The following is a 72,089-nucleotide window of genomic DNA, read 5'->3' as shown; positions in this document are numbered from 1 at the left end:
AACTCGACACTTGCTTAATTGCTAAGACTAACATGGGCTGGCTCTGGCATCGCCGACTAGCACATGTTGGAATGAAGAATCTTCATAAGCTTCTAAAGGGAGAACACATTTTGGGACTAACAAATGTTCATTTTGAGAAAGACAGGATTTGTAGCGCATGTCAGGCAGGGAAGCAAGTTGGTGTTCGTCATCCACACAAGAACATCATGACGACCGATAGGCCACTCGAGCTCCTACACATGGACCTATTCGGCCTGATTGCTTACATAAGCATCGGCGGGAGTAAGTACTATCTAGTTATTGTGGATTACTATTCTCGCTTCACTTGGGTGTTCTTTTTGCAGGAAAAATCTCATACCCAAGAGACCCTAAAGGGATTCTTGAGACGGGCTCAAAATGAGTTCGGCTTAAGGATCAAAAAGATTAGAAGCGATAACGGAACGGAGTTCAAGAACTCTCAAATCGAAGGCTTCCTTGAGGAGGAGGGCATCAAGCATGAGTTCTCTTCTCCCTACACGCCACAACAAAATAGTGTAGTGGAGAGGAAGAAAAGAACTCTATTGGACATGGCGAGGACCATGCTTGATGAGTACAAGACTTCGGATCGGTTTTGGGCCGAGGCGGTCAACACCGCCTGATACGCCATCAACCGGTTATATCTACACTGAATCCTCAAGAAGACATCTTACGAACTCCTCACTGGTAAAAATCCAATGTTTCATATTTTAGAGTCTTTGGTAGCAAATGCTTTATTCTTGTTAAAAGAGGTAGAAAATCTAAATTTGCTCCTAAGACTGTAAAAGGCTTTTTACTAGGATATGACTCAAACACAAGGGCATATAGAGTCTTTAACAAGTCCTCTGGACTAGTTGAAGTTTCTTGTGACATGGTGTTTGATGAGACTAACGGCTCTCAAGTAGAGCAAGTTGATCTTGATGAGATAGGTGATGAAGAGGCTCTGTGCGTCGCGCTAAGGAACATGTCCATTGGGGATGTGTGTCCTAAGGAATCCGAAGAGCCACCTCGAGCACAAGATCAACCATCTTCCTCCATACAAGCATCTCCACCAACTCAAGAAGAGGATGAGGCTCAAAATGATGAAGGAGAAGATCAAGAAGTTGAGCCACCTCAAGAGGAGAGCAATGATCAAGGGGGAGATGCCCATGATCAAGATGAGGAAGATGAACAAGTTCCAAGACCGCCACACTCAAGAGTCCACCAAGCAATCCAACGAGATCACCCCGTCGACACCATCCTCGGCGACATTCAAAAGGGGGTAACCACTAGATCTCGTGTTGCACATTTTTGTGAGCATTACTCCTTCGTTTCCTCTATTGAGCCACACAGGGTAGAGGAAGCACTTCAAGATTCGGATTGGGTAGTGGCGATGCAAGAGGAGCTCAACAACTTCACTAGGAATGAGGTATGGCATTTAGTTCCACGTCCTAACCAAAATGTTGTAGGAACCAAGTGGGTATTCCGCAACAAACAAGATGAGCATGGTGTGGTGACAAGGAACAAAGCCCGACTTGTGGCCAAGGGATATTCACAAGTCGAAGGTTTGGACTTTGGTGAAACCTATGCACCCATAGCTAGGCTAGAATCAATTCGCATATTACTTGCCTATGCTACTTACCATGGCTTCAAGCTTTATCAAATGGATGTGAAAAGTGCCTTCCTCAATGGACCAATCAAGGAAGAGGTCTATGTTGAGCAACCTCCTGGCTTTGAAGATAGTGAGTACCCTAACCATGTGTATAAACTCTCTAAGGCGCTTTATGGGCTCAAGCAAGCCCCAAGAGCATGGTATGAATGCCTAAGAGATTTCCTTATCAATAATGGCTTCAAAGTCGGAAAGGCCGATCCTACTTTATTTACTAAAACTCTTGACAATGATTTGTTTGTATGCCAAATTTATGTTGATGATATTATATTTGGGTCTACTAACGAATCTACATATGAGGAATTTAGTAGGATCATGACAAAGAAATTCGAGATGTCAATGATGGGGGAGTTAAAATACTTCTTGGGATTTCAAGTGAAGCAACTCCAAGAGGGCACCTTCATTAGCCAAACAAAGTATATTCAAGACATTCTAAACAAGTTTGGGATGAAGGATGCAAAGCCCATCAAGACACCCATTGGAACCAATGGGCATCTCGACCTCGACACGGAAGGTAAATTCGTCGATCAAAAGGTATACCGGTCGATGATAGGCTCTTTACTCTATTTATGTGCATCTCGACCGGACATTATGCTTTTCGTATGCATGTGTGCAAGATTCCAAGCCGACCCTAAAGAATCTCTCCTTACGGCCGTAAAACGAATCTTGAGATATTTAGTTTATACTCCTAAGTTTGGGCTTTGGTACCCTCGGGGATCCACATTTGATTTAATTGGTTATTCAGATGTCGATTGGGCAGGGTGTAAAATTAATAGAAAAAGCACATCGGGGACTTGCCAGTTCTTGGGAAGATCCTTGGTGTCTTGGGCTTCAAAGAAGCAAAATTTCGTCGCTCTTTCTACCGCCGAAGCCGAGTACATTGCCACAGGCCATTGTTGCACGCAATTGCTTTGGATGAGGCAAACCCTTAGGGACTATGGTTACAAATTAACCAAAGTTCCTCTTCTATGTGATAATGAGAGTGCAATCCGCATGACGGATAATCCCATTGAGCATAGCCACACTAAACACATAGCCATTTGGTATCATTTTCTTAGGGATCACCAACAAAAGGGGGATATCGAGATTGCATATATTAACACCAAAGAACAATTAGCCGATATATTTACCAAGCCACTAGATGAACAAACTTTTAACAAACTTAGGCATGAGCTAAATATTCTCGATTCTTGGAATTTCTTTTGATGTTTTGCACACATAGCTCATTATTATACCTTTAATCATATCTCTTTCATGTGATATGACTAATGTGTTTTCAAGTATATTTCAAACCAAGTCATAGGTGTATTGAAAGAGAATTGGAGTCTTCGGCGAAGACAAAGGCTTCCACTCCACTCCATCAAATTACTTATCCTTCACCGTCACTCCGAGCAACTCTCCAACTTTGGTATAATCGTCACTCATATTTTGTTTGCCAAAGGAGGAGAAAGTAGTTATGGAAGGGCTTATACTTCACTCAAGTATCCATTTTTGGCGATTCATGCCAAAGGGGGAGAAAGTATTAGCCCAAAGCAAAAGGACCGCACCACCACCTAAATTTCAAATAACGATTTTAAAATTGGTATCTTATTGTGTTCAAAAGGGGGAGAAAGTAGTATTTTCAAAAGTAGTGTCTTAAAACCCTCTTGAACACTAAGAGGAGGATCTCATATAGGGGGAGTGTTATTTAGTCAAAGGAAAAGCATTTGAAACAGGGGGAGAAAATTTCAAATCTTGAAAATGCTTCTCAAAATTTTACTCATTTACCTTTGACTATTTGCAAAAGAACTTTGAAAAAAAATTACAAAAACAAAACATGTGGTGCAAGCGTGGTCTAAAATGTTAAGAATATAAAGAAACAATCCATGCACATCTTATGAGAATTTATTGGTTCAATTCTTAGTAACCTTTGCACTTACATTTTGCAAACTAGTTCAATTATGCACTTCTATACTTGCTTTGGTTTGTGTTGGCATCAATCACCAAAAAGGGGGAGATTGAAAGGGAATTAGGCTTACACCTATTTCCTAATTGATTTTGGTGGTTGAATTGCCCAACACAAATAATTGGACTAACTGGTTTGCTCTAGTCTATAAGTTTTACAGGTGCCAAAGGTTCACAATAAGCCAATAAAAAGACCAAGAAAGGGTTCAAACAAAGAGAGCAAAAGACAACCCAAAGGCACCCTGGTCTGGCGCACCGGACTGTCCGGTGTGCCACCGGACAGTGTCCGGTGCACCAGGGCACTCGATGCTGAACTCGCTACCTTCGGAAAATTCAGAGGGCGCTCCGCTATAATTCACCGGACTGTCCGGTGAGTCACCAGACTGTCTGGTGTGCCAGCGGAGCAACGGCTACTTCGCGCGCAACTGCATTTAATGCGCTACAGTACGCGCCAGAGTCAGAGCACGCGCAGCTGGCGCACCGGACAGTCTACAGGACCTGTCTGGTGCACCACCGGACAGCCCAGGAGGCCCACAAGTCAGAGCTCCAACGGTCGAACCCTAACGGCTGGCTAACGTGGCTGGCGCACCGGACAGTGTCCGGTGGCGCACCGGACTGTCCGGTGCGCCATGCGACAGCAGTCTTCCAACGACCATTTTTGGTGGTTGGGGCTATAAATACCCCAACCACCCCACATCCAATGGCATCCAAGTTTCTACACTTCTACACCTTACAAGAGCTATAGCATTCATTACAAGACACACCAAAGAGATCAAATCCTCTCCCAACTCCACACAAAGCTTTAGTGATTAGAGAGAGAGAGAGATTTGTTGTGTTCATTTGAGCTCTTGCGCTTGGATTGCTTCTTTTCTTTCTCATTCTTTCTTGTGATCATACTCAATTGTAACCGGGGCAAGAGACACCAATTGTGTGGTGATCCTTGCGGGAGCTTTGTGCTCCGTTTGATTGAGAAGAGAAGCTCACTCGGTCTAGGTGACCGTTTGAGAGAGGGAAAGGGTTGAAAGAGACCCGGTCTTCGTGACCACCTCAACGGGGAGTAGGTTTGCAAGAACTGAACCTCGGTAAAACAAATCATCGTGTCTCGCTCTTTATTTGCTCACGATTTGTTTTGCTCCCTCTCTCTCGGACTCATTTCTATTTCTAACGCTAACCCGGTTTGTAGTTGTGCTTAAGTTTATAAATTTCAGATTCGCCCTATTCACCCCCCCTCTAGGCGACTTTCAGCCCTTTCACTTGAGTGGTACTTCCCGTTGAACTTCCTGGTCTAGTCTTCGCATGAGGTAAAGCCATTTTGAAAGCCTTCTGACCCCTAAATCCTTGCTGTTGAATCGTCTTCGGAAGAGGAGGTCGAAATCTTGCTCCTGGTAGCATCGGCCTGAAACTTGGTTGAGCCACTACTATGGTTCTGGGCTGTGATATTCCAGACTCCAAGGTTCTCTTATGCCCTTTTGCCACAACATAGAGATTGTTCTTGTTTTCTTAAGTCAAACAATCACTAAGAAAATCATTGAAGGAAGTACGAGAGGAAATTCCCATACTCTTCATCATCTTTGGGCTCAAGCCCCTCTTGAAACTAGCAATCTTCTTGGCCTCAGTGTCCACATAGTCAGGCGCGTAACGAGACAAGTTGTTGAAAGCATGCAAATACTCTATTACTGATTGCTTGCCCTAAGTTAAATTCATAAACTCTGACACCTTCATTGCCATTAGACCTGGTGGGATATAGTTCCCTCTGAAAGCTACAGTGAATTGGTACCAATTAATGAGAGCATTCTCAGGGTAAGCGGTGTGGAAATGAGACCACCAAATCCATGTGGGTCCCTACAACTGATTTGCTGCATACTCTGCCTTGAGATTATTTGAAAGTCTCAACAAACGGAACTTTTGCTCCATAGTGTTGATCCACTCATCTGTCTCCAATGGTTCTGTTGCCTCCTTGAATATTGGTGGCCTGGTGTCCATGAAATCCTTGAAACTGCTATACTGATTGACCCCATATGCCTCTTAATGTTGCCCATGGCGAGTGTTGTTAGCAATATTGCGAAGCTCCACTTCCATATTTCGCTGCAAGTTCTCCATGTTCCTTTGAGCTCCTAGAAATTGCGTGAAGAACTACTCGGGTGTGTATGGCGGACGTGGAGGAAGTGGTACTTCTTGATTACCCTCCTGGTTACCAATACCAGAAGCTCCAGCGGCTCCCGGGTTGATGCGGCGAGTGGTCACCATCTGCACAGTTTCATTATGGGTAGGAGGTGAGTCATGTCGTAATTTATGTGAAAGAAGGAAATCACGCCATACAAGATCTCATAGAAGAAAACTTCATTTGAAAAATCATAAGGCAAGAATCACATCCCAACACACATAACATTTTTCATCCCACTCTTAAAGGTGGAATCATTGGTTCTACGGGGATGTTATGTGCTTCTACCTATGATGTAGAAACAAAAGAATGTGTGGCACCAGTATCAAATAGTACTTTTGCTGGATAGGATTCGACTGTAAACATACCTATTGTCACATCTGGTGCATCCTGGATTGCCTCGGCCTCCAAGCTAGTGGTTCACCTTCCCACGGTTGTAGGCCTGGCCATGGCCTCCTGGTGCTTGTTGTGGTGCTCCTTGTCTTGTTGAAGTGTTGAAAGATGGCTGCTATTGAACTACTTTCTTCGGACTGTGATTCTCCCAGTGGCCTTGTTCCCCACAGTGGAAACATCCACGGCCTCCTCCTTGCGCTGGTACTGCATGATTGTTCTGATTGGTTGCGGGGGCAGGAAGGCGAGGTGTCTGGTTGTTCTGATGCTGGTACTAATCCCTCCTTGTTGGTTGCTCTGACGGTACTACTGCTGCTGATGCTGAGGGAACTGCCTCTGGTACTGCTACTGATGCTGACGCTGAAGCTGATGCTGGTGACCTTGCTTGAACTGCTGAGGCGGGTTGCCTAAGTAGCAGGGATGGCTGCTACTCCCAGCCTGAGATCCACCAATCTTGTGTTTCCTGTCCTCCATCTCCCGGTGCATCCTTTCGGTCATTATGGCTCTGTCGATCAAATGCTGGAAGGTAGGGAAAGTGTGGTTCATCAGCTGGTAGTGAAGGGGGTCCACCAAACATCTCAAAAAGCGGTACTGCCTCTTAGCATCTGTATTGACATCTTCAAGTGCATAGTGTGACAACTGCAGAAACTTGTCCCTGTACTCACTGACAGACATGGGACCTTGCTTCAACGCTAGAAATTCCTCCTTCCTCACGATCATCAATCCTTCAGGCACATGATAACGACAGAAGTTGTCCCTAAACTCCTACCAGGTGATGGCTTTAGCAGGCGGGGACCATATAGAACCTTCTCACGATCGTTGAACTAAGCAGTGTGCAACTCACGCTCCACGGTACGCAGCCAATCCTTGGCGTCCATGGGGTCAGCAGAATGGGCAAAGTTAGGGGGATGGCCCCTCATGAACTCAACCCGCTTGTCCCTAGGCATCTATGACATCTGAACTTGCATCTGATGTTGATGTGGGGGTTGCTGCTGCACCTGCTGCATTGCTGCTGAAGTCTGGCCAATTGCTTGGACTGCTTGGGTTTGCATCAGGAACATCTGCTCAATAGTCATCGGAGGTGGCGGTGGCAACTGTTGCTGAGCTTCCTCCTCTTGGGGTGCCTGCTGCTCCTACTGAGCACGCCTTCCACCTCTGCACCTGTTCTCAGACATCTGTAGATAGCACACACACATCAGATCTGACCTTGCAGTCTTTTAGCATAAGAAAAGATATATGGAAATCTTCATAGTACTGAACAATTGAGCATCTTCACTGACTCCCAACACAGCCAAACACAGCTTCTCAGATAAAGAGGAAAGTGGAAATAAATGGGTTACCCAACTAAATAACTGACTTTATTGATAACTACATCAAGTTGCAGGGGATGCCCACATCTTGGTGACAATCATTACAAAGATCCAACTTCATTACGAGTTCATCACGACAAGCATCAAAACATCTGATAAGCAAACTAAGACTATATAAGACTGACTAAGACTAAGACACTAAATTAAGCATTATTACAGACTCCGACTCTGTCGATCTATGGCTCAAAATCTATCTGGGTCGTGAAGTCAGGGGTACCATAAGCAAAGCGACCATAGGGCGGTGAGCGGTAAGGGTGCTAAATCCCGACAGGAGCGGGGGAACCACCATCTTGATAGTGGCGCACTGCACGCTCAGCACGCAGTTCCGCAATCTCCACCTGAGCCTTGCCCAACTCGTCAAGTGTGTGGTCTAGCTCGGTGTTGAGTAAGACGACTAGGTTGACCATGCTGTTCAGCCTGGGATTGCCCTCATCACCAACGAGCGAGACAATCACACCTCCAGCACTGTTGGTCGAACGGCGAGGGTAGTACTTTAGGTCGAGGCCGTTAGCTATCCCGCTGAACAATGAGCAATATTGTGAAAAGCGCACACGTGTGCAGCATCTTGCATGGCTGCCTCGGCAGTGTCCCTCTTAGTGATAGAATAATGCTCTGAGGAGGCCTCTGCACCTCAGAGATCATCGTCCGGACGACGCACCAAGCAAGTAGCCTCCTACTGGTCCGGGTATAACCTGCGACGATGCTGATAGACTACATAACAATACTCAATGGACCAAGTGTGTAGGTCGAAGGCCTGATGCAACAAGGTGTCGAGAGCGTCTTGGAAGTGACACTCGCGAGCAGCGTCACGAGTGATGGGTCTAGCAATCCATCCCTCCGGCTCCTGCTCCTCCGAGAGCTCCATGCTGTGGCTCGAACTGCCACCATCGTCGTCATCGTCTTCGTCAGGGTCTCCTTCAGCAGCCGGGATGCCCTATGGTGGTGCAAGGGACATCTCTGGCTGAGGTGCAGGGGAAGGCTGCCTCCTAGACTCCACCTCCTGCTGAGGCGAGGGGGAAGAGTCCTGCTGCTCCTGCTCCTGCTCCTGGCGTCGACGCTCCTGCTTCGCGTGCAGACGACAATGCAGCCTCTCCAGGTGGCTAGACTGGCCTGTCACCGTGCGACACAGTGGGCACTCCGCAAGGCGAGAGGGCAAAAAGGGGATCACTAACTTACGTGCAGTGCATCTAATACAGGCCATCTACAAAAGACATCGTAACCAAAAGAGTGAGAATAGAACTATATGACCAGCAAGTAAATAGAAAGCAAATTGAGACAAAAAATTTGTAAGACAGGATTATAGATAAAAGTATAACATAGAATTGGTCAAGATGACCAACTTTTGAAGTGACACCAAAGGTCAAGGTAAGAGTAAGGGTCTATAGTCGTTAGGGCGACCATTCTAGCCTAGGTTAGCGGTCCTACAGTCAGGAAGGCTTTGATACCACTTATGTCACACCCGGTTTTGGAAGGAAAACCGAATGCAAACCATGTATGTGTCAGGATCAGAAACTCACGTACACATCGATTATATAATTGGACATCATCACACATTGTTCAAAGTAAATAGCGGAAAGGTCTTTTATTACATCAAGATGTCCAAGACATCCACATAGTCATTAATATAACATAGTCATTAGTATTATCAAAGTGCGGAATACGAAACATAGCAGATAAGGCTTGCACAGGTAGCTGACTGGGGGTTTGCCAATGAAAGGGAATTAGGCTTCCACCTAGTTCCTAAATAATTTTGGTGGTTGAATTGCCCAACACAAATAATTGGACTAACTAGTTTGCTCTAGTGTATAAGTTGTACAGGTGTAAAAGGTTCACACTTAGCCAATAAAAAGATCAAGTATTGGATTCAACAAAGGAGCAAAGGGGCAACCGAAGGCACCTCTGGTCTGGGGGCACCGGACTGTCCGGTGTACACCGGACAGTGTCCGATGCACCACCGGACAATGTCCGGTGCACCAGAGGACTCCAACTCAAACTTGCCACCTTCGGGAATTTCCAGAGGCGCTCCGCTATAATTCACCGGACTGTCCGGTGTACACCGGACAGTGTCCGGTGCTCCAAGGAAGAGCCGCCTCAGGAACTCGCCAGCCTCGGGAAAACGCAGTGGCTGCTCCGCTATAATTCACCGGACATGTCCGGTGTACACCGGACTGTCCGGTGCAACTCCGGAGCAACGGCTACTTCGCGCCAACGGCTACCTGCAGCGCATTTAATGCGCGCCAGAAGCGCGTAGAAGGCAGGCACGCGCGCGCTGGCACACCGGACATTGAACAGTACATGTCCGGTGTGCACCGGACATCCAGGCGGGCCCAGAAGTCAGAACTCCAACGGTCGGAATCCAACGGCATTGGTGACGTGGCTGGCGCACCGGACATGTCCGGTGCACCATACGACAGACAGCCTCCACCAACGGTCATGTTTGGTGGTTGGGGCTATAAATACCCCAACCACCCCACCATTCATGGCATCCAAGTTTTCCAGCTTCCAACCACTATACAAGAGCTAGCATTCATTGCAAAGCACACCAAAAGAGATCAAATCCTCTCCCAACTCCACACAAAGCCTTAGTGACTAGAGAGAGTGATTTGTAGTGTTCATTTGAGCTCTTGCGCTTGGATCGCATTCTTTTCTTTGGCATTCTTTCTTGTGATCAAACACTCACTTGTAATTGAGGCAAGAGACACCAATTGTGTGGTGGTCCTTGCGGGAAGTTTGATTCCCAAGTGATTTGAGAAGAGAAGCTCACTCGGTCCGAGGGACCGTTTGAGAGAGGGAAGGGTTGAAAGAGACCCGGCCTTTGTGGCCTCCTCAACGGGGAGTAGGTTTGCGAGAACCGAACCTCGGTAAAACAAATCCGCGTGTCACACTCTTTATTTGCTTGCGATTTGTTTTCCACCCTCTCTCGCGGACTCGTTTTTATTTCTAACGCTAACCCGGCTTGTAAGTTGTGTTTATATTTGTAAATTTCAGTTTTGCCCTATTCACCCCCCCTCTAGGCGACTATCAACCACTAACATAACTAGAACTCGTCGTAGTCCTGGAACTCAAAGTCCTCCATGTTGCCTTCATCTCCTCCTGAGCACTGAATACAGTGGGGACAACCTAGGGTGGGGTGGTTTTTAAAGCAAGGGTGAGTACACATCAACGTACTCAGCAAATGTCCCGTTTGGCTAAAGCGAACTAGCTGTATGTGGAGTTAAGGTTAAGCAGTTGCTTTTAGTTGGTCAAGTATTTATTACTAATAGTAGAGCCAAATTTTAGTAATAAACTCAGTTATTACCCAAAAGTACTACCTCCAAGAGGAAATATTAGAGACCAGAATTATAACCATTAGTATTAATCATCATAAAAGTATCCAAAGTTCTTCTAATTAAAGAGGATCCCAAGGCTGCTCTTAACCGTGAGCACGACTGATATACCAGTTTCTAACACTCTGCAGAGGTCACACACTTTACCCATGAGTTGTGATTCTCGTTCTGCCCGGAGATCATGACTCCCCATTGATCACTACCAAGGTGACCTGGCAGGGTCTCACTACGTAGCCTTTACAAAGATTCCCCAGAGGTCATACTCGCTCGTTAGGTCATATAAAGATTCCCCAGAGGTCATATAAACACAGTATTTCTCCCCATAGGAAGGGTGAGTAACAAAACCAAATCGAGAGAACCTCGGCAACCAGCCTCGGTAGAGCAAGTATTGTGCCCGGACCCCATTGACGGCCCTACGATGAAGCCTACTACACCTCAAGTTCCTCTAATTAATCAGTTAAGGGCGTCCCATTCCACCCTCATGGTTGTACTGTTATCCCGGATGGTCACTCAACGAACAGGTCCTTACGGAGAGGCACTCGGGAAACAGTCTGGGTCCCTAAAGTATCACAAGATCATCATCAGGGTAACATCATCGTATCATAAATATTCACATCATGTTTGTTGATTAAGTTAAAGCAATAGCATAAAGCTAACCATGATAACCCAAAAGGTAAAGAAGGGTAAGGTAAATACAGACTAGTCAATCCTTAGGTTTCAATAAAGTAATGCAGGACAGTGAATTATAAAGTACATAGGACATAATAGGTCAGAGGACACTTGCCTTCACCAGGTTGTTGCTCAGGAAGGTCTTCGGGAACACACTCAGGAATCACGAGCTGCTCGTTGTCTAAACAAAGCGATCATGCATTCGATACATTTGGACAAAGACAAATGAACAATACACCAAACATATACAATCAAGTGAATCACAAGTTGGATAGAGCAGTATAAACACAAAAGGTAAACTTAGGTGCTAGGGTGAACTAGCACACTTAGAGGTTTGTGATTCTTTAAGTATTATCTATCTCCATGGATTACATAATTTATTTCCACTTATTTTAATAGGACACAAACATTATACCAGGGATTGATTCAAATGTTACATATTATCAATCTCACAAAGTTAAACATCTAATTATCATTAGGTTTTCCTTTTTTCTTTTCCCTAATAATAAATAAACCATTACCTAACCTAACCTATAGTCTAGGCATAAAATTAAAGTGCACAGACAATGAATGATCATAATTTATTTGGATAGAGAATAATCCTATGAACATTTCGCAATTTGAATCACTCAATTTGGAGTTCATATGCAAAAGATATGAAACAAACAAGTTTTGAAGTTTAAAATACAAAATTAGGCCTAAATTTGTGATTAAATAGAAGGTCAGGGGATTGTCTACAAGATTACAGGGGCCTGCGCGTGAAAACCAGGGATGGCGGGTTGTTTTCCGGAAAACCGAGGGTTTATTTAGCAAAATGGCCGCGTGAAGGGGTATCAGATCTGCTCAGCCATCAAATCTTAAATCAACGGCCGAGATTAGATCCGAGCGCGAGCGGGCAGACGTGCGGCGGGCGCTGACAGGTGGGCTCAGGGGGGGGTGAGACGCTGACGCGTAGGGCCCATGGATCAGCAGTATGCCGATGGCGCGCTAGCGACTGGATCGCAGATCAACGGCTCTGGTTCCACGAACCGCATGAACCATTATCCGCGAATCCGGGCTGTTAGATCAAAAATGGACGGTTAGGATGGGCGTTGGGGGCTACCTTCCCCGGTCGGTCAGGGGCGGTGCCATACTCGCCCGCGGCGGTGCAACTACCAGAGACGAGGTAGACTAGGGCTCCTAGGGCGCTAGGGGTCGGTCTGGGTAGCCAGAAAGGTTGGGGAGGACTCGGCGAATCCTATGGCAGGGTTGGGATTGAAGGAATGGGGCTGAGGTGACCAGACGGCGGACCGGGGGATACTCCAACAAGCAATCATGCACGACTAAGGGCATACCAGGGGAAATTAGGGGCGGGGTTAGATCAGTTACCTTGAGAGAAGGCTTGAGGACTCACGAACGGCGTCCGGGGCACGACGAGGACACGGGTCGACGGCGGCGGAGCTGCGGCGGGGCAGAGAGAACCGGTGAGCGTGGATCGAGAGAAACAGAGGGGGAGGGAGCGAAAAGAGGGGTGTCCTTGGTCGCGGGTGACGAGGCGAAGCTCACCGATGCAACTGACACGTCGAGGGCTTGACAGTGACCGCAGAATGGGCACGAGACCACTGAAAGGGAATAAGGCTTACACCTAGTTCCTAAATAATTTTGGTGGTTGAATTGCCCAACACAAATAATTGGACTAACTAGTTTGCTCTAGTGTATAAGTTATACAGGTGCCAAGGTTCACACTTAGCCAATAAAAAGACCAAGTATGGGGTTCAACAAAGAGAGCAAGGGACAACCGAAGGCACCTCTGGTCTGGTACACCGAACTGTCCGGTGTACACCGGACAGTGTCCGGTGCACCAGAGGACTCCAACTCAAACTCACCACCTTTGGGAATTTCCAGAGGCACTCCGCTATAATTCACCGGACTGACCGGTGTACAGCGAACAGTGTCCGGTGCTCCAAGGAAGGGCGGCCTCAGGAACTCGCCAGCTTCGGGAAACTGCATCGGCTGCTCCGCTATAATTTACCGGACATGTCCGGTGTACACCGGACTGTCCGGTGTAACTACAGAGCAACGGCTATTTCGGCGCCAACGGCTACCTGCAGCGCATTTATTGCACGCCAGAGCACGCAGAAGTCAGGCACGCGCGTAGTGGCGCACCGGACACTCTATAGTACATGTCCTATGCGCCACCGGTCATCCAGGCGGGCCCAGAAGACAGAACTCCAACGGTCGAATCCCAACGGCTTTGGTGACGTGGCTGGCGCACCGGACATGTCCGGTGTACACCTGACTGTCCGGTGCACCATACGACAGTCAGCCCCACCAAACGGCTAGTTTGGTGGTTGGGGCTATAAATACCCCCAACCACCCACCATTCATGGCATCCAAGTTTTCCACTTCTCAACCACTTACAAGAGCTAGGCATTCAATTCTAGACACACCAAAGAGATCAAATCCTCTCCAATTCCACACAAGGCTTTAGTGATTAGCGAGAGAGATTTGTCGTGTTCTTTTGAGCTCTTGCGCTTGGATTGCTTCTTTTCTTTCTCACTTGTTCTTGTGATCAAAACTCCATTGTAATCAAGGCAAGAGGCACCAATTGTGTGGTGGCCCTTGCGGGGAAGTTTTGTTCCCGGTTTTGATTTGAGAAGAGAAGCTCACTCGGTCCGAGGGACCGTTTGAGAAAGGGAAAGGGTTGAAAGAGACCCGGTCTTTGTGACCACCTCAACGGGGAGTAGGTTTGCAAGAACCGAACCTCGGTAAAACAAATCCACGTGTCACACTTCTCATTTGCTTGCGATTTGTTTTCACCCTCTCTTGCGGACTCAATTATATTGCTAACGCTAACCCGGCTTGTAGTTGTGTTTATATTTGTAAATTTCAGTTTCGCCCTATTCACCCCCCCTCTAGGCGACTATCAATTGGTATCAGAGCTTGGTGCTTCATTAGAGCCTAACCGCTCGAAGTGATGTCGGGAGATCACGCCAAGAAGGAGATGGAGACCGGCGAAAAGCCCACTACAAGCCACGGGAGCACTTCATCGGAAGAGTCCCGCACCAAGAGGAAGGAGAAGAAGAAAGACTCCTCCAAAGGGAAGGAGAAGAAATCTTCTTCACACCACAAAGAGAAGAAGGAGAAATCCTCTTCCCACAAGCCGCATCGGAGTGGGGACAAGAAAAAGAGGATGAGGAAGGTGGTCTACTACGAGACCGATTCTTCATCGGCATCCACCTCCGGCTCCGACGCGGCGTCCGTCACTTCTAAGCGCCAAGAGCGTAAGAAGTATAGTAAGATTCCCCTACGCTACCCTCGCATTTCTGAACATACACCTTTACTTTCCGTCCCATTAGGCAAACCACCAACTTTTGATGGTGAAGATTACGCTAGGTGGAGTGATTTAATGTGATTTCATCTAACCTCGCTCCACAAAAGTATATGGGATGTTGTTGAGTTTGGTGCACAGGTACCATCCGTAGGGGATGAAGACTATGATGAGGATGAGGTGGCCCAAATCGAGCACTTCAACTCCCAAGCCACAACCATACTCCTTGCCTCTCTAAGTAGAGAGGAATATAACAAGGTGCAAGGGTTGAAGAGTGCGAAGGAGATTTGGGACTTACTCAAGACCGCGCACGAGGGTGATGAACTCACCAAGATCACCAAGCGGGAAACGATCGAGGGGGAGCTCGGTCGCTTCCGTCTTCGCCAAGGGGACGAGCCACAAGACATGTACAACCGGCTCAAAACCTTGGTGAACCAAGTACGCAACCTCGGGAGCAAAAAGTGGGATGACCACGAGGTGGTTAAGGTTATTCTAAGATCTCTTATTTTCCTTAACCCTACTCAAGTTCAATTAATTCGTGGCAACCCAAGATATACACTAATGACCCCCGAGGAAGTAATCGGGAATTTTGTGAGCTTTGAGTACATGATCAAGGGGTGATGACAAGAAGGGGAGAAGAAAGGAGAGGAAGAAGTACTACAAGAAGAAGGGCGGCGATGCTCATGTTTGTCGGGAGTGGGACTCCGACGAAAGCTCTAGCGACTCCTCCGACGACGAGGACGCCGCCAACATCACCGTCACCAAGGGCCTTCTCTTCCCCAACGTCGGCCACAAGTGCCTCATGGCAAAGGACGGCAAAAAGAAGAAGGTTAAATCTAAATCCTCTACTAGATATGAGTCCTCTGGTGATGATAATGCTAGTGATGAGGAAGATAATTTGCGTACCCTTTTTGCCAACCTTAACATGGAACAAAAAGAAAAACTAAATGAGCTTATTAGTGCCATCCATGAGAAGGATGATCTCTTGGACTCCCAAGAGGACTTCCTAATCAAGGAAAATAAAAACATGTTAAGGCTAAAAATGCTTATGCTCTAGAAATAGAAAAATGTCAAAAACTATCTAGTGAGCTAAGCACATGCTGTGATACTATTGCCAACCTTAGAAATGAAAATGCTAATTTATTAGCTAAGGTTGATTCTCATGTTTGTAATGTTTCAACTTCCAATTCTAGAGATGATAATGATGATTTGCTTGCTAGGATTGAAGAATTGAACATCTCACTTGCTAGCCTTAGAAATGAAAATGAAAAATTGCTTGCTAAGGCTAAAGATTTTGATGTTTGCAATGTTACTATTTCTAACCTTAGAAGTGAAAACGACATATTACATGCTAAGGTTGTAGAATTAAAATCTTGCAAACCCCCTACATCTATCGTTGAGCATGTATCTATTTGTACTAGATGTAGAGATGTTGATATTAATGCTATTCATGATCACATGTCTTTAATTAAACAACAAAATGATCATATAGCAAAATTAGATGCTAAAATTGCCGAGCATAACTTAGAGAATGAAAAATTTAAATTTGCTCGTAGTATGCTTTATAATGGGAGACGCCCTGGCATCAAGGATGGCATTGGCTTCCAAGGGGGAGACAATGTCAAACTTAATGCCCCTCCTAAGAAATTGTCCAACTTTGTTAAGGGCAAGGCTCCCATGCCTCAGGATAACGAGGGTTACATTTTATACCCTGCCGGTTATCCCGAGAACAAAATTAGGAGAATTCATTCTAGGAAGTCTCACTCTGGCCCTAATCATGCTTTTATGTATAAGGGTGAGACATCTAGCTCGAGGCAACCAACTCGTGCTAAGTTGCCTAAGAAGAAGACTCCTAGTGCATCAAATGAACATACTTTTTCATTTAAAACTTTTGATGCATCTTATGTTTTGACTAACAAATCTGGCAAAGTAGTTGCCAAGTTTGTTGGGGGCAAACACAAGGGATCAAAGACTTGTGTTTGGGTACCCAAAGTTCTTGTTTCTAATGCCAAAGGACCCAAAACCGTTTGGGTACCTAAAGTCAAGAACTAAATTTGTTTTGTAGGTTTATGCATCCGGGGGCTCAAGTTGGATACTCGACAGCGGGTGCACAAACCATATGACAGGGGAGAAGAAGATGTTCTCCTCCTATGAGAAAAACCAAGATCCCCAACGAGCTATCACATTCGGGGATGGAAATCAAGGTTTAGTCAAGGGTTTGGGTAAAATTGCTATATCTCCTGACCATACTATTTCCAATGTTTTTCTTGTAGATTCATTAGATTACAATTTGCTTTCTGTATCTCAATTATGCAAAATGGGTTACAACTGTCTTTTCACTGATGTAGGTGTCACTGTCTTTAGAAGAAGTGATGATTCAATAGCATTTAAGGGAGTGTTGGAGGGTCAGCTATACTTGGTAGATTTTGATAGAGCTGAACTCGACACTTGCTTAATTGCTAAGACTAACATGGGTTGGCTCTGGCACCGCCGACTAGCCCATGTTGGGATGAAGAATCTTCATAAGCTTCTGAAGGGAGAGCACATTTTGGGACTAACCAATGTTCATTTTGAGAAAGACAGGGTTTGTAGCGCATGCCAAGCAGGAAAGCAAGTTGGAGCCCATCATCCACACAAGAACATCATGACGACCGACAGGCCGCTTGAGCTACTCCACATGGATCTATTTGGCCCGATTGCTTACATAAGCATCGGCGGGAGTAAGTATTGTCTTGTAATAGTGGATGATTATTCTCGCTTCACTTGGGTGTTCTTTTTGCAGGAAAAATCTCAAACCCAAGAAACCTTAAAGGGATTCTTGAGACAAGCTCAAAACGAGTTCGGCTTAAGGATCAAGAAAATTAGAAGCGACAACGGGACGGAGTTCAAGAACTCTCAAATCGAAGGCTTCCTTGAGGAGGAGGGAATCAAGCATGAGTTCTCTTCTCCCTACACGCCACAACAAAATGGTGTAGTGGAGAGGAAGAATAGAACTCTATTAGACATGGCAAGAACCATGCTTGATGAGTACAAGACTTCGGATCGGTTTTGGGCCGAGGCGATCAACACCGCCTGCTACGCCATCAACCGGTTATATCTACACCGAATCCTCAAGAAGACATCTTATGAACTCCTTACCGGTAAAAAGCCCAATATTTCATATTTTAGAGTGTTTGGTAGCAAATGCTTTATTCTTGTTAAAAGAGGTAGAAAATCAAAATTTGCTCCTAAGACTGTAGAAGGCTTTTTACTAGGATATGATTCAAACACAAGGGCATATAGAGTCTTTAACAAGTCCACTGGACAAGTTGAAGTTTCTTGTGACGTTGTGTTTGATGAGACTAACGGCTCTCAAGTAGAGCAAGTTGATCTTGATGAGATAGGAAATAAAGAGGATCCATGCATCGCGCTAAGGAACATGTCCATTGGGGATGTGTGTCCTAAGGAATCCGAAGAGCCTCCAAATGCACAAGATCAACCGTCCTCCTCCACGCAAGCATCTCCACCAACTCAAAATGAGGATGAAGCTCAAGTTGATGAAGTAGAAGATCAAGCAAATGAGCCACCTCAAGATAACGGAAATGATCAAGGGGGAGATACAAATGATCAAGACAAGGAGGATGAAGAACAAAGGCCGCCACACCCAAGAGTCCACCAAGCAATTCAACGAGATCACCCCGTCGACACCATCCTCGGCGATATTCATAAGGGGGTAACCACTAGATCTCGTGTTGCACATTTTTGTGAGCACTACTCTTTTGTTTCCTCTATTGAGCCACACAGGGTAGAGGAAGCACTACAAGATTCGGATTGGGTGGTGGCCATGCAAGAGGAGCTCAACAACTTCACTAGGAATGAGGTATGGCATTTAGTTCCACGTCCTAACCAAAATGTTTTAGGAACCAAATGGGTCTTCCGCAACAAGCAAGATGAGCATGGTGTGGTGACAAGGAACAAAGCTCGACTTGTGGCCAAGGGATACTCCCAAGTCGAAGGTTTGGATTTCGGTGAAACCTATGCACCCGTAGCTAGGCTTGAGTCAATTCGTATATTATTGGCCTATGCTACTTACCATGGCTTTAAGCTTTATCAAATGGACGTGAAAAGTGCCTTCCTCAATGGACCAATCAAGGAAGAGGTCTATGTTGAGCAACCTCCCGGCTTTGAAGATAGTGAGTACCTGTTGGGGACTTGTTCTCAAATGCTAAGAGTTAAGAACAAGGCAACATAAAAAGTGTTAAGTGTTAAAGTCCTTCGTCCTTCGAAGCATTATGTCCCCTTCGGGAAATAATGAGTCTGGGACGAAGGTCATAAGAGAAATACCTTCGCAAACATAACAGATAATGACGAAGGACTTATATAAAGCACGAAATATAATATAAGCATCATCGCAGAATCATTTCTATTTTATTAACATGGAAAAATAGAAATGATTTCAAATTACAAATGTACCTTCGGTCCTGAGAGAAGGTAGAAAGTACAAGCGTGACGCAAAAGCAAATGTCAAGTCAGCGTGAACAGTACGGGAGTACTGTTCATCTATTTATAGACGCGGGACGCAGCCCACGTAAAATTACATCCATGTCCATTACATTTGTTAACGGCTTATGGAAATCTGTCGAGGCCCCCGAAGTCTTTTCATCTTTAAGTCGGTTCCCCCTTCTGCCATCGCGCCGAAGCTTCCCTGCGCACAGCTTCGGCTACACTCGACCTTCGTCTGGTTCAGGCTTCGTCCTGGCCGTGCTCCATATTCATAATTCTGGATCCGAAAATACCTGTTCACATAATCCACTCGGAAAACATTGTCAAATCATGTTTTTGAGGACCTTCGGAGGACGAAGGCCCCCAACAGTAGCCCCTCGCAATATTAATTTGTAAATAATAAATTCAGATTGCGATATGGACGAAGGCCTTGAGCCGAAGGTCCGAAAAAACACCTTCCCTTTGCTAGAATAGCAACATCTACTGACAAGCGGGGCCTTTCAATTTTCAACGCCCTAGGCGTATAAATAAGATCACATCGCGAACTGATTTGGTACGCACACTTGCCCTCTGCTTCGGCCCACTAAAATTTTTAGCTCTTGTGCACTAAGATTTGCTGATCTTTTAGCTTTGAAGCTTCGGCTTTTAAAAACAGTTTTTTAGCGCTTCCGAAGATGTCTGAAGCTGCTAAGAAGGCTGCTGCTGAGATGAAGCTGAGTCTTGATGAAGAGAAGAACCTAGGGTTTCTTATAGCGATGTCGAAGTCCAACACAGAAAAGATTACCAAGGAAATTCTGGAGGGGCTGTCTGAAGATACTGGTGACAGTGAAAGTTATGATATGGACAGTAGTGGCGAAGACTCCGAAGATCGCCCCTGGCGACCAAGCCATTCAGTTTATGGTAAATCAACTATCAAAGAGAATCATCTTGTTAATATGAGAGGAAGGTATTTCCGGGATCTGTCCATTGTGAGGGCGGACGAAGGGGAAAAAACTTGTCCACACCCTGAAGAAAATGAAGTTGTGGTGTACCGAAGCTTTTTGAAAGCTGGATTGCGATTCCCCTTGAGCAGCTTCGTCGTGGAGGTGTTGAAAATCTTCGAAGTCTATCTTCATCAACTTACTCCCGAGGCAATTATAAGGCTAAATATCTTCGTGTGGGCCGCGAGAAGCCAAGGTCTGAAGCCTGACGCAAGAAGCTTCTGCAATGTTCATGAATTATTATATGAAACAAAGCCTTGGGGCAAAGAACAGTACCATAACAACTTTGGCTGCTACAGCTTCGTTTCTCGGTCCGGGGCAAGCTGTCCCGTACCAACCTTTCGGAAGAGATGGCCCGGGGATTGGATGACAGAATGGTTTTATGTGAAGAATGACTTATCAGCACGAGAAGACATCAAAGGTATAATTATGCGTCCTATTTGGCAAAGCTTCGGCCTTCGGAGGCCGAAGGTTGAAATGAACGAAGCCGCCGAAGAGTGCCAAAGAGCCTTCGGCGTTGTCTGTTCTTTTATAGGAACAAGGGACTTAGTACAAGAACATATCGCCTTCAGGGTGTGGCCGCTTGCTGAGAAATGGGAAATGCCACAAGAAACCATAAAAGAGGCCGACGAAGGTGAGCTTGTGAGACTGAAGTACACCTTCAAATTTGGAGATAAATTTATTGAGCCAGATGATGAGTGGTTGAAAAGCATTGACAATTTAAGTGATGAGCTACTCGGGACCTACTCGAAGGCTGAAGATAATGCAATGTCAGCAGCCTTCGGAGGCCGAAAAAAGAAGAGACTGAATCGGGTATTTGATGCCATTGGGTTTGTCTACCCTGATTACTGCTATCCCATTCGAAGACAGAAGAGAAAAAACACAATCTCTGCAAAAGAAGAAGCTGCAGCTGCTCCTAGCGAGCCAGAACCGAAAAGGAAAAAGATAAAGGTTCTTACGCATCGGCCGCGTTATATTGAACCAGCTTCGGTGCCTGAGTTCACCGGAGAAGCTTCTTCGGCCACCGAAGCTGAACAGCCAACCTTGCTGCCAGAAACTGCAGAGATGGCCGAAGCACCATCCACAGAAAAAATGGAAGAAGCGAAAAAGCCGACTAAGGAAAAAACATTAGAAGTTTTGAGTCCTGCAGTAAATATTGAAACAGCAAAAAACCAAAAGGGGCCATCAGTGACCCCAAAAAGGAAAAGAATGGTAAATGTATTAGACGTCTTGGAGACAATTAAGTCTTCAAGCACAATTCCAAAAAAGAGTGTTGAAGTTGCTGAAGCTTCTACTGAAGCTTCGGCTCAACAAGCTGAAGCTGAAGCTGGGCCTTCAGAGCCCTACAAGGAGCAACCTTTTGAAGCCGAAGCAATAAAAATTCCAGAACCAGTATTAGTTGAAGAAACTGACACCGCCATCCCCGAAGCACCTGCCAGCATGCGTGATTACATGATACGACATGCTTCGGGGAAGAAGCTATCTGAAGAAGAAACTCATGAAGCCATCCATTATGCAAAGGAACTAAAATATCCGAAGGGGGCAGTAATATTCAATGGAACGAATGAAGATGACTTCTTATACTGCCTGCCTGACAACAAAGAGCTATCTGTCTGCCGAGAAATGGCCAGAAGTATTGGTTTCCCGAAGCTTGAATCTGGATTAAGCGCCATGACGAAAGAAGATCTCGCAGACAGTCTTGCGTACAACAGCCTGAAGGTATAGGAATTAAACACTTGAAAAACCCCCTTATTTTTACGCAACTCATTCCTTTTTTCTTATATGAATTCTTTTTCGTATAGGGCCTGATCTTAAGCAACGCACTAAGAGCCCAAAAGAGCGCCGAAGATGAAAGCTATGAAATTGCGTTTAATAATTTACGCTCCGAAGTTATCAGACTGAGAAACGAAGCTTTGGAAAAAGATAAAATTCTGCTTACACTGGTAGATAAAGTGAAAAAAGACGAAGCTGCTTCAAAGGCCCAGGCCGAAGCTCAAAAACGCGAGATTAAAGATCTTCAGAAACAGCTGGCTAGAGCTAAAGAGGAGCGCGCGCTTGAGGAAACGAAACGAGAACTTAGTGATTTTATGGTCAGCAAATTGGAATCAAAAGTTAAGGAGCTTCGCACATCTCTGGGGAAATGCTATGTCAAATCTGTAGATTGTGTGAATAAAATTAAATCCAGCTTCGCCAGCGTAGGCGCCTTTTCCAGCGAAGAGAATTTCTCTCGAGGCAATCCCGAAGGTCCGCTGGAATGGATTAGCCACGAAGCAGAGGCCTTCGAAGAGATTCTGAACAGTCGTGGCGACATATGCGCTTTTTCGGGCGCCAGAGGAATTGCTTCTGTCTTAGAGAAGAAAGGTTGCGGGCATGTAAAATTTTTAGCTCAATCCGAAGCTACCTTATCTTCCGAAGACGTCAAGGACCCCTCGGCCGAAGCAAGCGTGGTTGGTGGCAAATTTTTTACTGATATCTGGAACGACGGCGGCCGAGGAATGGCGCAAGAGATCATCCAAAGGAGCGAAAAAGGCATTCATGACGCCAGAAAAGTGGCAGAAGCTGCCGAAAGGAGTACAGAGCCCGAAAGGCAATTAGGTACCAATTAGTCGCTCTTATTGTGTTGTAATTTTTATTCCAAACTTTGCTCAAGGTTTGCAAAAGTAATGAAGAAATGTTCTCTTCCCTCAGAAACTGCTGGATCAAATGTTGACGAAGAAATTAAACAAATGGCCGAAACTATCTTGGACAAGGTTGTTGACCAACTTCTAAATGAGGCCGCCGAAGAAGTATTGAGAGAAGATTAGATGCTATTTGGAAAAATCATTTAAAGTGTAATCTATGTAACACTTTGTACATTTGAATGTAATATACAAATCTCCTTTCATTATTGAATTCTTTACGATGCATGAAACATTAAATACATACCATTTTTGAGCCTTTGGCGAAAAAACACCTTCCCTTCTTTTCATGCTTCGTGAAGAAGGCATTCTCCGTTAAAATTATTCTGATGAATCACATCCATGCTTCGTCAAAACATTCTTCGAAGCTATACTCCGAAGCTATACAACTTCGATATTGATCTGATAAAGCTCGCCCATGTTTCGTAAAAATATTCTCCGAAGCTGTATTCCGAAGCTGTACAATTTCGATGTCACTTTCTCAAAGCATCCTTTCGAAGGTTGAGAGTATCTCCTTCTCTTGCCAAATGCAATATGATGTATGATGCTTATGCTATGCAAAATGATGTGATGATGTTATGTTATGCATGTGACATTTGTTCCGGAGATACACATAAAATATATTCGTAAGCTCTGCATTCCCTTGGGAACGTCTTTGGAGCTTCTTCGTCTTTTACTTAGACGGTATCAGCGTTGACTTTTCGCTGTAAGCCTCCCTTAGGAGCTTCTTCGCCTTTTACTTAGGCGGTATCAGCGTTGACTTTTCGCTGTAAGCCTCCCTTAGGAGCTTCTTCGCCTTTCACTTAGGCGGTATCAGCGTTGACTTTTCGCTGTAGGCTCTGCATTCCTTTAGGAACGACTTCTGAGCAGAAAACTTACACTGCGCTCCCTTTGGAACGGCTTTTTGTGACTTCATAAACTTACTCTGCGTTCCTTAGAACGACTTTCTGTTACTCCGAAGGATTTTTAATCCGAAGGTCCTCCTTGGTAACGGAAAAAGTTTTAGGCTTCAGCAACTTAGGCCTGTGGAGCAAATAGATTTTCCTCGTGGGAAACAACGAAATTATTACATGAAAACTATCAATGTTTTTTGCTTCACAGAAAATAAAACTGAATAGAAAAGACTGCTATCAAAGGTAGGATATGTCAATAAATGTGCTTCGACTCTGGCACAGTGCTGTTGACTGTGCGAGCTTCGGACTGTTCTCTGAAGTCCCTCTGATGTGGAGCGTATTGACTCCCTTCTGGCTGTTGACCTTGCTGCAATGGAGGTGGAGGCGGAAGCTGCTGCCAGGAAGCTTGAGGTTGACTTGCCGAAGCTACAGAAGCCGCAGGGTGGTTGTCTATGTATTGTGGGACATAAGGCGGATGAAACGAAGCAGTATGCATAACCTGCTTCGACTGAGCTTGTTGAGATGCAGCTTCGGCTAGTTCCTTTTGCTTCTGGATTGTAACATGGCACGTCCTAGTGGTGTGGCCCTTGCCCTCTCCACAGAATAGGCAAAACAGTCTCCTTGGCTGATCTCCGAATCTTCCGCCGAAGCCCCTGGCGCCTCTGCCTCTTGGAGCTGGTGGCCGAAAGAAAGTTTGTTGTTGCCCCGAAGCCTGTGAGGAGCACTGCGGCCTGTTTTGCTGACTCCCCTTATCATCATTCTGAGTGTTGTGAATGGAACGGACATGCCTCGGGTAGTATCTTCCTCCGAAGCCCCTGGTCATCTCAGAAAATCTGAAGGCCTCCTCCCTTCTTTGGCGAAAGTCATTGTCAGCACGAATGTACTCATCCATCTTTTGGAGCAATTTCTCCAAGGTCTGAGGAGGCTTCCGAGCAAAGTATTGAGCTGCAGGTCCAGGACGGAGCCCCTTGATCATGGCTTCGATAACGATTTCATTGGGCACCGTTGGTGCCTGCGCCCTCAATCGTAAGAACCTTCGGACATACGCCTGAAGGTATTCTTCGTGATCCTGAATACACTGGAAGAGGGCTTGAGCTGTAACCGGCTTCGTTTGAAATCCTTGAAAGCTGGTCAGTAACATATCCTTCAGCTTCTGCCATGAAGTGATTGTTCCTGGCCGAAGGGAGGAATACCAGGTCTGAGCAACATTCCTGACGGCCATGACGAAAGACTTCGCCATGATTGCAGCGTTGCCCCCGTACGAAGACACTGTTGCTTCGTAGCTCATCAAGAATTGCTTCGGGTCGGAGTGGCCGTCAAACATGGGGAGCTGGGGTGGCTTATAGGATGGAGGCCAAGGTGTAGCCTGCAGCTCAGCAGACAGAGGAGAAGCATCATCAAAAACAAAATTTCCCTGATGGAAATTATCATACCAGTCGTCTTCGTTGACGAAGCCCTCCTGATGGAGGTCTTTCTGATGAGGCCTTCTGTTCTGCTCATCGTGAGTGAGATGGCGAACTTCCTCAGAAGCTTCGTCAATTTGCCTTTGCAACTCAGCTAGGCGGGCCATCTTCTCCTTCTTCCTCTGCACTTGTTGATGTAGCATCTCCATCTCTCTGATTTCTTGGTCTAGCTCTTCTTCCTCAAGCGTCGGGCTAACAGCTTTTCTCTTCTGGCTTCTGGCCTCCCGAAGAGAGACGGTCTCCTGGTTGTGGTCCAGCGGTTGTAGTGCTGCAGCCCCAGCCGCTGAAGCTTTCTTCGGCGCCATAGCGAAGGTCTATAGCTTCCGAGGGTGTTCACGAAGACTCGAAGTGGAAGTGAGTTCACCGGAGGTGGGCGCCAATGTTGGGGACTTGTTCTCAAATGCTAAGAGTTAAGAACAAGGCAACATAAAAAGTGTTAAGTGTTAAAGTCCTTCGTCCTTCGAAGCATTATGTCCCCTTCGGGAAATAATGAGTCTGGGACGAAGGTCATAAGAGAAATACCTTCGCAAACATAACAGATAATGACGAAGGACTTATATAAAGCACGAAATATAATATAAGCATCATCGCAGAATCATTTCTATTTTATTAACATGGAAAAATAGAAATGATTTCAAATTACAAATGTACCTTCGGTCCTGAGAGAAGGTAGAAAGTACAAGCGTGACGCAAAAGCAAATGTCAAGTCAGCGTGAACAGTACGGGAGTACTGTTCATCTATTTATAGACGCGGGACGCAGCCCACGTAAAATTACATCCATGTCCATTACATTTGTTAACGGCTTATGGAAATCTGTCGAGGCCCCCGAAGTCTTTTCATCTTTAAGTCGGTTCCCCCTTCTGCCATCGCGCCGAAGCTTCCCTGCGCACAGCTTCGGCTACACTCGACCTTCGTCTGGTTCAGGCTTCGTCCTGGCCGTGCTCCATATTCATAATTCTGGATCCGAAAATACCTGTTCACATAATCCACTCGGAAAACATTGTCAAATCATGTTTTTGAGGACCTTCGGAGGACGAAGGCCCCCAACAGTACCCTAACCATGTTTACAAACTCTCTAAGGCGCTTTATGGGCTCAAGCAAGCCCCAAGAGCATGGTATGAATGCCTTAGGGATTTTCTTATCGCTAATGAATTCAAAGTCGGAAAGGCCGATCCTACACTCTTTACCAAAACACTTGAGAATGATTTGTTTGTATGCCAAATTTATGTTGATGATATTATATTTGGGTCTACTAACGAATCTACATGTGAAGAGAGTTTAGTAGGATCATGACACAAAAATTCGAGATGTCTATGATGGGGGAGTTAAAGTATTTCTTAGGATTTCAAGTAAAGCAACGCCAAGAAGGCACCTTCATTAGCCAAACGAAGTATACTCAAGACATCCTAAACAAGTTTGGGATGAAGGATGCCAAGCCCATCAAGACACCCATGGGAACTAATGGGCATCTCGACCTCGACACGGGAGGTAAGTCCGTGGATCAAAAGGTATACAGGTCGATGATAGGTTCTTTACTCTATTTATGTGCATCTCGACCGGATATTATGCTTTCCGTATGCATGTGTGCAAGATTCCAAGCCGACCCTAAGGAAGCTCACCTTACGGTCGTAAAACGAATCTTGAGATATTTGGCTTACACTCCTAAGTTTGGGCTTTGGTATTCTAGGGGATCCACATTTGATTTGATTGGTTATTCGGATGCCGATTGGGTGGGGTGTAAAATCAATAGGAAGAGCACATCGGGGACTTGCCAGTTCTTAGGAAGATCCTTGGTGTCTTGGTCTTCAAAGAAGCAAAATTCGGTCGCTCTTTCCACCGTCGAAGCTGAGTACATTGACGCAGGCCACTGTTGCGCGCAATTGCTTTGGATGAGGCAAACCCTGCGGGACTACGGTTACAAATTAACCAAAGTCCCTTTGCTATGTGATAATGAGAGTGCAATCAGGATGGCGGATAATCCCATCGAGCATAGCCGCACTAAACACATAGCCATTCGGTATCACTTTTTAAGGGATCACCAACAAAAGGGAGATATCGAGATTTCTTACATTAATACTAAAGATCAATTAGCCGATATCTTTACCAAGCCCCTTGATGAACAAACTTTTAACAAACTTAGGCATGAGCTAAATATTCTTGATTCTAGGAACTTCTTTTGTTGATTTGCACACATAGCTCATTTGTATACCTTTGATCATGTCTCTTTCATATGCTATGACTAATATGTTTCCAAGTCTATTTCAAACCAAGTCATAGGTGTATTGAAAGGGAATTGGAGTCTTCGGCGAAGACAAAGGCTTCCACTCCGTAACTCATTCTTCGCCATCACTCCAAGCAACTCTCCATTTTTGGGGGAGAAACCATGAGCACCAAGCAAAAGGACTCCATCTTTGGTATAATCTTCACTCATTTATTTATGACCAAAGGGAGAGAGAGTAATTCAAGGGCTCTAATGACTCCGTGTTTTGGCGATTCATGCCAAAGGGGGAGAAAGTATGAGCCCAAAGCAAAAGGACCGCGCCACCACCAATTTCAAAAACTTAGTTTTCCAAAGAGTATTTTCAATTGGTATCTTATTGTGTTCAAAAGGGGGAGAAAGTAGTATTTCAAAAATGATATATCAAAACCCTCTTGAACACTAAGAGGAGGATTTCATTTAGGGGGGGTTTTGTTTAGTCAAAGGAAAAGCATTTAAAACAAGGGGAGAAAATTTCAAATCTTGAAAATGCTTTGCAAATCTTATTCATTTACCTTTGACTATTTGCAAAAGAACCTTGAAAAGGATTTACAAAAGAATTTGCAAAAACAAAACATGTGGTGCAAGCGTGGTCCAAAATGTTAAAAATAAAGAAACAATCCATACATATCTTGTAAGTATTTATATTGGCTTAATTCCAAGCAATCTTTGCACTTACATTATGCAAACTAGTTCAATTATGCACTTCTATATTTGCTTTGGTTTGTGTTGGCATCAATCACCAAAAAGGGGGAGATTGAAAGGGAATAAGGCTTACACCTAGTTCCTAAATAATTTTGGTGGTTGAATTGCCCAACACAAATAATTGGACTAACTAGTTTGCTCTAGTGTATAAGTTATACAGGTGCCAAGGTTCACACTTAGCCAATAAAAAGACCAAGTATGGGGTTCAACAAAGAGAGCAAGGGACAACCGAAGGCACCTCTGGTCTGGTACACCGGACTGTCCGGTGTACACCGGACAGTGTCCGGTGCACCACCGGACAGTGTCCGGTGCACCAGAGGACTCCAACTCAAACTCGCCACCTTCGGGAATTTCCAGAGGCACTCCGCTATAATTTACCGGACTGTCTGGTGTACACCGGACAGTGTCCGGTGCTCCAAGGAAGGGCGGCCTCAGGAACTCGCCAGCTTCGGGAAACTGCATCGGCTGCTCCGCTATAATTCACCGGACATGTTCGGTGTACACCGAACTGTCCGGTTTAACTACGGAGCAACGGCTATTTCGGCGCCAACGGCTACCTGCAGCGCATTTATTGCGCGCCAGAGCACGCAGAAGTCAGGCACGCGCGTAGTGGCGCACCGGACACTCTACAGTACATGTCCGGTGCGCCACCGGACATCCAGGCGGGCCCAGAAGACAGAACTCCAACGGTCGAATCCCAACGGCTTTGGTGACGTGGCTGGCGCACCGGACATGTCCGGTGTACACCGGACTGTCCAGTGCACCATACGACAGTCAGCCCCACCAAACGGCTAGTTTGGTGGTTGGGGCTATAAATACCCCCAACCACCCACCATTCATGGCATCCAAGTTTTCCACTTCTCAACCACTTACAAGAGCTAGGCATTCAATTCTAGACACACCAAAGAGATCAAATCCTCTCCAATTCCACACAAGGCTTTAGTGATTAGCGAGAGAGATTTGTCGTGTTCTTTTGAGCTCTTGCGCTTGGATTGCTTCTTTTCTTTCTCACTTGTTCTTGTGATCAAAACTCCATTGTAATCAAGGCAAGAGGCACCAATTGTGTGGTGGCCCTTGCGGGGAAGTTTTGTTCCCGGTTTTGATTTGAGAAGAGAAGCTCACTCGGTCCGAGGGACCGTTTGAGAGAGGGAAAAGGTTGAAAGAGACCCGGTCTTTGTGACCACCTCAACGGGGAGTAGGTTTGCAAGAACCGAACCTCGGTAAAACAAATTCACGTATCACTCTTCTCATTTGCTTGCGATTTGTTTTCACCCTCTCTTGCAGACTCAATTATATTGCTAACGCTAACCCGGCTTGTAGTTGTGTTTATATTTGTAAATTTCAGTTTCGCCCTATTCACCCCCCCCTCTAGGCGACTATCAACCACGATAAACGGTGGCGGAGCTCCCTGGGTGTGCGCACGGTGCGAGGCGAGTGCTGAGGGCTGTGAGTGCACGAGTGGGGGAAAGGAGAGCGAGTGGGGCACTGGGCACCTAGAAATGGGCCGGGGTGGGGACGAGCGTGGCCTCGACGTGCGTCATGGGCGAGGAGTCCACGACGACGCGCGGGTCGTGCGTGGGCAGTTTGGGAGGGAAGGGTCAGACAGACGGGACCCATGGGTCAGTGAGGGAAGGTGCGCGTGCGTAGAGGAGATCGGCGCCGACAAGTGGGCCCCACTGGGCAGCGAGAGGGATAAGGGGGAGAGAGCATGCGCGGATCGGCGCTGATAAGTGGGGGGGAGGGAAGGGCGCGCGGGCGCGCGCGCGAGAGTGGACCGAGATGGGCCGGCTGGGCTGAATTGGCTTTTCCTTTTTCCCTAGAATTTCTAATTACTTTTTCTTTTTATTTTCTCTATGGATTTCAAATCAAATTCAAACCAAATTTAAATTCAAACCATTTCAAACATGTGTATCAACACAAAAGGACAATTTAGGCTCAGCATGGTGCAACATTTCATGACTCTCATAGTTTTGACAAAATAAGTAATTAATCCCTCACCTAATTAACTTAATTCTAATCAAAATAAAGAGAGAGACAAGAGGTAACACCTGAATTTGGTAGGCATTAAGTGAAGAAATTTTATACCCCCAAATTCAAGGTGTTACAGGCCTTCTGGGAGGAGCTGGAAAGTACTCGCCCCACGTGTTTGGGATGTTATATTACGGTACTGGGGCACTGTAGAATGTGATGGGAGGTTTGGCTGGGACGGATGTGTATTCTGATGAAAATCATCGTCACTGGGTTCTATGTATTCAACGTCGGACCGTCCGGTTAAATAGACGGACCGTCCGGTTACGTGCGCGGACTGTCCGGCCGCATGGCCGGGCCGTCTAGTAATGTATTCGGACTGTTCAGCGCTATGCGCGGACGGTCCGAATTGTTCGTTTGGGATTTGTGCAGAACGTGGCGGCTCGAGCACGGGTCTCAGTAATTTGGTTCTAAAAACGGAACAAGCCACTGTTGGCTTGGACGGTCCGGTCATGCACATATCAACTGATTTACCCCTGATTTCCGTAGGAGGCTGTGGTTGTTCGGGGTATGTGTCAACCAACTTCTCGTAAAGGGGTTATGATTGGCCATGCCAATCTACAGCCGATGAATCACGTGTGTTTTCCCCTGATTCAAACTCGTGCGAGGGAACATTCACGACAGTAGATTTATCAAATCTGCGCACTAGCCTCTTATAATCATTTTGCATGCCCCCTATAATCTGTTGTATTTGGTCTCCTTTCTCATCTATGTAAGCTCTAAGAGATTGGATTTCGTTTGTCTTGCTTACCTTGGGGGTAGCCGTAGCAGGTCGGAGCGAAGCCAGATCAGTCGCTCGGTGACGAACGACCTTGTTATTCCTGTCCACTTTGAAGTTGGCGAGGAACTTCGCTTGTACTTCCTTGATCAGCTACTCCTTGTGCTCCTCAAACTCCTATTGTTCTTCAGCCGACAGAGTTTCCCAAGTCGGCTCAATGATGTTGCTGGAAGAGACGTCAGAGCTATCTTTTCAACCGGACATGGAGGGCCGATATGATAATTCTTTACACGATGTACAGCGGAGTCACCAAAAAGTGTGTTGCCGCTGGTTTGGGCGCCAATCACTGCGATGAGTACTAGCAGCGGTGCTCTCTGCGGAGGCGCGGACGGTCCATGGCCAAGGGTTAGACGGTTCGCAACCTGGCGCAGAGGCTAGGGTTTCTGCCTGACAAGTCGGATGGTCCGCGCGTGCGTAGAGGCGACAAAGTTCACCAACAACACCAGTTGGATCTCGCTCCCGGGAGGGACCCCATTGGGGAGGAGAGATCCTAGGGTTTGTCTTAGGATTGACAGTCCACCCAAGACGCCTCTAAACGACGTAGAGCCGGAGAGAGGTGAAGATTAGAGAAAGAGTATATATTACTGTCTAATCCTAGGGCGAAAAGTAAAAAACGGAAGATAGATTGATTTTTTGATGGATTGTTGGTTCTTTAATCGGCTGTAACCCTTCAAATAAATAAGGGGGAGATCTAGACCCATTCCTAGACGTTCTCCAACAGCTCCCACGAGTTTAGAGGAATACACATGCGAGGAGATAGGGATTTAATCATCTAATCTGATCTATTCGCCGTACGCCCCTATGGGTGGACCGTCCGCGGTCTAGACCGTCTGATCCTCGGGACAGGACCGTCCGACCGTGCCTAGTGCCACAAATGGTGCTCAACACATAGGTTATGGGAGATCCTAGTTTCTGTCATCCTGTGGAGTCCCCCCGCCCCTCCGTACCTTGAAACCCCTAAAAACATGGTATACCTAGATTGGAAGGCATACACGACTATATATCAATTGTGCAAAACTATCGCATTCCTTATAAAAAACCTAACAAACTATTGAATATCTCCTACTGCCCAACATGGCACCTTTTCTTTTGTTTAGATGTATGTTGATAGTGAAGGCTCCTATTCCTATCCTGTTTTTTTTTAACCTTTGGTGAGGGGTTACTTTCATGATCTCGTAGACTAAATGAAGTGTGTTCAACGATGATCATGTTTACATTATTACAGGCCCTAAATCTCTGAAAGGCACCATATATATGTTTCATATAAGCTTATGTTGTTGATAGTTCAACTTCAATTACTGTATCCAAATAAAATGTAGTCTTATCTACGCACATATATAATTTTTTTTGTTAAGTTTTGATTAGCTGGTGTGGATATTTTTGTGAACCATCAGTGATTTAGCGTCATCAGTCATATGTCGTGTTGGTCATAGTTTGATCAGGACGTAGATTAGGACATGCATTAGAGAGGCAAACTGCATCTATCACAAAGATGCAGGTTCTAGATATGCAATTTTAAAATTGGATACAGGTATGCCATCACAAGTAGCGTTCTCGTGTCCCATAGGCTAGCTCTCACCGTGGCGCAGAGCGAACGCAACTCGTCACCCGGACAAAATGTTCCACCCCTCCCTATCCGCTGTCCAGCGCTGGAGCGAGCGACCGCTGGAGCTGGAGACTTGTGGCGCGGGCTCCATCTCCATCTCGATGTCGGGCAGGTCCACCGGTGGCGCCATCAATTTTGTGCGCCTCCTTTCATACGCAAAGCCACCACGGGGAGCACTTTGCTGCTGGCGAGCCACGGCTACGAGCGTCATGCCTCCAGATGCTTGTAGGGGCAGGTGTGCCTGGTGACAGCGACGCCGGCGGAGGATGCGAGATGAAAAGACTTCTTTTCTGGACGAGGAAGGTGGCGCAGGGCGAGGAGGGCAGGACGCGGCGACCGTGGGAGAGAGCGATGGCATTGGCATAGGGATGGGAGCGCGGTGGTGTAGTGCCCCGTGTCGACCGGAGATCAGTGGTACTGAAATCCAGCAGCATTTTGGGAGCGGCAAATACTGGAGTGTAATTTGGTGTGAAGGGTTTCAGATGGATCACATGGAAGACGGGATGGGTGAGACAGCCATCAGGTAAATTGAGGCGGTATGCTGCAGAACTGACTCGTTGAAGCACTTCAAATGGCCTGAAAATTTTGTATGCAAGTTTGGGATATGGTCGATTCACCACCGAGCTCTGGGCATATGGTTGTAACTTCAGGAGTACTTTGTTCTCCAACTTGAAATTGGCGATCCACTAGATGACGATCGGCATGTTGCTTCATCCGGTTTTGAGCTCTGGCAAGACTGTCCTTCAGTTGTTGCATATGAGGGTCCCTTTCAGTGACCCTGGTGAGAGCTTCGGTTGGAGTGGTTTGTGTAAGAGCAATAGAAAAACTGATGTCAGAATCGTAGCCATACAATGCCTCGAAGGGGGAACAACGCAAGGAAGAATGAAGACAGGTATTGTACCATATTTCAGCTTTGCAGTGCTTCCAACTTTGGGATTATCATGAACTGCACGTAGCAAGCACATTTCAAGGCATTGGTTGACGCGCTCCGATTGGCCCTCGGTTTGAGGGTGATAGGCTGTGCTCCGAAGTAAACCAGTGCCAAATAAAGCAAACAGCTATTTCCAAAATGTGCTGAGAAAAATACGGTCACGATCTGACACGATAGTCTTGGGAAAGCCATGGAGCCTGACCACATTGTCCAGAAGAGCACGTGCCACTAGTTGTGCTGTGAATGGATGTTTCAATGGAATGAAATGTGCGTACTTAGTGTACCTGTCCACAACCACCAGGATGCAATTATACCCCCTCAGATGATGGCAGCCCTTCGACGAAGTCCATAGTAATGTCTTGTCATGCGCCAGCAGGAATGGGAAATGGCTGCAAAAGACCATCTCGATGGGTGTTACTGTTTTTGGCGTGTTGGCATACCGAGCGCTGACGCACAAAATCCTCCACAGCACTTTTGAGACCTTTCCAGTAAAACAACTGGCTAATGCGATGATAAGTCCCTTTAGAACCTGAATGACCCCCAACCGCGGTTGAATGTAAATTGTTGATCAGTTTGGTTTGCAACTCTTAATTATTGGCCACCCAAATCCTGTTGTTGTGTCGAATGATGCACTGGGATAAAAAAATCCTTCCTCATCAGGAGAATGGAGGGCCAGTTTAGCAAGTAAGTCATGTGCTTCTGGGTCAGTAATATAGTTATTCAAAATCTCCTGCAACCAAACTAGTTGGACATTAGAGACTGTTGTAGTGCTACAGAGGTGCCCCACACGTGACAAGGAATCAGCCACACTGTTCTCTTTGCCCTAGCGATAGACAACTTTGAATTGCAGACCCATCAGACGAGTCATGGCCTTTCGCTGCATATCTAAATGAAGATGATGCTCAGTGAGGGATGAGAGGCTTTGGTGGTCAGTTCGGATGATAAACTCATGTCGTTGGAGATACGTGCACCATCTTTCCACCGCCATGATAAGTGCTAGAAACTCCTTCTCATAACCGAGAGTTTCTGATGTTGGGGCCCAAGTGCTTTACTTAGAAATTCCACTGGTAGGTCTCGTTGAATGAGTACAGCGCCAATGCCGAAATCACTTGCATAAGTTTCAACAATAAAGGGTTGTGAAAAATCTGGAATAGCCAACACTGGGGCAGTGAGCATTGCTTGTTTCAACTGATTAAAGGCTTGTTCAGCTCTTGGGGTCCATACAAAGTGTTTAGTACGAAGCAAACCAGTAAGTGGTCGAGCTATAAGGCCATAATGCTTGATGAATTTGCGATAGTAACCGGTGAGTCCCAAAAAACCCCCAAAGTTTAGTAACTGTGGTGGGAATGTGCCACTGCAACATGCCGTCTGTTTTTGCTAGGTCAATAGCAATGCTCTCTTGAGAGATAATGTGGCCCAGATAATGCAAATAAGTTTGGCCAAAGAAGCATTTACTCACTTTCATATATAGCTGATGCAGTCTGAGTTGAGCCAACACTTGCTGCAAATGGGAAATATGGTGCTGCATAGAGCGACTATAAATTAGGATATCATCCAAGAAAACTATTTAGGGTTTGTTTAGAAAACTATTTTATATAAATAAGACAAATGTGCATTTTAGGTTTGTTTAGAAAAATATTCAGGAAAATGTCCGGGCATGATTTAGGGAAATGTTGATTTAGGGTTTATGGATTAAGGATTTAGTATGAAATTCTTTAGAGTTTATTAATTTAACAAGAAATATTTCATTTATTTTGTATATGTCCATGCACAATGTTTAGCCAAATGCTTGCTTCATTTTAGATAGGTTTCAATAAAAAAATGGTCTCGTTAATTTTTATCTTTTAATCACATACATACAAGTTCAACGTTCGATCAGTGAAACTGAAACACCAAATGGAATGCATTCTTTCCGGTTCTTGCTCTGCCATATATAGGTTGTGTGTGTTAACGCCGAACCGCACCCAAGCGTTGAACTCGATAGTCTAACATCAGCCACGCGCCCCTGGCCCCGAGCCACCGACTGTGTCACTCCTCACCAATGACTGCATCAGTCATCATGCATCGAGATTAGGTAACCCCCAATGTTACATCAATTTGGCTTGAGTTTTTAGTTCGAACATTGTTATTTTTAGTTGACTTGAGCCATTCCATCAAATCTGCAGTCGAAACCGTGCGAAAGCTCCCATGTAAGGTTTAATATTGCTTTCATTTTTTATACAACAATAGTACATACATATTTTAGAAAACTCATATATGATGCAAGTTTCTTTTCATATGTATAGCGTACTGATGAAAATCTAAAGAAATATTTGTATTTGTCTCTATAATCACAAGTTTGTTTTTTAGGGCAGATGAGTCGTGGAGACCTACTGCTATTATTGTACTAGAATGGTTACAAAATCATGAGTTTGCAAAACAAACTGAGTATAGATCAAATAAGAGAACATATTGAGGAAGTGGAAAAGAGGGTCAAAGATCATAAGGTAATAACATTGGAATCCATATTATAATCTCAAATTTATTTTCACCTTTGAACCTTTTACAATTGATATTTTGTAATGTAGGAAGGAACCGGACAACTTATAGATGATGTAACTATATGGTTATATGTGTTTGATTATGTCGAGCCTGATTTTGTCCCATCATCCCCAATTGAAGTCATCCAAATGCTTCTGAAATTAACATAAACATGTGGAAGATGCCCCACACACACCTAGTAGTTCCAATAGCATTGGTCAACAATTTTCTAGGCTGCTACAAGAAAATAAAAAACAGTAAATGATATTTTCAGTGGTCCAATAAATATGGAGAAGTGTACTAAAAACTTAAGAGGTGTGGTTTCAGAGGTAAGTTACTTCATCTTGGACTCAAATTACTAAAACAAGATTGGGAACATCGTCTTGACATTAGAAGGCTTTAAAGCAAAATACTATATTTTATCTTCTGTTGATGCTTAGATGGATGATGTTGTGTTAGTGTGTTAAATGTTATGAACAATGTTGTGAGTTGTGAAATATGAAGTGATGGGAACTATGAGACGGTGATTGTTATGAACTACATTTGTTCATTGTATGTATGTCATGAACCTCTGTTATATCTGTTTTGGTTCTATATATATATATATAGTTTATATATTAGGAGCCCTGGGCTTCCAATAACTAGAGGAAGCCCAGGTCAGACGGTGCAATCTGGTCGAGCCGGACCACATCCGGACGTCTATAAAACAAGACCTGGAGTGCTAGGGTTCAGTTTTTTACGCTCCACCCCGATTCATTAGCGACGCCGCGTGCGACGATGACGGTTGCCCCAGAGCGTGCGCGGTGGTGGACCCCCAACCGGTGGCCGCAACTCCATGACCTCGATGCGCAGGTCCTCGATCCGGAGTAGTGGCGGCAGTTCCCAGGTCGGTGGCGGCGGCTCCCCGATCCACAGGGCGAGCGACAGCGGGGCTCTTGTGCGGGCAAGCGGCGGCGTCCCCGAGGTCCCAAGGAGGTGGCACTTCCAAGGCCGGCGAGCAAGCGACGCCCGTCGACGTGCGAGTAGCGACGGCGACGCATGAGGCGCGATGTTCGAGCGAGCGGCGTCACAGAAGGCCCGAGATGCGCGCAGCGATGATCGCGCGTGACATACTCCGATCCGGCGCAGTTTTCTTTTCGATTATTGTGTTTTATGTCTACCACATGTATTATTTACGCCAAAAACTGTATGATTTTATGCTTAAATATGGAGTTCGTATATCAATTTACTGCATGCACATTGGAAAGGCAATTCCTTGATTTATGCTGTTCGTAATTTGCGCGCATGCAATGGAAGCTCCCACGATTTTTGCCATAATTTTTGGATCTGTATAAAAATAAAAACAGCATGCATGCGGCTGCCATGTTTTCGGATCTGTCATAAAAATAGGATAGTAATAACAACCTACTAGAGCTATCAACCTCTCACATTGACTCGGTATTTACGCTTATAATTGAGGGATTTTATGCTCAAAACTTAAGGTTTTTATGCTCCACCGGAGATGCGTCCACCAGTGAACAACATGCCAGATTTTTTACGCAGTATACCGAATTGCATAATTATCTACAAAGTGTGGCATATTTAGTATCAGTATATATCATAAAATGGTCATTACGAGTCTAGCTGCATGGCTGTTGCAGCGATCCTAAATTTATGGTGGAAATAAAGCATTTAACATAGAAACCGTCACACATATCTTTCCTAAATTTATGCGCATGCAAGGGAACGTGTTTGACTCATGCATACATTTTGCCATAATTTTTGGATCTATATAACCGCATGCATGCGGCTGCCATGTTTTTCGGATCTGCCATAAAAATAAGATCGTAATAACAACCTACTAGAGCTATCAACCTCTCACATTGGCTCGGTATTTACGCTTATAATTGAAGGATTTTATGCTCAAAACTTAAGGTTATTACGCTCCAACCCGGAGATGCGTCCACCAGTGAACAACATGCCAGATTTTTTACGCAGTGTAACGAATTGCATAAATAGCTAGATCATGTAGTATAATTTGTATCAATATATATCATAAACTAGATCTAATGTGTTTAGCTGCATGGCTGTTGGAGGGATATTATATTTATGAAGGAAATAAAACATTAAATATGATTTTTTGTTTATATGCGTGCAATTCATTTCCTTTCATTGCACATTATTTTCATCATAAATTCGTGTGCATTCAGGTGGTAACAGATTTTTACGCAGTATACCGAATTATATAATTATTTACATAGGGTAGCATATTTAGTAGCAGTATATATCATAAAATGGTCCTTACGAGTCTAGTTGCATGACTGTTGCAGTGATCCTAAATTTATGGAGGAAATAAATCATTTAAAAATAGAAATCGCCACACATATTTTTCCTAAATTTATGCGCATGCAAGAGACGTGTTTGACTCATGCATGCATTCTTTTTTTGCGCGCACAGACGTGGACGTGGTTGGTGCACGGTGCGCTGGGTTGAACCAGGTTGCAGGGATGATTGATCTGGGCTTCCTTTAAATATTGGAAGCCCAGGGCTCCCGTTATACCTACCATATATATATATATTAAAATGTAAAGAATATGCCCTTAAACCAACTTGTAGTAAGTACCGGTTCTTGACTAGAACCAGTTCTAAAGATAGTCTTTTGTACCGGTTCGAATTTACAACTGGTACTACAAGGTGATCTTTTAGTATTGATTCTTAGCATGAACCAGTACTAAAGGTTACATCTTTAGTATCACCGGTTGGTACTAATAATCAGTACTAAAGTCCTCTCTTTAGTATCGGTTTATTCAATTAGGACTAAAGATTGAGACATTTAGTGATGTATGCTAAGTACCAGTCCGATATAGATGTCGCAATTAATCTGCATCGGTGTGGTCAGGACTCAGCGAGCATTAATTACTTGGCGTACACGTCTCCTTGCGTAATAAATCAGCTTTTCCAAGCTACTGCATCCTACACGGTTAGCCCACACAAGTACACAACAGTCCGTCCACACGCTAGTCGTCACAGGGAACTTTACGTGCTAGTTACCAGATAGGAGCAGTGCATATATACTATGCATGCACGGTGCACGTCAATGGGGGTGCCATTACCACGGCAAGGGAAACCAGGGTTGGAATTCCAGCTCCCGTCCAAAGACTATGCATGCGTGTCCATTGACGGTAGCCGATCTCAGACCGTAGAAACTTTGCATCATCCGATCGACTTCGTTGCCACTGTACGTTGTGGCGGCACATAAACTGTATCGCCGTCTTTCAGCTTGGATGAACAAACTGTCTAGAACTCCTGACCTTATCGATAAAGAAGTCGTTGTTGATGTAGAATTCATCAAGTCTTTATCGAATGTCCGATAAAAAATACTCGACAAAAAAATCGTTACCGATGTACAGTTTATCGAGCCTTCTTTATCTAATGTCACACTTAAAAAACATTTCGTCGAATTTTTTCAGATTTTGTGAGTGCTTTAGACACTCGGTAGTGGTACTTGGAAGACGACGAACAGGGAAAACGAATGCCGATCCATCCCTCGGAATGGGATCGGTGACTTTTTGTTCGAAGCCGCTGCTGCTCTGCACGTCCGTCCGGGCGTTGTCGGCTTGTCTCGATCGTGCGTGCAACACGCTCCTGGCCTGGAGAACTCGTGCTGTTTGCCTTTTGTCACCAAGATTAATAATAATATGCGCGTACCAACCACGGTGGGGGGGGGGGGGTACGTAGATGCTAGCGACCAGCAGCGAGGACGGACAAGGTTGAATTGAATGCGAAGGTCAGGTCTCGGCTTCCTGAGCACGAGAATGCACGTGGACTAGGTCGTATAGTACGCGACAATAGATAGACGATGATGCCAACCGGCCAGAGGGGGTGGATTCGCGCGTGGCGATCCAACCACCAGGCTCCAAGGGCCCAACTCGATGACACAGGCCGGCGGCCCAGCCCAAGTGCCGAACTGCCTCGCTCAGTCGCTCGGATACAATGTCTGATCGGGCCTTGCACCCCTGCCGCATCGCATGCATGCTCCAGCCCCGACGACGACGAACAGCAGAGGTCAGCGATCGTCATCTGATTCTAAACCACGATCTGCACTATTGCAGCTTTGGGCACAGCACAGTCCATGCCACGCCAGGACTCCACGAAACGCACGCACTCCGGCAGCGAAGCGAAGCAAAGCAAAGCATATGCGCTGCATATCCAGGAGACACAGGGACAAGGACGCCCAACCACCACCACCCTGCATCACGTCTCACGTAGACCAACCACTACACAGTGTGGGCAGCACTGTCAGGCACCATGTGCTGCTGCTACCAAGCAACGCAAACCAATAGCAGCAGCCAATGGCTGACGAGCAACGAACCTGCCATGGGTTGGGAAGCCCCCCACCCCTTCAACAGTCCACAGACTCTATAGATATAATAAATTAACAATGATAATAATAATAACTGCAGTACTACGCAGGTTCCCATGCACATATAATTATCTATATAGACAAAAGAAGCAAAAGAAGCACCTCCGGCTCCGAGAGGGCGTTCCAAGGGACGCTACCAAGACGCCTCATCAACACTAGGCAGGCAGGCACGACACCAAGACGACGACAGACTCCAGCTAAGGTTACGGTATCCGGCGAAAACAACTCAAATCGCGCGGGGCCAACGGGGTCCCTCGCCCGCCCTACTGCTGTTGCTGCTATCCTACAACCTGTCTGATAATATATATATACGGCAAAAGATTGGGGTTCTTTCTTTTCCCACCCGGCATCCTTCAGTTGGCCTTGGCCAATGCTCAATTCGCTTCCGCGTCCTCCTCTCAGCCACGGTCTTTACGCCGACTTCTGCGGCTGTTGTCGCTGGCCTTGCTGCTGCGTCTGTTGTGGGGGCGCCTGCTGCTGGATCTGCAGCTGCTGGAGCTGCAGCATCTGGGAGTTCATCTGCTGCTGCAGGCCCTTCGGCATAGGCCCATCGGTCATCTCCCCAGTTGCGAGTTTCAGACGCTGGACCTCGCCCGTTAACGCTTCATTCAGGGCTGCACAGAGCATTAATCACATGGATTACCTCAGACTACAATAACAACAAGAACTGTATAAATGTATGTCGGTACTGCAACAGATTAGCGAAGCTAAAATAATACAGCAGGCACTAGTGCATGCATCGTCACTGTATCGGTTCTCCAGCGACAGAAACCTCGAATGGTGATTTCAAAGGGCAGCATGCATGCACCCAGCATCGTGGAAGCAAGAGTGGCTACATTTGTAACTGAGAAAACATCGCCAACTCGACTCACTGAACCTGAAGACTTGAAAGAAAGAAAGAAAGAAATACCATTATATCGAGGCTGAGCAAGTACCCCCAAAAATCACCAATTCACAGAATGGCCATTAGCAGGCAGAGAGATCGACACCAAACATGACGGCAACACAACAGTACAAACATATAGGATTCCTATGCAAAGTCTTCGTGCAAACATGCATACAAGCTCTAGTGGTAAGCCTAGCTGTCACTAAAATAGTACCACCAATCGTCATGACAGAGGAATCAACTCGCCGTGCACAGAAACCGGCATTTTATCATGCCAGGTGTGATTGCCAAAACAGTACCTCTGCAGTGCCTAAGCCTTTATCAAGTCTAACACGAGTCAGTAATGGTTGCACTGCAAAACACACCCTTAGGACTTATTTGGATACTCACGTATTCACCCGAATGCACATGTATTGAAGTGGATTGGGGTGTAATTTAGTTTAAATCATGTTTCGCTAATTTCTAAAATAAATTTCGCTGATTAATAAGAAAAGAAAAGGCAAAGTCTCTTACTAACAACTTAGCAAATGTTAGGATACATTAATGCAGAACTTGTCAAAATAAGAAAGGGAGACCAAAGCAAAACATGGCATACATGTGGGCGTGTTTGGATGCCTCCATGCGCATCCGACCCCATGTGCTCAAAATCAAATGCCCTGGCGCAGGCAAGTTTATCACGCCATGATCCAAACACACCCACAGTGCACCAGACTAAACTGGATATGGATCATATACTATGTGATCATCGTAATCAGCAAATGATACTTCCACCTTTTGTTGAAGACCACATATCATTTTTGGTTAAACCAAATAAGCATGCATATAAAAAACAAATAAATATATAGATAAGTTCCTTGAAGATGCTAAGAGTCATGACACATGATATTTAATCTCCACACAAGGCTTCTGTAGGATATGACTGCTGTTTCTGATCATCCATCAAATAATCAAATTTGATGTTACCAGCCAATCTGGAACTAACAGCCCGTTTCATGGTCCATATCAAAAGCCTATGACCAAAAGAAATTTATGGATGTACCTAGTAATTGACAAATTATGTCAGGTGGGTTTCACTCTGGCCATTTTCACATACTAGCATTAACAGAAGCAGTGTCATAGGTCTCGTAATGAGTTTAACTCTAAAATTGATGATCAACGAAGAGTTAACAAATCAGATTTTTTTTCATGTTAGATTGGATGTAGTGTCAGCACAAAAAGGCTGTAGAACTTAGCATATGCAGCCGGTTGTGATGTACAAAGTACATTGTTATGTATGCAGCTTAAGTAATACCAAAACTCAACCCAGAAGTTTATTATATCCCACATGGAAAAACTCCAAATGGCTATACTCTATACTAACATTAATCTGAAGAACGAGATGCGTCAACCACAAAACAAAACAAAAATACTGTCACAAGATTTACAACAGCAAGCAATCCATGCATAAGGAACTTCTATGAGCAACTTGGCAACTGAATTTTGGAAATCCAACCGAATGACCAAAGCAAGGTACATTAGTCATTTGTTAGCTTTTGAAGCAAGAAATTCTTGCTTTTATCCATTGCCACTAGGAAACATGGGGCCAATGCAGATGAGTATCACAACAAGCTTACCATCTCTCAGCTGTGCTTGTTGCTCCATGGCTTGCAGCCTAATTTTCAACTCGTTGTTCTGAGTAGCCAGTCCAGCTGAGTCCCTCTGCAAACAAGCACAGCAAGGTCAACTTAAAAACATCACATTAGAGGTTGAATCGAAATCCCCAGCAGCTCTAGAGAACAAACCTGCAGCATTGTCAACTGTGCTGAGAGTGTCGTAGCCTCTGTCTGCAGCACTTGCACCTTATGCTCAAGCTCCTGAATGTACCTCATCTTGCGCTCCTTTGACCTTGCTGCTGACTGCCGATTTGCCAGAATCCTGAAAAAAAATCCCACGAGTCAGAATGCCCAATTTCAGGAAATGAGAGAAATTTACCCAGTATATGAAGAAATGCACACCTCTTGACCCTCTTAGGATCCGTCAAAGCTATCTCAGCAAGCCGCTCATTCGCCATGATTTTCTTCTTCTCGGACTCAGTAAACTCTCCATTGGAGAACTCCATGTCAAACAGCGCGACAGCACCACCTTCCAGTGAGCCGCTCCCGCTCCTAGTGAGGCTGCCACTGGCACGAGGAGACGGCAGCGGCAGCTTTGGAGACTCATCCCCTGCGGCGAAGTTGAGCTTGCCCATGAAGCTGTCCATGGACAGGCTGCGACAATGGCGGGACTTGCCCCCGTCCTTCCTGTCCGCCGACGTGGACTGGCTCTCCGCCTCGTTCTCGCTGCTCTCCGCCGCGCTCCCGGCGCGCGTGGTGCCGCTGGCGCGGCTGTCGCGGTCGTCGTGGCGGTCCTCAGAGGAGTTGAGCGGGTCCAGACCGTCCAGGTCCATGTAGGCGTTGACGAGGTCGAAGAAGGCGGCGTCATCGCCGTCGCCGCCCTCGGCCGCAGTGGCGACCTCGCGCTTGACCGGTGCCGGCGGGGGCAGCGGCGGGCTGAGCTGCGCGAGGCCGAAGGGGATGTCGCTCTGCGAGCGGCGGTGGCCGGACCTCCTGGGCGGCAGGCCGAGCGGCGGCGGCGGGTCCGAGGTCGACGGCGGCGGGGAGGGCGCCGGCACGGCGGGCGCGGCGCCCAGATCAGCGTACGGCGGCGGCGGCGGCGGGAGCGAGTCGAGCGAGAAGAAGAGCGGCTGGGAGAGCGAGAGCGCGTGGTGCGCGGCGGCGCCTGGCGAAGAGATCTGGCCGTAGGGCGACGGGAGGCGCGCCTGCGGGTGCGCCGGCGGCCGGAGCGACGGCGAGAGGCGGCGGTGCCCGGACGCCGCGGCGGCGGAGGCCAGGTCGAGCGGGGCCGGCGAGCGCGGCACCGGCGGCTGCCCCGCGAGCTGTGGCGAGAGGTGGTGGCGCGCGGCGGCGGGGTCGGCGGAGGCGCTCGGGTCACCCATCGCGGCGCTACACTCTGGAACGTCCGGAGCTGGAACTGCCGGAATGCCGGCGGCGAGCGCGAGGGGGGAGCAAGCGGAGGCAACGCCGCGCCGGCCTGCTGCAGCTGGAGGAGATGGCGCAGTGGATGAAGGAGGAGGCGCACACGGAGTCCAGTCGCCCAGGCGAGGAGAGCGAGCAAGAGCAAAGCTATCACTAGAAACAAAACACGCACACACTGACAGAAGCAATCGATAATTTCCTGGTTTAATTTTCCTTCTGGAGGGCTTAATCGGTGGTGGGTTCGCCATTCGCGTGTGCATGTGTGGCCCTACGCGGGGGTTACGTGACGCGTGATCCTATTGGTGGAAATCTCCAATCAGTCCCTCCTTTCCAGCGCTTATTTATTCCCTTCACATCGCTCACGCCTGATGCGTATCGAGTCCGGCCGAAGGGTATTCCGGGAAATTTGGCTGTGGGGTTCGGTCGTCGATGATTGTTGGCGCCGCAATTAGTGGGGCTACTTAATTTGGGTCGGACCATCTGGTATGGACGTGGACCGTGGACTACGCTTCCTCCCACTCTCCACATGGGGTCTTGACTTGCTCCGTGATCGGGTGGACTGCGATTTTACAATCGCCCTCGTGGGGCCTCAATTTCTGGTTGCAAATTGGATTTGTTTTTATGGTAAATAGGTGGGATTTGCTTGTTTTCAACATGATTCATGGGATATATATATATATATATATATATATATATATATATATATATATATATATATATGATATACTAGGCGGGTGTACATGTGTTGTAAAAGACCATTACATTGCAACCATAAATACTATGCAGACTTCTATATATGATAGTTAGGTGTTCGTGCGTTGTTATGGTTTCTATATATCATTTAAATGGATGTTATGACAATCATTTTAAGTAGCAATATACTATATGTTACCATGAAGCGTTGGTGCCATACAACAACATTTGAATGTTATTGTTAAGTAGCAATATACTCTATGCCAGACGTTTAACCTTTTTCCAAAAATATAGAAACCTGTAAATTAGAAACAGATGCTAGATGTACTCTAGCGTCACTTGCACTAAGATGAATGACAACAAAATTACCATTCTAAATCTAGCGTCAGTTGCACTAAGATGAATGACAACAAAATTACCATTCTAGACGAACAAAACTTTAGAGTCCACAAGAATGTCATCAGTACACTGCTACAGGTGCATTAAGGCAGAAAGCAACACAAGGCTAACATAAAGTTTCAAGTCACATGCATTGCATGATAAAAAAAATAAGTTACCGCAAAAACAGATGGTACAACCAATGTCGTTATAAACCTTATACTGGAACAATAACACAGGCTCTTATCTCATCTCATAAGATAAAGACTTCATACCTCAAGATAGGAGTAGAGCCCACGAGGGACGCCTCTGCCGCTATCTCTTCGGTCACCACCGCTCTGCGGTGGCCATGGAGGCGACATTCCACTAGGGTGTTGCCAATAAACAGAAGAACTTGCTATCATGAATTGCATATATGGACTTAGGCGGACATTGAGCTTCAATGGGTGTTTTAAAATGTAATGTTGGAGCAAATGGATTCTTGGGGAGAAGCACCTGCAAAAAATAATAACTAATAGGATGTTTAGAAACAAAGATTGATGACAAACATCATATCTATGACGATAACACTCATCTACATGTGGAGAACTGATAGTCGCCTAGAGGGGGGGTGAATAGGGCGAAACTGAAATTTACAAATATAAACACAACTACAAGCCGGGTTAGCGTTAGTAATAAAGAAACGAGTCCGCGAGAGAGGGTGGAAAAACAAATCGCAAGCGAATGAAGAGTGTGACACGTGGATTTGTTTTACCGAGGTTCGGTTCTTGCAAACCTACTCCCCGTTGAGGAGGCCACAAAGGCCGGGTCTCTTTCAACCCTTCCCTGTCTCAAACGATCCCACGGACCGAGTGAGCTTTCTCTTCTCAATCACTTGGAACACAAAGTTCCCACAAGGACCACCACAAGTTTGGTGTCTCTTGCCTCAATTACAAGTGAGTTTGATCGCAATGAAAGAATCAAGAAAGAGAAAAGCAATCCAAGTGCAAGAGCTCGAAAGAACACAAGCAAATCACTCTCTCTAGTCACTATGGCGTTGTGTGGAATTTGGAGAGGATTTGATCTCTTTGGTGTGTCTAGAATTGAATGCTAGAGCTCTTGTAGTAGTTGGGAAGTGGAAAACTTGGATGCAATGAATGGTGGGGTGGTTGGGGTATTTATAGCCCCAACCACCAAAAGTGGCCGTTGGGAGGCTGCCTGTTCGATGGCGCACCGGACAGTCCGGTGCACACCGGACATGTCCGGTGCCCCCGCCACGTCATCACTGCCGTTGGATTCTAACCGTTGGAGCTTCTGACTTGTGGCCCCGCCTGGATGTCCGGTGCACACCGGACATGCACTGTTCCTTGTCCGGTGTGCCAGTATGGGCGCGCCTGACTTCTGCGCGCGCAGAGCGCGCATTAATTGCGTCGCAGGTAGCCGTTGGCGCCGAATAGCCGTTGCTCCGGAATTGCACCGGACAGTCCGGTGCACACCGGACATGTCCGGTGAATTATAGCGGACTAGCCGTTGGAGATTCCCGAAGCTGGCGAGTTCCTGAGGCCGTTCTTCCTTGGCGCACCGGACAGTCCGGTGAATTATAGCGCGCCGGCCTGAGAAATTCCCGAAGGTGGCGAGTTCGAGTTGAAGTCCTCTGGTGCACCGGACACTGTCCGGTGGCGCACCGGACACTGTCCGGTGTACACCGGACAGTTCGGTGCCTCCAGACCAGAGGTGCCTTCGGTTGCCTCTTTGCTCCTTTGTTGAATCCAAAACTTGGTCTTTTTATTGGCTGAGTGTGAACCTTTTACACCTGTATAATCTATACACTTGGGCAAACTAGTTAGTCCAATTATTTGTGTTAGGCAATTCAACCACCAAAATTAATTAGGGACTAGGTGTAAGCCTAATTCCCTTTCAATCTCCCCCTTTTTGGTGATTGATGCCAACACAAACCAAAGCAAATATAGAAGTGCATAATTGAACTAGTTTGCATAATGTAAGTGTAAAGGTTGCTTTGGAATTTAGCCAATATAACTACTTACTAGATATGCATGGATTGTTTCTTACTTATAACATTTTGGACCACGCTTTCACCACATGTTTTGTTTTTGCAAACTCTTTTGTAAATCCTTTTCAAAGTTCTTTTGCAAATAGTCAAAGGTAAATGAATAATATTTTGAGAAGCATTTTCAAGATTTGAAATTTTCTCCCCCTGTTTCAAATGCTTTTTCTTTGACTAAACAAAACTCCCCCTAAATGAGATCCTCCTCTTAGTGTTCAAGAGGGTTTTGATATATCATTTTGAAATACTACTTTCTCCCCCTTTTGAACACAATAGGATACCAATTGAAAATATTCAACACTAAGTTTTTGAAATTGGTGGTGGTGCGGTCCTTTTGCTTTGGGCTCTCTTACTTTCTCCCCCTTTGGCATGAATCGCCAAAAACGGAATCATTAGAGCCCTTAAAGTACTTTCTTCCCCTTTGGTCATAAATGAATGAGTTAAGATTATACCAAAGATGAAGTCCTTTTGCTTGGTGCTCAAGCTTTCTCCCCTAAGAATGGAGAGATGCTTGGAGTGACGGCGAAGGATGAGTTACGTAGTGGAAGCCTTTGTCTTCGCCGAAGACTCCAATTCCCTTTCAATACACCTATGACTTGGTTTAAAATAGACTTGAAAACACATTAGTCATAGCATATGAAAGAGACATGATCAAGGGTAGATAAAAGAGCAATGTGTGCAATCTAGCAAAAGAAATTGTGCGAATCAAGAATATTGAGCTCATGCCTAAGTTTGTTAAAAGATTGTTCGTCAAGAGGCTTGGTAAAGATATCGGCTAATTGATCTTTAGTATTAATGTAAGAAATCTCGATATCTCCCTTTTGTTGGTGATCCCTAAGAAAATGATACCGAATGGCTATGTGCTTAGTGCGGCTATGCTCGACGGGATTGTCGACCATTTTGATTGCACTCTCATTATCACATAGCAAAGGGACTTTGGTTAATTTGTAACCGTAGTCCCGCAGGGTTTGCCTCATCCAAAGCAATTGCGCGCAACAATGGCCTGCGGCAATGTACTCGGCTTCGGCGGTGGAAAGAGCAACCGAATTTTGCTTCTTTGAAGCCCAAGACACCAAGGATCTTCCCAAGAACTGGCAAGTCCCCGATGTGCTCTTTCTATTGATTTTACACCCCGCCCAATCGGCATCCGAATAACCAATCAAATCAAATGTGGATCCCCTAGGATACCAAAGCCCAAACTTAGGAGTATAAGCCAAATATCTCAAGATTCGTTTTACGGTCGTAAGGTGAGCTTCCTTAGGGTCGGCTTGGAATCTTGCACACATGCATACGGAAAGCATAATATCCGGTCGAGATGCACATAAATAGAGTAAAGAACCTATCATCGACCGGTATACCTTTTGATTCACGGACTTACCTCCCGTGTCGAGGTCGAGATGCCCATTGGTTCCCATGGGTGTCTTGATGGGCTTGGCATCCTTCATCCCAAACTTGTTTAGAATGTCTTGAGTGTACTTTGTTTGGCTAATGAAGGTGCCTTCTTGGAGTTGCTTCACTTGAAATCCCAAGAAGTACTTCAACTCCCCCATCATAGACATCTCGAATTTCTGTGTCATAATCCTACTAAACTCTTCACATGTAGACTCGTTAGTAGACCCAAATATAATATCATCAACATAAATTTGGCATACAAACAAGTCATTTTCAAGAGTTTTAGTAAAGAGTGTAGGATCGGCCTTTCCGACTTTGAAGCCATTAGCAATAAGGAAATCTCTAAGGCATTCATACCATGCTCTTGGGGCTTGCTTGAGCCCATAAAGCGCCTTAGAGAGCTTATAGACATGGTTAGGATACTCACTGTCTTCAAAGCCGGGAGGTTGCTCAACATAGACCTCTTCCTTGATTGGTCCATTGAGGAAGGCACTTTTCACGTCCATTTGATAAAGCTTAAAGCCATGGTAAGTAGCATAGGCCAATAAAATGCGAATTGACTCAAGCCTAGCTACGGGTGCATAGGTTTCACCGAAATCCAAACCTTCGACTTGGGAGTATCCTTTGGCCACAAGTCGAGCTTTGTTCCTTGTCACCACACCATGCTCGTCTTGCTTGTTGCGGAAGACCCATTTGGTTCCTACAACATTTTGATTAGGACGTGGAACTAAATGCCATACCTCATTCCTAGTGAAGTTGTTGAGCTCCTCTTGCATCGCCACCACCCAATCCGAATCTTGAAGTGCTTCCTCTACCCTGTGTGGCTCAATGGAGGAAACAAAAGAGTAATGCTCACAAAAATGTGCAACACGAGATCTAGTAGTTACCCCCTTATGAATGTCGCCGAGGATGGTGTCGACGGGGTGATCTCGTTGAATTGCTTGGTGGACTCTTGGGTGTGGCGGTCTTTGTTCTTCATCCTCCTTGTCTTGATTATTTGCATCTCCCCCTTGATCATTGTCGTCATCTTGAGGTGGCTCATTTGCTTGATCTTCTACTTCATCAACTTGAGCCTCATCCTCATTTTGAGTTGGTGGAGATGCTTGCATGGAGGAGGATGGTTGATCTTGTGCATTTGGAGGCTCTTCGGATTTCTTAGGACACACATCCCCAATGGACATGTTTTTTAGCGCGATGTACGGAGCCTCTTCAATACCTATCTCATCAAGATCAACTTGCTCTACTTGAGAGCCGTTAGTTTCATCAAACACAACGTCACATGAGACTTCAACTAGTCCAGTGGACTTGTTAAAGACCCTATATGCCCTTGTGTTTGAGTCATAACCGAGTAAAAAGCCTTCTACAGTCTTAGGAGCAAATTTAGATTTTCTACCTCTTTTAACAAGAATAAAGCATTTGCTACCAAAGACTCTAAAATATGAAATGTTGGGCTTTTTACCAGTTAGGAGTTCATAGGATGTCTTCTTGAGGATTCGGTGTAGATATAATCGGTTGATGGCGTAGCAGGCGGTGTTGACCGCCTCGGCCCAAAACCGATCCGAAGTCTTGTACTCATCAAGCATGGTCCTTGCCATGTCCAATAGAGTTCGATTCTTCCTCTCCACTACACCATTTTGTTGTGGCGTGTAGGGAGAAGAGAACTCATGCTTGATGCCCTCCTCCTCAAGAAAGCCTTCGATTTGAGAATTCTTGAACTTCGTCCCGTTGTCGCTTCTAATTTTCTTGATCCTTAAGCCAAACTCATTTTGAGCCCGTCTCAAGAATCCCTTTAAGGTCTCTTGGGTTTGAGATTTTTCCTGTAAAAAGAATACCCAAGTGAAGCGAGAATAATCATCCACTATTACAAGACAATACTTACTCCCGCCGATGCTTATGTAAGCAATCGGGCCGAATAGATCCATGTGGAGTAGCTCAAGCGGCCTGTCGGTCGTCATGATGTTCTTGTGTGGATGATGGGCACCAACTTGCTTTCCTGCCTGGCATGCGCTACAAATCCTGTCTTTCTCAAAATGAACATTTGTTAATCCTAAAATGTGTTCTCCCTTTAGAAGCTTGTGAAGATTCTTCATCCCAACATGGGCTAGTCGGCGGTGCCAGAGCCAACCCATGTTAGTCTTAGCAATTAAGCAGGTGTCGAGTTCAGCTCTATCAAAATCTACTAAGTATAGCTGACCCTCTAACCCACCCTTAAATGCTATTGAATCATCACTTCTTCTAAAGAAAGTGACACCTATATCAGTGAATAGACAATTGTAGCCCATTTTGCATAATTGAGATACAGAAAGCAAATTGTAATCTAATGAGTATACAAGAAAAACATTGGAAATAGAATGGTCAGGAGATATAGCAATTTTACCAAGACCTTTGACCAAACCTTGATTTCCATCCCCGAATGTGATAGCTCGTTGGGGATCTTGGTTTTTCTCGTAGGAGGAGAACATTTTCTTCTCCCCTGTCATGTGGTTTGTGCACCCGCTGTCGAGTATCCAACTTGAGCCCCCGGATGCATAAACCTACAAAACAAGTTTAGTTCTTGACTTTAGGTACCCAAATGGTTTTGGGTCCTTTGGCATTAGACACAAGAACTTTGGGTACCCAAACACAAGTCTTTGACCCCTTGTGTTTGCCCCCGACATATTTGGCAACTACTTTGCCGGATTTGTTAGTCAAAACATAAGATGCATCAAAAGTCTTAAATGAAATGTCATGCTCATTTGATGCACTAGGAGTTTTCCTTTTAGGCAACTTAGCACGGGTTGGTTGCCTAGAGCTAGATGTCTCACCCTTATACAAAAATGCATGATTAGGGCCAGAGTGAGACTTCCTAGAATGAATTCTCCTAATTTTGCTCTCAGGATAACCGGCAGGGTATAAAATGTAACCCTCATTATCCTGAGGCATGGGAGCCTTGCCCTTTACAAAATTAGACAATCTTTTAGGAGGGGCACTAAGTTTGACATTGTCTCCCCTTTGGAAGCCAACGCCATCCTTGATGCCAGGGCGTCTCCCATTATAGAGCATACTTCTAGCAAATTTAAATTTTTCATTCTCTAAGTTATGCTCGGCAATTTTAGCATCTAATTTTGCTATATGATCATTTTGTTGTTTAATTAAAACCATGTGATCATGAATAGCATTAATATCAACATCTCTACATCTAGTGCAAATAGTGACATGCTCAATGGTAGATGTAGATGGTTTGCAAGAATTAAGTTCAACAATCTTAGCATGTAGAATATCATTTTTATCTCTAAGATCGGAAATTGTAACTTTGCAAACATCAAAATCTTTAGCCTTAGCAAGCAAGTTTTCATTTTCATTTCTAAGGCTAGCAAGAGAAATGTTCAATTCTTCAATCCTAGCAAGAAAATCATTATTATCTCTAGGGTTGGGAATTGAAACATTGCAAACATGAGAATCAACCTTAGCTAACAAATTAGCATTTTCATTTCTAAGGTTGTCTATTATTTCATGGCAAGTGCTTAGCTCACTAGACAATTTTTGACATTTCTCAATTTCTAGAGCATAAGCATTTTTAACCTTAACATGCTTCTTATTTTCTTTAATAAGGAATTCCTCTTGAGTGTCCAAAAGGTCATCCTTTTCATGAATAGCACTAATCAATTCATTAAGTTTTTCTTTTTGTTGCATGTTGAGGTTGGCAAAGAGAATACGCAAATTATCCTCCTCATCACTAGCATTATCATCACTAGAAGACTCATATTTAGTGGAGGAGTTAGATTTAACCTTCTTCCGTTTGCCGTCCTTTGCCATGAGGCACTTGTGGCCGACGTTGAGGAAGAGAAGTCCCTTGGTGACGGCGATGTTGGCGGCGTCCTCGTCGTCGGAGGAGTCGCTTGAGCTTTCGTCGGAATCCCACTCCTGACAAACATGGGCATCGCCGCCCTTCTTCTTGTAGTACCTCTTCTTCTCCTTCTTGTCGTCGCCCCTGTCACTATCACTTGATAATGGACATTTAGCAATAAAGTGACCGGGCTTACCACACTTGTAGCAAACCTTCTTGGAGCGGGACTTGTAGTCTTTCCCTCTCCTTTGCTTGAGGATTTGGCGGAAGCTCTTGATGACGAGCGCCATTTCCTCATTGTCGAGCTTGGAGGCGTCTATTGGTTGTCGACTTGGTGTAGCCTCCTCCTTCTTTTCCTCCGTCGCCTTGAATGCGACGGGTTGAGCTTCGGATGTGGATGGATCATCAAGCTCGTTGATCTTCCTCGAGCCTTCGATCATGCACTCAAAACTTACAAAATTCCCGATAACTTCCTCGGGGGTCATTTTAGTATATCTAGGATTACCACGAATTAATTGAACTTGAGTGGGGTTAAGGAAAATGAGAGATCTTAGAATAACCTTAACCATTTCGTGGTCGTCCCACTTCTTGCTCCCGAGGTTGCGCACTTGGTTCACCAAGGTCTTGAGCCGGTTGTACATGTGTTGTGGCTCTTCCCCTTTGCGAAGCTGGAACCGACCGAGCTCCCCCTCGATCGTTTCCCGCTTGGTGATTTTTGTGAGCTCATCTCCCTCGTGCGCGGTTTTGAGCACATCCCAAACCTCCTTGGCGCTCTTCAACCCTTGCACTTTGTTATACTCCTCTCTACTTAAAGAGGCGAGGAGTATCGTTGTTGCTTGAGAGTTGAAGTGCTCGATTTGGGCCACCTCATCCTCATCATAATCCTTATCCCCTACCGACGGTACCTATGCACCAAACTCAACAACATCCCATATACTTTTGTGGAGTGAGGTTAGATGAAATCGCATTAAGTCACTCCACCTAGCATAATCTTCACCATCAAAAGTTGGTGGTTTGCCTAATGGGACGGAAAGCAAAGGTGCATGTTTAGAAATGCGAGGGTAGTGTAGGGGGATCTTACTAAACTTCTTACGCCCTTGGCGTTTAGAAGTTACGGAGGGCGCATCGGAGTCGGAGGTCGATGTTGATGAAGTGTCGGTCTCGTAGTAGACCACTTTCCTCATCCTCTTTTGCTTGTCCCCACTCCGATGCGGCTTGTGGGAAGAAGATTTTTCCTTCTTCTCTTTGTGGTGAGAAGAAGATTTCTTCTCCTTCCCTTTGTTGGAGGAGCTCTTCTTCTTCTCCCTCCTTTTGGTTCGGGACTCTTCCGATGAAGTGCTCCCGTGGCTTGTAGTGGGCTTTTCGCCGGTCTCCATCTCCTTCTTGGCGTGATCTCCCGACATTACTTCGAGCGGTTAGGCTCTAATGAAGCACCGGGCTCTGATACCAATTGATAGTCGCCTAGAGGGGGGGTGAATAGGGCGAAACTGAAATTTACAAATATAAACACAACTACAAGCCGGGTTAGCGTTAGTAATAAAGAAACGAGTCCGCGAGAGAGGGTGGAAAAACAAATCGCAAGCGAATGAAGAGTGTGACACGCGGATTTGTTTTACCGAGGTTCGGTTCTTGCAAACCTACTCCCCGTTGAGGAGGCCACAAAGGCCGGGTCTCTTTCAACCCTTCCCTGTCTCAAACGATCCCACGGACCGAGTGAGCTTTCTCTTCTCAATCACTTGGAACACAAAGTTCCCACAAGGACCACCACAAGTTTGGTGTCTCTTGCCTCAATTACAAGTGAGTTTGATCGCAATGAAAGAATCAAGAAAGAGGAAAGCAATCCAAGTGCAAGAGCTCGAAAGAACACAAGCAAATCACTCTCTCTAGTCACTATGGCGTTGTGTGGAATTTGGAGAGGATTTGATCTCTTTGGTGTGTCTAGAATTGAATGCTAGAGCTCTTGTAGTAGTTGGGAAGTGGAAAACTTGGATTCAATGAATGGTGGGGTGGTTGGGGTATTTATAGCCCCAACCACCAAAAATGGCCGTTGGGAGGCTGCCTGTTCGATGGCGCACCGGACAGTCCGGTGCACACCGGACATGTCCGGTGCCCCCGCCACGTCATCACTGCCGTTGGATTCTAACCGTTGGAGCTTCTGACTTGTGGCCCCGCCTGGATGTCCGGTGCACACCGGACATGCACTGTTCCTTGTCCGGTGTGCCAGTATGGGCGCGCCTGACTTCTGCGCGCGCAGAGCGCGCATTAATTGCGTCGCAGGTAGCCGTTGGCGCCGAATAGCCGTTGCTCCAGAATTGCACCGGACAGTCCGGTGCACACCGGACATGTCCGGTGAATTATAGCGGACTAGCCGTTGGAGATTCCCGAAGCTGGCGAGTTCCTGAGGCCGTTCTTCCTTGGCGCACCGGACACTGTCCGGTGTACACCGGACAGTCCGGTGAATTATAGCGCGCCGGCCTGAGAAATTCCCGAAGGTGGCGAGTTCGAGTTGAAGTCCTCTGGTGCACCGGACACTGTCCGGTGGCGCACCGGACACTGTCCGGTGTACACCAGACTGTCCGGTGCCTCCAGACCAGAGGTGCCTTCGGTTGCCTCTTTGCTCCTTTGTTGAATCCAAAACTTGGTCTTTTTATTGGCTGAGTGTGAACCTTTTACACATGTATAATCTATACACTTGGGCAAACTAGTTAGTCCAATTATTTGTGTTGGGCAATTCAACCACCAAAATTAATTAGGGACTAGGTGTAAGCCTAATTCCCTTTCAAGAACTTTTGTACCTAAAACTTCCAATCAATAATCCACCTGTTGTAGCAACTTCCCAGGCATGGTCGGCTCTGTGTGTCCTCGTTGCTCTCCTCCCTAGGAACCAGTGCCCTTGACACTGTCTAGGAAAATTCTTGAAAACGAAATTCTGCAAACCATACCACAACCACCAAGAGGTTCCCTAGCACAAAGAGTAACTTGATCTAGCGCATCTAGTATCTAGAAACCTCTAGATTTTGACTTTTACCATATTTGTGTGCATCCATATTGCAACACTCATTTGTGCTTTGTTGCCAGGGAAGAGTTTTAAGATGAGGAGATGCCTGATGTCATGAAACTGGACATCAGAAACCTCCTGTAGGCCTGATCGATGATAACCTTTGAGGCATTGCAAATCACCCAGCCCACCCGTGATTTTTCTTTGGTTTTGGTTTCAAGTTGATCGGTGTTGTAAACATATTTGTCGGGTGTGAGAATTAGGGGTATCCGGATTACACCTCTAAAAATGTGCTTAGAAAAATTTAATGGCCCAGACATAGTCCCCAAAGGTAAGAGGCCAAACTGCCTCCTCACCCGAGGCCCACCATAGGGGTCTTCCCCATGAACGCCGCCATGACAGAGAACCCTCCCCAAGGGTCCTCTACCTCAGGCAAGTCTCTGTCTCGCTCGAGCCTCTCACATCTCATGCCTCCCATCTCCTCCTTGCCCGAAGTCACCTTGTCCTACCATCGCTCCATCCGTCTTGCCCGAGCCAGTCTCGGGCAAAGAGGATAAGGCACACCTGAAGGCCAGCGGGGGACACTCGCGTTTAATGTGCACACCTGTCCCACGCGGAGGCACATGAGCATAGTGGCAACAAGACAACAATCGCGTCCAAGTGCAACAACATGATTACGCTTGCACCATTGTGCACGCACGCCGCCTGCCATCCCCCGATGGGACACCTAATACGACGAAAAAGCAGACTGGCCCTCGGGCGCAGAATTCCGCCTCACCTGACGTTGGGCTCTCCCTCGGGCGCAATCTCCATCTCGACCGACGTTGAGCTCACCCTCGGGTGTTGTCTCCGCCTCGCCCGAGCTCGGCCTCGGCTACCTGCTCCACCGCGAATCCCGCAGGTGACCATTTCGCCAGCTATGGCAAACGTCAGGGAAAGCTTGAAAATCGCCTCGAGAAGACTTCTGCCTCGCCCGAGCGAGGCTCTGGCCTCGATGTCCGCAGCGAAGGACTCCCAACGTCATCCAGCATAGGGACGCTGACGCTTCCCGTAAGCAGGCTTTTTACCCATACCGAAGCCCTGTTACAACAACTACGGTATGGGCATCCCCTCCCCTGGGGGCTCGGGCGTATGGCCGACCCCTCAGCATCGGCCTCGGCTCTCAGCATGAAAACAACAAGCTCAAGTCAACTACGCAGCGCATGGTCATGTCACCCACAGGACGCCAAGACATCTCCCCTAGGAACACAACGGCCCCCGACTCAAACAGCGTACATCTCCTAGATGTATAAATATGGCAGTCTTAGCTCCTCCAAGGGGTAGGCGGACACTTGGTAGTTTTCCTCCAGTCTTTCGGTATTGGCACTTGTCTCAATCAGCTCTAGGGACTTGGGGACTTCCACTCTCCCATTGTGCTTGTAATCCCTACTGCAGGCATATCGGTACGAGTAATATAAGCTTCATCCCCCCTCAGCTGGAAGTAGGGCCTTGCATTGTCCAAACTAGGATAAATCGCTTATGTCAACTCACACACCATCTAGATTCTAGACACGCGTCATCATTTTACTAGTTGGTTAGGACTGTTGGTCCGAACACCTTCAATATTCCTTGTAGAAAATAGTGTATTTTTCATTGCAAAACACATGTAAACAAAATAGTTCAAACAAAAAATCTACATCTTTAACCTAAGCCATTTGTACCATGTAATTTGAGCAGTTTACCTGCAAATAAAAAACTCTGCTTATTAGAGGTATATTTTCTTTTAGAGGAATGGTGGTTGGTCTAGTAAAAAGGGTCGAGGCAACTGTTTGGGAATCCATAGTTATGCATAACTGACCTATTTTACCTTTCCAGCTTCTAGTGCTCGTGCTATACTTATGACTTTACGTATGAATAGGAAGTCAGGAAGACAGTGAGGGCATGTGCCATAGTGTTGGGGACTTGTTCTCAAATGCTATGAGTTAAGAACAAGGCAACATAGAAAATGTTAATCGTTAAGGCCCTTCGTCCCCCGAAGCATTATTTCCCTTAGGATATAATGACTTGCGGACGAAGGTTATGAAGGACATACCTTCGTAAATTCATCAAACAATGACGAGGGATAAAACATAAAGAATGTAAAAGAACACATGAACAATCATTTATTATTATTATTGAACATAAACAAAAATATTATTAAACTATAAGTGTACCTTCAACCGGAAGGAAATGATAGTACAAGCGTAACGCAAAAAGCGAATGCCAAGTCAGCGTGAACAGTACGGGGATACTGTTCACCTATTTATAGACACGGGACACAGCCCTTACAAAATTACATTCATGCCCTTTACATCTGACAATAACTCTATAGTAATCTATTGAGGTCTGAATAGCCTTTTCATCTTTAAGTCGGTTCCACTCTCTGCTGTTACACCGAAGCTTTCCTGCTCAACACCTTCGGCTCTGTATCAAGCTTCGTATTATCCCGGTCTGCTGCAATGCCGATTTTAGTCTGAGGGTACCTGTTCACATATTGTACTACAGAAATACTGTTAAATCCTGTTTTTGAGGACCTTCGGATGCCGAAGGTCCCCAACAGTAGCCCCTCGCAATATTAATTTGTTTGAAATAATAAATTCAGATTGCGATATGAACGAAGGCTTTATGCCGAAGGTCCGAAAAAACACCTTCCCTTTGCTAGAATAGCAACACTCAATGACAAGTGGGGTCTTTCAACTTTCAACGCATCAAGCGTATAAATACGGCCATACCGCAAGCTTATTTTGCACGCTTTCTGGCCAACCACTCCTGCTCACTCATTTTTTAGCTCTTGTGCACTGTGATCTGCTAAGCTTTTAGCTTTGAAGCTTCGGCTTTGAAAACAGTTTTTTAGTGTTTCCGAAGATGTCTGAAGCTGCTAAGAAGGCTGCTGCTGAGATGAAGCTGAGTCTTGATGAAGAGAAGAACTTAGGGTTTCTTATAGCAATGTCGAAGACCAACACGGAAAAGATCACCAGGGAAATTCTGGAAGGGCTGTCTGAAGATACTGGTGACAGTGAAAGTTATGATGTGGACAGCGGTGGCGAAGACTCCAAAGATCGCCCCTGGCGACCAAGCCATTCAGTTTATGGTAAATCAACTATCAAAGAGAATCATCTTGTTAATATGAGAGGAAGGTATTTCCGGGATCTGTCCGTTGTGAGGGCCGACGAAGGGGAGAAGACTTGCCCAGACCCCGAAGAAAATGAAGTCGTGGTGTTCCGAAGCTTTTTGAAGGCTGGGCTGCGATTGCCCTTGAGCAGCTTCGTCGTGGAAGTGCTGAAGATTTTTGAAGTCTATCTTCACCAACTTACCCCCGAGGCAATCATAAGGCTGAATATCTTCGTGTGGGCCGTGCGAAGCCAGGGTCTGAAGCCTGATGCAAAAAGCTTCTGCAATATTCACGAATTATCATACGAGACAATACCTTGGGGTAAGGAACAGTATCACAATAACTTTGGCTGCTACAGCTTTGTTTCTCGGTCTGGATCAAGCTGCCCCGTGCCAACTTTTCGGAAGAGGTGGCCTAGCGGCTGGATGACAGAATGGTTTTATGTAAAAAATGATCTGAAAGCACGGGAAGACATCAAAGGTATAATCATGCGTCCTATTTGGCAAAGCTTCGGCCTTCGGAGGCCGAAGGTTGAGATGAATGAAGCCGCCGAAGAGTGCCAAAGAGCCTTCGGCGTTGTCTGCTCTTTTATAGGAACAAGGGACTTAGTACAAGAGCATATTGCCTTCAGGGTGTGGCCGCTTGCAGAGAAATGGGAAATGCCACAAGAAACAATTAAAGAGGCCGACGAAGGTGGACTTATCAGGTTTAAGTACACTTTTAAATTTGGAGATAAATTTATTGAGCCAGATGATGAGTGGTTGAAAAGCATTGACAATTTAAGTGATGAGTTGCTTGGGGCCTACTCGAAGGCCGAAGATACTGCAATGTCGGCAGCCTTCGGAGGCCGAAAAAAGAAAAGGCTGAATCGGGTATTTGATGCCATCGGGTTTGTCTACCCTCACTACTGCTATCCCATTCGAAGGCAGAAGAGAAAAAACACAACCTCTGCAAAAGAAGAAGCTGCAGCTGCTCCTAGCGAGCCAGAACCGAAAAGGAAAAAGATAAAGGTTCTTACGCATCGGCCGCGTTACATTGAACCAGCTTCGGTGCCTGAGTTTACCGGAAAAACTTCTTCGGCCACCGAAGCTGAGAAACCAACCGAGTCAGCCTTGTTGCCAGAGATCGCAGAAACGGCCGAAGTGCCATCAAAGATAGAATCGGAACAATCAAACATTTTGTTGTCAGCAACAAAAGAGAAAGCCGAAGCGCCATCCACAGAAAAAATTGAAGAGATAAAAGAAGCTACTGAGGGCTCCAAAACATCCGGAGTTTTGAGTCCTGCAGCAAACATCGAGACAGTAAAGAATCAAAAAGTGCCAGCCATGACTCCGAAAAGAAAAAGGATGGCCAATGTGCTAGATGTGCTGGAAACAATCAAATCTTCAAGCACACCTCCGAAGAAGGCTGCTGTTGCTTCTGAAACAACAGCTGAAATTTCTGGTTCTACAGCTCCAGAACAGGAAATTGAAACCGAAGCTGGGCCCTCAAAGCCCACAGAGGCAAAAGCCTTGGAAAGTGAGGCAGAAAAAATAACAAAGCCAACCTTTGTTGAAGAAACTGGTGTTGTTACCCCCGAAGCATCCCCCAAAATTCGTGATTATATTTTTCGTCATGCTTCGGGGAAAAAATTATCAGAAAAAGAAGAACAAGAGGCCCAGCACTATGCCCAAAAGTTGAAATATCCGAAAGGGGCGTTGATATTTAATGGTAGTGGAGAAGAAGATTTCTTGTATTGTCTCCCCGACAACAAGGAAATTTCTGTCTGTCGGGAGATGAGCAGAAGCTTCGGATTCCCAACTTTAGAAGACGGACTTTCGGTGCTGTCAAAGAATGATCTGGCTGACAGCCTAGCTTACAACAGTTTAAAGGTGCGACAAATGGAATTCTTGTATTTTTTGTCGAGTTCAAAATTTTTCGTTTGTTTAAAACTATTGACACAGACATGTTCCTGTTTGCAGGGCCTGATACTCAGCAACGCCCTCAGAGCACAGAAAGATGCTGAAGACGAAGGTTGTACTATAGCCCTGAGCAACCTTCGTTCCGAAGTAATTGAACTGAGGAACGAAGGTCTCGAAAAAGACAAAATATTATACTCATTGATAGATAAAATAAGGGAGGACGAAGCTGCTTTTAAAAGTCAAGCTGAAGCTCAGAAACGCGAAATTGAAGACCTTCGGAAACAACTGGCCAGAGCCAAAGAAGAACGTATACTTGAAGAAACAAAGCGTGAACTCAGCGATCAATGGGCAGATCACCTAGAAGTGACTGTTGAAGAGCTTCGTTCATCCAAAAAGAGATGCTACAATAAATCTATAGATTGTGTTAAAAAATTAAAGGCTAGCTTCGCCAAGGTTGGCGCATTCTCGAGTGAGGAAAACTTTTCGAGGAGCAATCCCGAAGGTGTCATTGAATGGATTGACCACGAAGCTGAAGCCTTCGAAGAAATTTTAAACAGCCGAGGAGATATATGTGCCTTCTCTGGCGCCAGAGGAATTGCCACCATTTTAGAGAAGAAGGGCTGCGAACATGTAAAAACTTTAGCACAGTCCGAAGCTGCTTTGTCCTTTGAAGATACAAAAGATCCTTCGGCCGAAGCTAGCATAATTGGTGGAAAGTTTTTTACCGATATCTGGGATAATGGTGGCCGAGAAATGGCCGGAGAAATTATTCGAAGAAGTGAAAAGGGCATTCACGATGCAAGAGAAGTAGCTGAGGCTGCTGTCAAGAGCGCAGAAGCCGAAGGTCAATTAGGTACTAAATAATAGTTTTTACCGTGTTGTAATGTTTAGGCTTTTAAGATCTGTTTGTGATTTGTAATAGTAATGTAGCCGTGTCCTGCTTCAGATCCGACTAAAGCGCCTTCGGGCCCTCAGCCGAAGGAGGACGACGAAATTAAAAAGATGGCCGAAGATATTATGGATGAAGTTGTCGATCGACTGTTGAACGAAGCTGCAGAAGTGGTACTTAGGGAAGACTAGATGCTATTTGTAAAAACATTTTAAATGTAACATGTGTAATATCTTGTAATCCTGTATGTAATATATTTGTTTTATTTTTCTTTATGGTTCAATTCTTTACGATGCATGAAACCTTACATACGTACCTTTTTTGAGTCTTTGACGAAAAAACACCTTCCCTTCTTTTCATGCTTCGTGAAGAGAAATTACCACTTATCACAACAATATCCGAGGTATCCTGGAAAGTTTTGAAGCTTCGTAGAAACATTCCTCAAGGCTATACTTCAGAAATCAATATTGTTTCTCCTTGTGACTTGGCATGATTTGCCCCTCTTTCAAAGCGTTTTCCCGAAGATTGGTATCATATTTCTTTCTTATGCCACATGCAGTATGATGTATGATGCTTATGTTATGCAAAGATGATGTGATGATGTTATGCTATGTAAGGTGATATTCCGAAGGTACACGCATATCTGCGCGATGAAACACATACTCTTTTTGCGAACCAACGTTAACTTTTTGCTATAAGCCTCCCTTAGGAGCTTCTTCGCCTTTTACTTCAGCGGAATCAGTGTTGACTTTTCGCTGTAAGCTCTGCATTCCCTTAAGAACGTCTTTGGAGCTTCTTCGCCTTTTACTTAGGCGGTATCAGCGTTGACTTTTCGCTGTATGCTCTGCATTCCTTTTGGAACGACTTTGGAGCAGAAAACTTACACTGCGCTCCCTTCGGAACGACTTTTTGTGACTTCATTAAACTTACTCTGCGTTCCTTAGAACGTCTTTTTGTTGCTTCGAAAAATTTTCGATAGTCCGAAGGTCCTTTTTATTATCATAAGCCTGTGAAGAAAACATATTTTTTGTAGGAATCACCGAAACTAATTACATGAAATCTAAACAATGTCCTTTATTACAGAAAATAAAACTGAATGAAAAAGACTGCTATTAGGGTAGGATATTTGTCAATATATGTGCTTTGATTCTGGCACAGTGCTGTTGACCGTGCGAGCTTCGGACTGTTCTCTGAAGTCCCTTTGATGCGGAGCATATTGGCTCCCTTCTGGCTGCTGGCCTTGCTGCAACGGGGGTGGAGGCGGAGGCTGTTGCCAGGAAGCTTGAGGCTGACTTGCCGAAGCAACAGAGACTGCAGGATGGTTGCCCACATACTCTGGGATGTAGGGTGAATGATACGAAGCTGTATGCATGACCTGCTTCGGCTGAGCTTGTTGTGCTGCTGCTTCAGCTATTTCCTTTTGCTTCTGAATAGTGACATGGCACATCCTGGTAGTATGGCCTTTGTTTTCACCGCAGAATAAGCAAAAGATTCTTCTCGGTTGATCGCCAAATCTTCCTCCGAAGCCCCTGGCTCCTCTGCCTCTTGGAGCTGGAGGTCGGAAGGAACTTTGTTGTTGCCCTGAAGCCTGTGAGGAGTATTGTGGCCTTTGTTGCTGACTCCCTTTATCATCATTCTGAGTGGAATTGTGAATTGACCTGACATGCCTCGGGTAAAACCTTCCTCCGAAGCCCCTGGTCATTTCAGAAAACCTAAAAGCCTCCTCCCTTCTTTGACGAAAATCATTGTCAGCTCGAATGTATTCATCCATCTTCTGGAGCAGCTTTTCCAGCGTTTGTGGTGGCTTCCTGGCAAAATACTGTGCTGACGGCCCTGGCCGAAGCCCCTTGATCATAGCCTCAATGACAATCTCATTGGGCACTGTTGGCGCCTGTGCTCTCAATCGTAGAAACCTTCGGACATATGCCTGAAGGTACTCTTCATGGTCCTGAGTGCATTGGAAAAGAGCCTGAGCAGTGACCGGCTTCGTCTGAAACCCTTGAAAGCTAGTTAACAGCAAGTCCTTCAGCTTCTGCCATGAGGTGATTGTTCCTGGTCGAAGGGAGGAATACCAGGTTTGAGCAACGCTTCTGACAGCCATAACGAAAGATTTGGCCATGACTGAAGCATTGCCACCATACGAAGACACTGTTGCTTCGTAGCTCATCAAAAACTGCTTCGGGTCTGAGTGGCCATCAAACACGGGGAGCTGAGGCGGCTTGTAGGACGGGGGCCAAGGTGTAGCCTGCAGCTCAGCGGACAGGGGAGAAGCATCATCAAAAACAAAATTCCCATGATGGAAATTGTCATACCAGTCATCTTCGTTGGGAAAACCCTCCTGATGAAGATCTTGATGCTGAGGCCTTCGGTGTTGCTCATCCTGAGCAAGATGGCGAACTTCTTCAGAGGCTTCGTCTATCTGCCTCTGCAGTTCGACTAGCCTGGCCATCTTCTCCTTCTTGCGTTGAACCTGTTGCTGAAGGATTTCCAGATTTTGAATCTCCTGATCTAGATCATCCTCCGGAGGTGTTGGACTGGTAGCCTTCCTCTTCTGGCTTCGTGCCTCTCTAAGAGAAAGGACGTCTTGATTGGGGTCCAACGGCTGTAGCGTGCCAGCCCCTGGTGCTGAAGTCTTCTTCGGTGGCATGACGAAGGTGATGCCTTCCGAAGGTGTTGAAAAAGCTCAAGAAATGGAAGTGAGTTCACCGGAGGTGGGCGCCAATGTTGGGGACTTGTTCTCAAATGCTATGAGTTAAGAACAAGGCAACATAGAAAATGTTAATCGTTAAGGCCCTTCGTCCCCCGAAGCATTATTTCCCTTAGGATATAATGACTTGCGGACGAAGGTTATGAAGGACATACCTTCGTAAATTCATCAAACAATGACGAGGGATAAAATATAAAGAATGTAAAAGAACACATGAACAATCATTTATTATTATTATTGAACATAAACAAAAATATTATTGAACTATAAGTGTACCTTCAACCGGAAGGAAATGATAGTACAAGCGTAACGCAAAAAGCGAATGCCAAGTCAGCGTGAACAGTACGGGGATACTGTTCACCTATTTATAGACACGGGACACAGCCCTTACAAAATTACATTCATGCCCTTTACATCTGACAATAACTCTATAGTAATCTATTAAGGTCTGAATAGCCTTTTCATCTTTAAGTCGGTTCCACTCTCTGCTGTTACACCGAAGCTTTCCTGCTCAACACCTTCGGCTCTGTATCAAGCTTCGTATTATCCCGGTCTGCTGCAATGCCGATTTTAGTCTGAGGGTACCTGTTCACATATTGTACTACAGAAATACTGTTAAATCCTGTTTTTGAGGACCTTCGGATGCCGAAGGTCCCCAACACATAGCATAGTTGGTCTGCAATAATAAAACGTTGTAGGGAGAACATACTATGACACCAATAGTGAAACACATAGGATGTTAGATGAGTAATTTATTTGAGTTGAAAATACTTGCATCCTCCGTAAAACGAAGGGCATTCTCTTGCTTGATCTCAGGTAGGTAGACAATAGGAAGGCACTCTACTTGTATATTATTAGATAATCTATAAAATAAGCTAATTTCGCAGGACACAAGTGTAAAAGAAGACATAATAGATGAGACATATGTTAGACCAAATTCAGCAAGCCATGCATACCTCCATTAAATTATAGAACTCAGTGAACATCTTGAACATGAGGTTTCACAACAATATATCTCCCTTGAAATACAAAACAATGCATATTTAAAATTTTAAAAATACCAAGGCACAAAGATGAATGTAGGGTAGGATAGGACGCAGGTCGAGCACCGCCGTCATGGGGTTCGTCCCCCTGCTTGCTCCAGGGCGCGGGGCGACGGTCCGAACCAGCGTTGGTGCTTGCGGGTGGTAAGCGGCCTCACCGGCGGTGCAACGGCGATGGACCTCTCGTGGTTGGATCTGTCCTTCACCTTGACGCAGCTCCTTGCCTATGACTACTACGGCGACGTCACCGCTGCCTTCGCCGACGTCTTCTCAATCTAGGTCTTCCTCGAGCGCGATGGTGGGGGCGGAGCCGAGACGAGGGGGATGCAGAGGGGGAGGTAGCGCGTCGGAGACATGCGGGTGTAGAGGCGAGTCTGAGGGTGCACGAACGCAAGGAGGACGTGCAACGTTGATGGATGGCATCAGCGGACGTGGTGGGGACGAGCGGGACGGGCACAACGTCCCGCGACGGGAAGGGGCATTCGTCGCGGGCACACGCGACAGGCAGGGGTTGTGAGGAGAGGGCATTGCACCTTCTAGCGGTGAGGTGTGGATGAAAGGCGCGGGTATCGATTGAGGGTTTCCTTCCAGTGGGGAGGCACGGGCGACGATCGCGGCGCGACAACCATGTCAGGTCGCTAGGGAGAGGGACGGGGTATGGTGCACGGTGTGGACACCTACAGTTCACTAGGCCTTATATACTCGACCGTGGGGCAATACACATGGATATGATAACAACGTGCAGCTAAAAGATAGTGAACTGTTTGAGTTTATCTCCCGGTAGTTCTGCCGACTTATCCTCGCATGGTTCCGTTGCATGGGGGCTCCAGCGCGGGAAAGTCGGATCTCTGTTGTGGTCACTCGCTCGACGTTGCGGGCCGTCCGGGTTTGCACCAATCCGGCCCCATGTCGATCTGCTTTGCTGGTTGTCTCTCCTCAGGCCCACGAAAGAATGACCTTACGATTTATTGGGCCCTTGGGCCTTTCGTGAGGTCTTTTATTCTTTTAGTGGACCCGGGGGATATCTGTTCCCCACAGGTGCTACACGGCTTTATCCTATACACGCTGACACTCTGGGCCTGTACCACGCCTAACACCCGTGCGCAAAAAACAGTGTAGAGTAAGGACTTGAATTCACACCCCCTACTTTAGAAATTTAGAGCTAACCATCATACCACATATATTTTAGTGTTTAGAAATAAACAATAATTATATTTATAGCTTAGACTCCGCTCTTGCCTTGCCCGTGACTGATAATTCATATCTCACACCTAATCTAATTTGCACTCGTAAAAACGCACAACACATATCTAATCAGTAATTAAAACCCAATGGTTCGTCGCCTGGTCGTGGTGGCCTTGGCCAGTGCGGGCGGAGGGTTGTCGTTCCCGGGCGTTGACGGTTCTCGTTTTCGAGCCGTCCGCCGGTCCACGGCGGGGGAGGCGGCACGTCCAGCACCACGACAAACCATGCTCGACCTGTTTCGCCGGTTTCGTGTCGCTGAACCGACCTGTTTCGCCGGGCGTCCGACCGAGGGCCCAGCCCATCAAGGACAAGACAAGAATGGGAACTAAGGAGGGAGGGTCTCGGCCCTGGACTCCTCTCGCTGTCCTGAGCCATCGAGCCGGGCCAACGACTCACAGATCTATTTAATTTCCTTCTTCTGGGTAAATGGAAGTATCCTGATAAGGTATGATCATCCACTTGTTGAGCCAGTCGACTCTCATAGGACTACGATCTTGTAACCAGTCCATACCTAGAACAAGATCCGCCGACGGTAGGGGCAAAAACAGCAAATCAGAGATGAACTGATAGCCAGATAAAAACCACTCTGCATGCCGAAGTTGCTGTGTACAAGCAATGACTTGACCATTGGCCACTCTGACAGTCATACTACGCTCCAATGTGGTAATACCAGAGAGCATAGTACAATACTTGTCACTGATAAATGTATGCGAGGATCCAGAATCCAATAAGACTATAGGCTCATGTTGCTGGATGGACCCTTGGAGACGGAAGGTAGTGTTGGTGTCGTTCCCAGACCAAGCAGCACAGGATATTGCCATTAGCAATTGTTCATGCATTGTTTGCACTGGTTCGGTGACGTCCTCCTCATTGAGCATGTCCCAGACCTCCTCTATTGCTTGTAACTGAACAGTGCTCGGACACTTGTGTCCCGGAAACCATTTCTCCGCGCAGCGATCACAAAGACCGCGTGCACGACGATAGCTTTTCAGAGATGCTACCCGATCTGCTGATGATCCCAGCCTTCTGTTGTCTCGAGTATTCTTGTCGGACTCGGTGTACACCCCATCAGCATGACCATGATCAGGAGCTGCAGTCGCGTGTGGCCAAGCCATCCGGTTGGAAATAGGCTCCACACGACGGCGTCTTGTCGATTCCAACGGAATCGAGATTTGAAGGACGCTGCACCATAATGACAGCCTTAATATCAGGTCTAAGTCCATCAATGAAACGTGTGGTATTACTTCTTGTTAAAACCCGTTGGGGTTTCTGTAACACCCCAGGTGTTACCATTGGCTAGAGCCACTTTGGCACTAGAAGCTGTGTTCACAAGGGTAAAGACTTAGGGCACCACATAAGAACCTTGGAGATCATGTGCTAGTCAAGTTGCCAATGACATAAGAAGCATTACTCTAATCCTTGCACTTTTACTACCTTGGATCAGGGGGGAGAAGAACCCTAGACCTCACAAGGGTAAAGACTTAGGGCACCACATAAGAACCTTGGAGATCATGTGCTAGTCAAGTTGCCAATGACATAAGAAGCATTACTCTAATCCTTGCACTTTTACTACCTTGGATCAGGGGGGAGAAGAACCCTAGACCTCTCCTAAGCCCTATCTTCCAAAACCCTAAGTAAGGGGGGAAAGAGAGTGAACAAGTGGGCAAAGCATGTGTAACTTTTACCCAAAGCCTAAGCAACATTATAACCATCAATTAGGGGAGGGAAATATTGCAAAAAGACCCCTGGAGAAACCCCAATTCAAATCTCCAAGTGGAGAGAGAGCTAGAGCTCTCTATTTCCCTCTAAGTCAAATTTTAGCCCTAATCCAAAGACCAGCCGTGTTCACCTTGAAGATGGCGCCAAAACCACTTGGGTTCTATACCAAAAATGTGGTATACCACTTAAGGCACCCCCTGGAAAAATTTGAGACCGAGACTCAGACGTTTGACAGCACTTGACATCAGTTTTGTCGCTGAGTGGGCCCGTCTATCTCCCGATCTAGGGCGTATCATCCCTTGGAACTCACACATGTGAGATAGCCCTAGGTGCCAGGAGGAGGTCTGCGCCGGATTCATGGCGAGATTCGCACGTTTGCGATCTCTGGAGACGTTTGAACACTGGAAGAAACTCACCTCCACGTGTTCGACGCCTTCTGCCCGCGCCAGAGCACGCTCGCGCGCGCCCCCGCATGCCCAGCGCCGCGCCCGAGCCAAGCCAGCGCCGTGGCCCGCGCCCGAGCTTATAAAGCCCTCCCAGGCTTCGACTACACCCTTCCGCGCACCCTCCACACCTCACCGGAGTTAGCTCGTCGCCGTTCGCCCGTGCGCAGCGAGTCCGCGGCCGCCCAACCCCTCTGTCACCATAGACCGGCCAATAGAGCCATTCCCAACCCCGTCCAGCCCTCGGAGAAGACTGTGCACACCTCCGTGAGGCTCCCCGAGCAAGGAATCGGAGAGTACTTCGCCGGAGGAGCCAGGCCACGCTCGCCGGAGCTCTCGCCCCCGCCGGAGTACGTGGACCGGGTAAACCACTCCACCATCCTTCGATTCCTTGTGCACACAGTCGCTGCGTGACCCCGTGAAGCTCACCGTGCCCTCGGATTGAACCAGTTCGTCGTGGTTTGGCCGGTATACTCGCCGCCGACGAGGACACCCGCCTGCACGCGTGGACCGGGCGATTCCGGCCATCTCCGACGTCGAGCCGTACCTCGACGTGACCGCCAGAGTCTCCCCGAGCCAACCCCACCCTTCGCCGGACCTCCCTCGCCGCCGGTAAGCCGCGCCACCCTTTTCTTTCCCGCGGTTACTGTTTCAGTAAGGGGAAGGACTGCGGGTGAGAGGGAAAGAAGGTCAGGGGGTTTTGTGAAATGTCAGAGACACAGGGGAATAGTGGCGTGGGGGTAGATTTGTGAAGGTGGATTTAGTTTAACCCCAGGGACCTCGGTGTAAACTGTTTTTCCAGGAAACTCTTTTTAAATTCTATTTTAAATTGAACAGAGACTTTAAAAATTCATAACTTATGATTAGTTCATCCAAATTTGGTCAAACAAATTTTGTCAGACTCCAATTAATGTAACCTAATTAAGAAAAATATAAAACCCCTTGGTGCTGTGGAAAATTTAAAAGTTCTGATTTAATGTTAGTTTTGGCCAAAAGCTCAATAATAGTAAGAAAAATGGTTAGGCTATTTGACTAGGGTTAGGAAAATTTGGGAAAGTTTATATTTACCTACTAACCTGTTTAAAAATGTTGAACCTCTCTGTCCACTCTATTTAAGTTAGTTTTACCCCTTATTCTATAATATGCTTAAGGATAGGGAAAATAGAAAATGTAATTTAATTAATGAACCAGAGAGTACCTCTATTTTTGTTAGGTTACTTATTCAATATAGTTCACTGGAAAAATATATCATACCCTGTTTTAGTGTAAAATAAGTAAGATCTCTTTTGTTTTAATAAAACAAGTGAAACTTAGAAAAACTCTACAAAAATAACCCCAAGATAAAAACACCCCCACCCTTGGGATAACTATTGTTTTATTAGAAAGAACTTAGGAAAAATATGAAATCTGCTGTTTGGCATTTTTAAAATAATAATGTAGTAGGAAGTGCCTTTTGACATTAAACTTAAGAAAATCATAACTAAATAACCACCCCTTAGTTTTCTGTGATTTTTAGCACAGAGACCTATTATTACTATGGGATGCCAGCAAAAATAACCTTTAGGACAGAACCTACCCCTAACTAAGAGGTGTAGTGTAAAGTGGCCCATTTTGCCTAACTTTTGTTATTTTTGTTTAAAGCCTAGCCTTGGTACTTAAAGCCTCAACTTCTTAAAACAAGTTAGAATAGCAAAGGGCAACCCACTGTGATTTTTACAGAATTTTTGGAAATATATTAAAACCCTGTTGTAGTTCAAACCTACCCTAGAAACCCTAAATGGGAATTAATGAAAGGAAAAAGAATAATGTGAATTAAGGTTATCCTAAAACCTTTGTAATCTGTCCACTAAAATGTATCAAGGCAATACCACACCACTATGTTATCCTAAAAGAAAACCTAAGCTTAAAGGGTCATAAGTCTATGTATCTATATATATACCACTGGAAGCCCCGCATGACTAAGAAAACCCTAAGTTAATTCTTGACTTAGTTTTTTTAGCTTAATGTTCTTAAATCTTGCATAATCATGACATACATGTTCATTGCATTTCGATAGACTGTAATCTCGCTGACGGAGAGTACATCCTCATGCCGGAGCAAGGAGCTGCTCAGGAGGTAGCCCCAGATCCAGCACCCGAGTCTGCACCAGAGGACCTGCCAGCCACTGCTCTAGAAGGCAAGCCCCGGTTTTATGCATAACCCGTTATTATGCTATTTTACTTCACTTAATGCTTGTAGGATTGATTGTGCACTTAGGTGTAGGAATTGGTTGAAAACCTAGTTGCATGATCTCAGGAGTCCTATTGAGATGGATACTAGTATGCTAGGTCGAGTAGCTGCTTTAATAAGTAGGATCTCGGTAGAAGACGAGTGATTTTTCTAGCACTCGCGCGAGGTCAGGCCATTGATTGTACCCACTTTCATATCGTACTGATGTTGGTTGTGGACAACAATCCATGGGGATTGGTTGTCCACGGGATCAAATTTGAATAAGGATTAAGGTGTGGTACCGTGAGTCAAGCGTTTGAACGTACTAAGCACATGCCGAGAAATATGGTAAATCGGTAAGCCTAGTACCTGAGTGAACCCGGTAGTGGACATATCCCCTCACGCGTCCTGAGACGAGGTCTCCCATTCCGGTTATGGTGGGTACAAGTGCGGTCACTGCACGACGGCCAGTCGGGGTCAGTGAGGCATTGTACGCCAAGGCGGTGAGCCCTGATCTGCTGACGGGGAATCGATGGGGACGGTTGATGTGTGTGGGGACGGAGTGCCCCTGCATGTCGTGTGTTTAGGTTTACCTTGCAAGGATAAAAACTCGATTCGAATCGTCTGCTTCTCGCAGCTAATGAGACTGCTTGATCCATGCTGCTACATTGAGTAACAAGTGGAATGATGCGGAGATGATATAAGATGTTGATTGCTAAAATGTTTGCTACTTTGTATGAATAGATAGTACACTTTTAGCCTTAAGAGAGTCACACTTAACTTTGACTAAGTTAAAATCTTGATTTAGAAACTCAGCTAGTGCTTTTGGCAACCAAACCCCACAGCCAAACAGCTGCATGTCTAGAGGTAGAGGAGTAGACTCCTCACACCGGGTAAGTCTAGCTGAGTATTAGTATACTCAGCCTTGCTTGTGGCATAATTTTTACAGGTTCTCTCGAGGAGATGGTTGCTGGGATAACTTGGCCGTCCACCTTGCCACCGGGTTGGACTGTTGA

General features: G+C 45.9%; 1 protein-coding gene across 1 annotated transcript; it reads right to left on the bottom strand.

Moving 5' to 3' along the window:
- Window positions 1-40,561: 40,561 nt before the first annotated feature.
- Window positions 40,562-44,626, bottom strand: LOC100384258 (uncharacterized). Its single transcript, NM_001176824.1, is given in 4 exon segments — window positions 40,562-41,171; window positions 43,057-43,141; window positions 43,225-43,357; window positions 43,438-44,626. Coding segments are annotated over 4 exon segments (1,401 nt in total). The 5' UTR covers window positions 44,418-44,626; the 3' UTR covers window positions 40,562-40,968.
- Window positions 44,627-72,089: the final 27,463 nt, after the last annotated feature.

The sequence above is a fragment of the Zea mays genome, chromosome 4 (genome assembly GCF_902167145.1).
Source record: "Zea mays cultivar B73 chromosome 4, Zm-B73-REFERENCE-NAM-5.0, whole genome shotgun sequence".
NCBI lineage: Eukaryota > Viridiplantae > Streptophyta > Magnoliopsida > Poales > Poaceae > Zea > Zea mays.
The sequence above is the reverse complement of the archived record's forward strand: the minus strand, read 5'-3'. Positions and strand labels throughout refer to the sequence as shown.